The sequence below is a fragment of the Typopeltis vanoorti genome, chromosome 2, assembly GCF_054136105.1.
Source record: "Typopeltis vanoorti isolate ZY-2024b chromosome 2, IOZ_Tvanoo_1.0, whole genome shotgun sequence".
NCBI classification, from domain to species: domain Eukaryota; kingdom Metazoa; phylum Arthropoda; class Arachnida; order Uropygi; family Thelyphonidae; genus Typopeltis; species Typopeltis vanoorti.
The window spans coordinates 116,908,177-116,980,265 of NC_143550.1; the positions used below are offsets into that span (position 1 = coordinate 116,908,177).

General features: G+C 32.4%; 1 protein-coding gene across 1 annotated transcript; it reads right to left on the reverse strand.

Moving 5' to 3' along the window:
* Positions 1–16,342: 16,342 nt before the first annotated feature.
* On the reverse strand, positions 16,343–55,885 carry LOC150109365 (motile sperm domain-containing protein 2-like). Its single transcript, XM_090407726.1, has 8 exons — positions 55,768–55,885; positions 42,275–42,421; positions 33,083–33,169; positions 29,082–29,236; positions 27,528–27,588; positions 26,703–26,741; positions 22,832–22,956; positions 16,343–16,583 (listed from the first exon to the last, which is right to left on the reverse strand). The coding sequence occupies exons 1-8, from the start codon at positions 55,859–55,861 to the stop codon at positions 16,476–16,478; spliced, it is 816 nt and encodes a 271-aa protein (XP_090263852.1). The 5' UTR covers positions 55,862–55,885; the 3' UTR covers positions 16,343–16,475.
* Between the last annotated feature and the right edge of the window lie 16,204 nt (positions 55,886–72,089).

Consider the following 72,089-nt stretch of genomic DNA (forward strand, 5'->3'; position numbering starts at 1 on the left):
TTCAAGTAATAATCGTGTACACTAAGAAAGACAATAGATGTAATCTTGACATAATGAACTCAAATATGAAGATTGTGGAAATTGGAGCATATTTGTTGCCCAAAAATCGATTTATTATTAACGACGTATAATATACGTTATATACGTATATATACGTTATATTAGATATTCAGAATATCTAGAATGTATTATTACTATCTCTCGCAATACAGAAATATTTTTATAAGCAGACGATCTGACATTTTAGATGTTACAAATTATTAATTGCAAATAAAATATAATTCTAAATTCTTCTAAAATATAATTTCTGTACAGTTCTTTTTTTTTTTCCCCCGAAAGATCATGATTTTTAAGAATCCTTATTTGTGGCCAAGAGATGGCGCCACAGCGCACTGTTATTATAAATGCGTACCTATTTCAAATTTCATGCTGATGAATAATAGGATACAGCATAAAAATTCACCAGCTTTGCGTATTTTTGTGACTAGATGAAAATCACTAGAAATATTGTAGTTTATCTTCTTATCTCATATTTGTATTGTTAAACCGAAAAGTACTTCCTGCCTTAAATAATAAAAAAGTATTTTTTTATTATTTTTTTTTTATTTATTTAGAATCGTCACCGTCTCTATATGTGAACTTCTCAGCAGAATGTTTCTTTTAAGTTAATGCATACACCTTCAGAAACGTCAATAGTTAGTTGTGTTTTATTCATATTTGGGAAGCATCCTATGCCGATGGCGGTTGAATAAACAATTGTTTTCAGCTTTAAGGCATGCATATACTATGCTAACTGAAACATAATATTGATCTCAGTGAGCACTGCGAGAAACAGGAAATCAAAATGTTCCGGATGTCTCAGTTGAAAATTGGAATTTTCATAAATTCTGTTGTAGTTAAATTTAAACCGTTGGTTGTTTGGAATTTACTATCACGTTTCTGGTGTTTTCAAGTTATGATCATTATTCAGAACTCCTGAGGTTTATATCTTTAATTTTAATTAATTTTATTTTTAAGTTTGCTCATCTATTTATATACTATCACCGACACATACAGTAAAAGAGACAGAAGCTTCATTTGGAACAATAAGTTACTCATATAATAATAATAATAATAATAATAATAATAATAATAATAATAATAATAATAATAATAATAACTAGAGAACAACATAATTTTAGCAGTATTCTCATCTTTCACAGCTATACTTGTTACGATTCTCTCTACCTTAATTAAAGTGAGCATTTGCTTATATACTGTCAGACATTATAGAGATTTCCTTATTGTGTTCGCTAGATTTCATTCGTCTCTCCCCATTGGTGTCACTATAAAAGAAACTCGATTTTGTTTCTTAATTTTATCCTTCCATAGACGGACATTTATGTAAGAGCTGCCTTCCCCAACGATGACGTCATTTATGTCGAGAGTACATGTCTGCTTTCTTCATGAGTACTGACCTAGCTAGAAGAGATCGCGAAGTATTTGCCTACTAGCAGCAATCTTGCCTAAATAATACCTGTACCTATTACCCGGGGCCAATAAAGTCTCGTATCTCAGGGAATCTTGGTCTTAAACATACCAAATATTTAATTAATATTACGAAATTTAGAAGGAAAACATGTGTAGTATAAGTGCGAAAAGACTCAATACAAAACAGCGATCATATGTCCTAAATTGGCAATGAAGATAATGAATAAAACAGTATTTTTATAAAATGAATTACTTTTTGCGTACAAATGAACAAGCAGCTTTTTCCGTTTTGTTAAAAGAGCCATGCAAGTGGATAGTTTTCATCTTTTCTGAAATAGCGGCTTCGTATGAAAGACCGAACAAAACCTGGATTTATTAATAGTTCAAATGTTTACGAAAACAGTGATCCAACTAGTTTCGTTACTCCAATAGCTGGAAACGTCCCCAGGATCTGTAAAATTAATTATCTATAAACAAGAAAACAAAGAACATAGATAAATCTAGTACTAAGCCGTTAACATTAAACACAGAAAGATATACACATATCATCTACTGTATTCACACATAGAGTTTTTAATGATTATTCGAAAAAAATGAAGTCTGTGGAGTTTAGAGATCGTATCAGAAACTTCAAAACTCACGTAGGATCAGATTTTTGTTAAAAATGCCATACGAATGGATCATTTCTTTCGATTACTTCATGCATTGTGCTAGGACATTTTCTTCCAAATACAACATTTTGGCATTCTATATTGTAATTTATGTGAAATAAAACCAGATTTATCTTCTTTTTTTTATAGTCAATATAGCTTATATTTTGAACTTTATTCTGATCACAAATTTTCTACCTGTTTGACCGACATAAGGAAGGTCTCACGAACAAAGAGTTACCTTACTGTTTTTGAAGTACCTTTCTTTCCAAGCCAGTATTATCTTGTTGGAGGGATGGTGGACGGTAAAAGTGTAGCAGTTTTAAATTATCATTTAGGACAATTTTAATAAATGGTTAGTTGCTGTTTCGCAAATTCACATCTGCCTAAAGTAAATCTAAATATCTCTTGGTTAGAATGTTTGCTATACAAGGAAAGTCAAGAAACTTTATTAACTTCCTTCATAAAAAAAAGTATCATCCGAATTCTGATTTCTTTCCTCAACAACAATTCATAATTAATTGTAGTGATTTTATATAGTCGAGAAAAAATAACAGCTTCTGGCGCAAACTAGAAAATCCTCCTCATCCTTGAAAATCGCCACAACCATCAGATAAAATTCACAAACAGGAAAAGGGAATCAAGGTCAACATGATATCAGTGAGATTTTATCAATAAACAATACCACCTTCGTAAGTCAAGTATTGCTGCAACGAGTGAATTATTTTGTTGTTATTGTAGGAAAAACAAGAAAACTGGAGTCTGTCTGTTTTTGTCTGTTTATCGGCATTTAGGAATTGTCATTGACATCAATAAGATTTCATCATTTCTCCATTAGAATGTGGTTTCTTCACTAATTAAGAAAAATGCTCATGTATTTTTCTTGTTGTTGATTTTAAAGAATATAACGATGCGGTTTCTTTACGCGATAAAATCTTCATTGTGTGCGGTGTAATATGTATTCACATATTAAAATTTTATTACTAGATTAAAGAATGAGACCAGAAAAATTAAAACATCCGTGATTGGTGTGTTAGGCTGATCACTGCTATTTAACATTTATGCCAATTATATCAATAGTCAAAATCGAACTATATTCATCATTATTATCAATATCATCATTTGTCTTATGTCATCTCTGTTATTATAAATCAAGAATAACTATTTTTCTCTAAAGGAAAAATTTATAAATCATTGAAGTATATTTGCTTCATATTCAAAACATCATACGTGATTTTCAGTATTTGCCATCATGCGGATCGTGAATTACAAGAAGTTTATATCTCGAGGCATGCTTTTTTCTTCTATAGAAAGTACACGAACTTTTGGTTCGCACCACTGAGCCGAATTGCTTCTTGTCAAGTTTTATAAGTTTCAATTAAAGAAGCGCAAGTTGTTAATATTTCGAAACCACTTTCTCCCTAATTTCCATGGAAGAAATTTAAACTTATCATATTCCTAAACATGGATTTTCAAGGAATATACAGGACCCTACGATAGTAATACATGAAAACTTTATACATTACCACTAACTTCCTATTGACAGTTTTATACCAGATTAGTCTCTTATCTGTCCGGACACCAACATAATCAGATATTCTGTTTCACCCTTCTAAGGCACTTCTTACTGTATTAATCCACCTATAACTTGGTCTTCCTATGAGACTTTTCTCTCTCATCCTAGTATCAACTACCTGGTTTGCTAATCTTGATTTTCTATTCTGTTTAAGTAACCATATCGCCTAAGATTAACTCTGCTCCCGCATTCCTGAATACCAATAATATCAAGTTCCTTCCTAATATCTTCATTTAGCCTAACACGAAAAAAGGAAATGGAACATGTGAGGATTTTGATGTTAAGTCGAATGCCACTTTCCTTCATAATGTGATCCATGAATTAAAGACAGTGTGCATCCTTCTCTCACCTGATTTTACATCAACATTCCTGTTGTTCACCCTACAGTTCTCTTAAATGGTGACGTATCCTCAGATAGAATCTTAATAAATCTCTCGATATCAATTTACAGCATATCAGTGTAGGAGTTTGAAGAGCTTTTCTCTTGTGACATTGGCATATGCCTTTTCCAGTTCAAGAAACTTAAGCATAGATCCTTGTTATATTCTCATAATTTCTCAACTATTTATCTTCAAATAAAAATCTAATAATGACAATCTCTGTTTAGCCTCAATCCAGACTGCTTACCTCCAAATATCTCTTCCAAGATTTTTCTTACTTTCTCCTCAAGTATTTTTTCCTGCAACACTCGGTAGGAAAATTGTTCTGTTATTCTCTCATTCAATTTTATTTCCCTTACGATTAATGGGTACTATTGAAGGTCCTACCTCAGTCATCCATACTTTGGGCTTTTGTACCTTCATAATTAGGCACTGTAGCCCCTGCAAAATAAACTTTTCTCCCTCCATATTTGATTTGAGCATTTCTGGTCGAATATCGTCCACTTTAGCTGCTTTTCCATACTTCATTCTTTTTGATAGCTTTATCTATAACTAATATATGTTTTTTTTTCTCGATTACATTCTTCCTGACTATATTCTACCACTTTTCTGTTACTTTGGCTGTATCAATCACTTTTTTTTTTCAGTGTATACCCTGAAACTGTAAGGTTTGATTCTTCTTTACAAACTCTTTCATTATTTATTGAATAATGTTTGGATATTTAGCCTACAATTTACCTCTAAAAAATGCTCGCCTTTGATTGTTTTTAAAATTTCTTACACAAGTAGTGTGATTATTATCTGTAACAACTTTTATAGTCTACGCCAGAGGTTCTCAAACTTTTTAAATTTTGTACCACATAAAAAAGAATCAAAAAATATATGTACCACCTAAAACCATTTCCCGATTAAAAATCAATACATCCCAAATGCAGTGTTCATAATCAAAGAATAAAACATTTTAAATTTATATTATTTATTTATATTCGTAAATGAAACTTTTACATTATAATGGAATATAGTAAATGGTGGGTAATAATACATGAGCAAATATTAAGGAGATTTATTATTCATAAGGATTAATGAGCCTGTTTCATTGTAACCAATTTCGATATGTCGGACTTTATCTACATTAATTTCAAACGTAAGTCAGGTTCAAGTTGCAACCGTGTCCTATATTTATTTTTAATTAATAGCATGGCTGAAAACCCATCTTTTCGCAAAGATATGATGTGTTGAAAGGCATTAAAAAATTTATCGCTTTGTCGGAAATATACTTATATTCATCTCTTCTTTTTAACCAAAAATTGCATAAGTTATCTTTTTTGAACTCATTCATGAGATTTCTGTCACATGAAATATCTATGAGTTGATCTCTTTCTTGAATTGAAAAATTATCCAGCACAGTATCCGAAAAAGAAAATGGATCTCTTATCCAACTTTCATTTTCTAAATTTTCAGGAAAGTAGGAATGAAAATTATTAACGAGTCCTATGCAGAGTTTTTCTATATCTTCAATTAGTTGTTCATTCAGTGACAGATCATTTTCCTGGAGATACTCTTCTAATGTTGGTAATGTAGCAATTTGTCCTTAATTATGTATTCTAGTTTTTTCATAGCTGCATTTATTTTGTCATGTAAAGTAAAGACAGTTATATCGGAACCTTGTAAACTAGAATTCAGTTCGTTCAGTTTTCCAAAAATATCGGCCAAATAAGCTAAACGTGATAGCCAGAGTTCGTCAGTAAAACAATGGCGGAGTTCAAATTTGAATTCTGACCGGAATATTTGGACCTCTGAACGTAATTCGAAGAGTCGAGTTAAAACTTTTCCCCTTGACAACCACCGTGCATTCTGTGTGTAAAAGGAGCTTATTATGGTTACTGCCCATTTCATTGCACAAAATTGTAAACAATCGTGAATTTAGGGCCCGACATTTAATAAAATTCACTGCCTTCACAGATTGATCTAAAAGAGTCTTTAGTTCTGTGGGCATTGCTTTGGTAGTTAGTGTGCACGATGTATGCTGCAATGTGTAAACTTAGCATCTGGTGCAACTTCTTTAATTTTGGCAAAAACACTATCGCGATAACCTGTTATTGAACGTGCACCATCAGCACACACTCCTACACATTTTTTTTCCAATTTATTTCATCCCCATTAATAAACTCATTAATTTTCTTAAAAATCTCATCCGCTGTGACATGATTTGGAAGAGGCTCGCAAAATAAGAATTCTTCATCTATGACTTGTACTCTTTCATATCGAATATAAGCCATCAATTGTGCAAAGTTGTTTACGTCTGTACTTTCATCGAACTGAATTGCAAAATATTTGCTTGGCTTTATATTTTCGACTAGTGTTTGTTTTACTTGAGCTGCCATTTTGTTAATTCGTCGCGAAACAGTGTCATCTGACAAAGAAACAACAATCAACTTGGCTGCTGCTGCTGTAGGGCCAAGAATAGACATCACAATGTCTTTGGCTGCAGGTAATATTAAAGTTTCTCCAATAGTATGTGGTTTTGCAGTTTGAGCAATTCTCAAACTAACCAAATATGATGCTTCCTCTGCTCGTTCGTTAATTGTAGTAAAAGAATGAAGCGAAAGTTTGTTAGTTTTCATTTCATTTCAGTTCGTTTTCTTTTAAAAAAAGTCGAGAGGGCTACCTTTTAAACAGGCGTGTTTGTTTTGAAAATGCCGTAGCAGAAGCGATGGTTTCATCGAGTGATTCGAAAATGGTTCGTAACAAATAACGCACTGGGGCCTGGGGTCGTTTTCATCCTCGTTCCAAAAAAATCCATATTCCAAATAATTTTCATTATACTTTCTTGTAGCAGTAGCATTTCGTTTTCTAAATGCTTCGTGAGATTCAGGATTAAAACTAGAAGTGCTAGCTGTGTCAGTGTCGTCTGCCAGCCGTTTCCTCTTCGATTTTTCAATTCCTAACCCTTCGTACATGATAACGAGGATATTGTCATTATAATATTACATTATATTTTATTTGACATTATAATGTCAAATAGAGTGAGGCTACTGTTATTATATTCTGTATACTTTGCTAGTGATCTCATTCATAAACAAAATTCAGCACCTTCCCGGGCGTTCGCAAGAACATCGCATCTCGGGAGTGGTAGTGTCTTAACAGCGGTGACAGCATAAATCAAAAACGGCACTTCACATTCATATACGAATATAAACATAATATTTATTTTTAATATCATCTATGTTAAATAATAACTTTCCTTTATTTTTTTTAACAGAATATCACATAATTAACTTAATAAAATACATTTTCACGTAAAATAATATATTACTCTTAAACTTGCAACAATCTGTTGCTTTTGTCTTTCATTATGTTATATGTACTTTGTTTATTATAATTTTTTTACATACAAACATACAGTTTCAAAATAAATATTAAATATTAAAACCCTTATGACACGCTAATGAGACTTCGCATCTGAAAATTCACACAAAACTGCAATAACATTTATTTGTTCGTTTTATTCGATTCGCCAAGCTAAATTCTTTTAACAGTCTACTCGTTACAATATTAAAATACATTTTTATGAACATTTATTTAAATATTTTGTGTAAAAATTGTACCACCAAAACTAACGTAATGTACCATTAATGGTACATGTACCACAGTTTGAGAAACGATGGTCTACGCTATTTGTCAACACGTGACTAAACTGAGTTACTAAGTTTAGTGAGTTTAGTGGTTAAACTTAGTCTCTAAACTTTTTCTGGTGTATGTCAAATTCACTGCAACTTGTCCCATATGATACAAAATCACCTTTCCATATGTAAGAGAATCCCTACTTCCTCTTTCGTATTCAGCTTCTTATCTGACAAAAATGAAAGAATGCAGTGTGATAGTATAGCAATCATGACTTGTTCCTCTACTTGCGTTGTTATTCCTTTAAAATCAATATTTCTGGTCTGTCAATGTAGAGGTAATCGTTTAACTATGTAGTTAGTATCTTTAACCTGTCCTTAGTGAAAAACAACACCTAAAATTTTCATCGATGGTTTTGTCTTTATCAGATTTAGCAGTTATCAAATCAGAAATGTAATCAAGAATTTAAATTAAAACTTATGAGGGTAAGGACTGATAATGTATGATGAGATAAGAGCTCACCAGGACGACGCAGCTGAATTTATTTTTTCATAAAAAAATAAATTCAGCTGCGCCGTCCAGAGTTACCCTTTATATTGAGACCCTTGTCTAGATATAACTGGGATCTTTTCAGTCGAAGGACATATCTACTGAGCCTCGATGGTTTGTTTAATATCACTGCAAATGATTTGCTCTCACAAATAAGGAACGTAACATATCTACAATTATCAACATTATTCTGACCGTCCTTAGGGATTTTCAGTCCATCCCTTTGGGTCGAAGTCAATACACTTGTGAGGAGAACCATATTAAAAAGTCGTGATAGATATATGTTACCTGTTGGTCAGAACTTTATAAAATAAAATGCGATTGGTATAATGTACTACAAGTGCAATATTTTTTGTCTACAAGGGATTTACTAGCTTACTTTTTTTGGCATGATCATTGATCTACTCAACCAGTTATGATGTGTAGAATGCAATATTTCTTTTATCGGAACACTCAAGATGAGTTATCTACTTTTCGAAGAGTCATGTAACTCTTGATAATGAAGACAAAAAAACAAGTGCCCATGATTCCTCCTTGATCATATAAAAAGAAAATTATTGTAGTTCCTAATTTTAAAGATAATTTTATTCACTTTTCTTGTAGATTTCCTAAGAGTCATTTGATATTTGTTTCTACCATATGTTTCTCAACACTCCATTTCTGTTGTAAGTCAAAGAATTCTTGGTCTATTTCTTCAATAGGTTGCTTATATTTCAAGATTATTTATTGAATTTTGAATACAAGTCTGCCTGTTCTTGAGAAATCTGTGAATTTCAACGAAAAAAATAAATGGCATCCAGTTTTAATGAAAATGAAAATGAAGACAATAATTACAAGCAAATTTTCATATGCATATATTTATATATTTTTAAGGCAATCCAACCTATAATGCATGAGTATAGCAGTTAGGCTAATGATTATAAAAACCAAGGTATCCTGATTCTCTTTTATGCTTAGTTTTATATAAATCACAAATCGATTATAATAAATATATTAAATATGAAAAACAAATTGCGTGAGTGTTAGTTTATCATATCGGTAACATCTTTCCTTACAATTTTGCTAATAGATTGCACACATATTTTTTTTTAAAATATATCTGATTTGTTTTCTCTAAGACCAAATATTACAAAAGTAAGTGATTTTTATAGACTTTTTTTTGGTCTAAGATTTGCATCATGCAGTATGTTTTCCCCAAGGTACTTCGCCATTAATTTAGCTTTGGTTCACTAAACGCTTGTTTGAAAATTCTACTGAATCCTGTTAGTATCGCCAACACTTCTAAAGAATTTTCTAAAAAGAAAAAAGAAAGGGGAAATTCTCCGTTTGGAAAAGGAATATTCCCATTTTTTCAGACTAGTATGTGTAGGCTGAATGAATGAATTAGCATCAGGAACAAATTTTGACCTGCATAACGCCTAACGGTACTGTTGCAGAAGGGTGAAGCTTAACGCTTCTTATATTCCCCGTTGTCTGAACCGGAGTAAACATCGGTAGGAATAATTTATGAGCATTTAGCTCGTCTTGTGGGGGATGAGGAATTAAGTGATATCATAGGAAAGTAAGTTTAGGCCTTTGGTACTTGTAGAGATCATATTCGTTGTAATCTGCAGCTTGTTTTGTTTCGGTGCGCGGCCGTTTGAGAAGAACTTCACTGCTAGAGAGCAATGGAGTGTGGAGATATCTGGAATATTGGTATCATAGTGAATCTGTTCGTTTTTGATGAACCATGGAGCGTCTTGTATCAGCCGCAAGCATTTGTTTTGCACTCGTTGCAATTTTAGTATATTTAGCTTTCGCTCCAAGCTGGAAAGGCATAGGTAATTATAGGACGAATCACCATCTGATGAATTAATAGTTTGTTCCTTGTGTTTAATTTGCTGTTTCTATTAATCAAAGGATAGAGGTGAACGAGTGTTTTAGAAACTTTCTCACAGATGTGCTTGATATGACTATTGGAACCAGTCTTATTTAGTTTCTGTTTGCCATTGGATTTTAGTATTAAATAGTTGAATCTCCCCGTTTGGGAGATACTAGTCTTCTGATGAAGAGTATGGCTGCACTTTTTGAGGGTTTACTTGCATCCTGCAATCTGTGAACCATTTTTCTAGCATAGAGATACTGTCTTGAAGTTGTTGTTGAAGATCGGAGAGATCTTGTTAATACTCTCTGTATATAAAGCCGTGATGGACGTCATTGAGTTCTGTAGATTGAATGGGGGGAGAGAGATTTGTGTTTGCTTCTAAGATTTTTTAAGAATTTCCAGATTTAGTGATCTTCAGGACTTACAGATGTAAACTTATTTTCCCATTGCTGATTTCTGAAATTTTTCAGAACCTCTCTGACTAAACTGTTGAGTTTGTTGGAGATTTTTTTGTAGTGTAGCATGTGTGTTATTATATATTTTCCTCGGTTTGGTCTTTTCTCTAATTAGATTTATGATATCTTCTGGAAGACGGCTAGGCTTATAAGTAGTTGTAGTCTTGGTAACTGCTGATAATGCTTTATTGATTTGATTATTCAGATATTTTTATTGCTTTGTCCCGGTTCATTGTGGAAATACAGTGGATCATGTGTAAGTAAAGCCGGCTCTAAAAATTCGGACGATCCCTAGACCACTCAATAGTGGGCGAAAGATCGTTCATCTCAGCGTTGGCTCCACTCAGTGATGGCCTTCCACCCACTACCACACCGAGCAGAACCGCTCATATTCCGAAGAAAACATTCACCGACAAAGCCCCTCACCAGGCCGTGCCGGAGAACACTTTCCCAGGAGACTCAAATTGCTCCCTTAAGGCAAAAACCTTAAGAGAACGAACTCATATTAGCAATCTCACTTGTTTCAACCTTTTTTGAGGTCTCCTCAGTGAGTAGCTAGACCTGGAATATCATTGTGGAAACAAACAGCGGATCATCCTTCCCAAGCAATGAAGAAATAAAGGCGGGAGAAAATTCTGAAATTCTGATATGATAACTGATAACTGATCTGGCATGATGGATATCAGTCCCAAGGACTCCAATCCCTTTGTCTCTATGAAATAGTCTTGCATTAAAGATTAGCGAGCACTTGGCTCACCCTATTTAGAGCTGTATGGAGGCACCTGAACCGATAAGCAGAGCTGTTTTCGGGCGCTTATATTTCCACCTGTCGTGTTCGTCATAGTTAGAAGACTCTCGAATGAGTTGATTTGGATGAACAGCTGCTTTGGCAAAATAAGCAGCAGCACTGTTATGGAGGAACGTGGGAATATCTGGAATATCGGCATCACGGTGTAAGAGAGCATTTCTGACAAACCACGGAGCGTTAAAAATCATACGGAGGCACTTGTTTTGAATAACTTGTAGCTTGTTGATGTTGGTGGGGGAAGTGTGACCCCAGGCTGGAGATCCGTAAGTTAACGATGGTCTGATAATTGTTTTATAGATCCGTAGTTTGTTTTCAGTGCTAACTTGACTTCTTCTATTGAGGAGAGAATAGAGTTGTGCAATTGCAGAGTTTGCTTTTTTGCATGCATAAACTATGTGGGAGTTAAAGTTTAAGTGGTTATCAAGCTGAATGCCTAGATATTTGGTACTAGATCTCCATGGGATGGCTGTGTTAAAAAGTTTAACTTCTCCAGAGTGAGATGCTTGTCTTCTTGTGAAGAGAATGGCAGTGCTTTTATCGGCATTTACAGATATTCTCCATTTTCTGAACCAGTCCTCCAAGTTTCTTGCTGGAGTTTGTAATCGCTGAGTAGCTATATTAGGCCTGAGAGATCTGCTAAGAATTGCCATATCATCCGCATAACTAGCTATAGTGATTAGTGATGTGCTAGGAACATCAGAAACAAAGATGTTAAAAAGCAGCGGTGAGAGCAGCGAGCCTTGAGGGACACCAGCAGTGATTTTTTTCAGTGAGGATCGAATTCCGCGCAACTTGACCTGGATTTTACGGTCCTGTAGAAAGGAGTTAATAATTTTAGTAAGGTAAAGAGGGATGTTGGCTGTAATTAATTTATAGATGAGACCTTTATGCCACACCTTATCAAATGCTTTTGCAACATCTAAAAAGATAGCTCCTGTGTGCTGTTTCCAGTTAAAGCCTGTAGTGATGAATTCAGTCAGTCTGTGAATTTGCTGTGTAGTGCTATGTCCGGTACGGAAACCGAATTGTTCTTTCGGAATTATGTTATTTTTATTCACCTCCTCATTAAGTCGGTTGAGAATGACTCTTTCTGCGATTTTTCCTAAGCATGATAAAAGACTGATAGGTCTATAGCTCTGTGGCATTTGTGGTGCCTTACCAGGTTTAAGGATAAGGAATATATCAGCTTGTTTCCATCTTGAGGGGAAATAATTTAATCTCAGAATTGCATTAATAATGGCTACTAAATGCATGACAGCTTTGTGTGGGAGGGCTTTAATTGTTTTGTTGGTAATTTCATCTGGACCAGGTGCTTTTTTGTTTTTAAGCTTCCTAATGATTGAATAGACCTCTTTAGGTGAGGTGGGACAGATATTTTCACAGCTACAAGGTTTCCGAAGCACAGAGCGTACACGACGGTGTATCCTCTCTATGAAGGTCAGATCAGCATGCGTATAATTAGGACGGCACTGAAGCTGGAGGGCATCAACGAAAGCTTCCGCTTTTTCATTATCTCTGTAAACAAGACCTCTTTCTCCGTGAATGGGCTGGATGTTAGAGCGATCTGTACAGAGAGCTTTAGTCAACTTCCACAGAGAATTATCTTCAGCTTTGAGAGAACAGAGTTTTCTTTCCCATTGCTGGTTTTTGTGATCTTTTAATGCATAACGAACTTGGTTGGATGCTCTATTTAGTTCTCGACGGTCTTGCAGAGATAGTGTGTTGTGATAGCGGCGTCTGAGTCTATTTTTGTTCCTGATCAGAACAAGGATTTCTTCAGGAAGTGAGTTGACTTGAGCTGGGGTGGAAATAGAACAAGCTGCGGATAAGCCAGCGTGTATTTTACATTCAAGATTGTTGACTGCCACGTCAATTTCTTCACAGGTGGAGATAGTAGGTACTGAGTCTATGATAGAGTTCATTTTAGCCTTGAATTTTGCAAAATTAGTGTGGGATTGGTTGGGAATGAGCTCAGGCTCCCCCCCTAAACTTAAGAGTACTGGATTGTGATCTGAGCTGAGCTCGTCAACCACTTGAAGTTGAAATTGATGACAAATATTGTTAAAAATAGCAATATCCAAAACATCAGGTCTACCGATCGCTCCATAATGAGTTGGCTCGATTGGGCCTGCAATAACAATATTTCTCTTTAAGGCAAAATTGTAGAGGATCATTCCGTTGTTGTTAAAACTCTTGCTGTTCCATAAAGGATGCTTAGAATTGAGATCTCCTGCTACAATTATTGCTTCATTTGTATCTAGTAGCTGAGAGAGAGATCAGAGGGGAGTAAACGTTTGCCAGGGGGGTTGTATACAGAATAAATCTTTAAGCTGCCTGCATTGTTAGTATGAATTTCTATGCCTGTCTCCTCGAGGTTAGATGTATTAGTCTTCTTAATCTCATTATAGCGGATGCTTCTTCTGACAAAGATGGCAGTGCCTCCACCTCTGGCATTGAGTCTGTCATTTCTAAGTAATGAGTAGTTTCTGAGTTTGGGATTATCGCAGGGACGTAGGTGAGTCTCATTAATGAGGAGAATATCAATTTGTAAGTGATCTATAAGTTCCTGTAATTCCAAAATTTTGTTGTTGAGACCGTTTGCATTCCAGAATATTATCTGTATAGAATTTGATGTTGAATCTGGATTAGTCATTAATCATGGAGAAGATGACTTGAGTATTCCTAAGGAATTTGTTGGTATCGGCCTGGCTTGGATTTGTTTTGCTGAAGGCCATTAGCATCTCCCCTAGTGAGGCAGCGAGAATTGCTGAGGAATTTTGACTGCTAGCTGCAGGGAGTACCTCGGTGTTACGTGAGGAAACCACAGAAGCATAAGATTTATCTGGTGTAACTTTTCGTGCTTTGATTTCAGGCACAGATCTCACATTATTTTTCTGCGTGGGCTGAATTAACTCCTGTCTAGGTTTTTGAAGGTTGGATGGGTGGAGAGAACAGCCCTTGTAATTAGCAGGATGTGGGCCACTGCAGTTCGCACATTTAGCAGGTGTGGACTTTGGCTTGACGCAAGTGTGCGAGGGATGGTTGCCACCGCATTTCACACACTTGTAGTCTGCTTTGCATAACATTTGCGCATGCCCAAATTTTTGGCAGCGATGGCATTGACCAGCCGATGCCTTTCTTCTTAGTGGCTCGGTCTTGATGACCAAGTTGCAGACTATTTTAAGATCATAAATTTCTCTCTGATCTTTACTGATCTCTACTAAGACCAGAGGCATGGGACGCTTGTCTGCTCGATACATTCGAGAAATCTTGATCGGCTCCAAGCCTTGTAATCTAAGGTCAGTAGCTATTTCTTCTGATGTTATGTTTTCTACCAATCCTCTGATCACTACCTTGAGGTTCTTTTCACTTTTGAGTTGGTAAGTATGGTATGGAAATTTATGATCGTCCATAAGTCTGGTTAGCTGGCGGTAGTCCGTTGTTCCTTCAGGCTGTATGCGGACTCCGTCATCTGTGTTTTTGGCTGATGAGAACTTGCTGTTATTTTTCTTCATCGTCTCTGCAAGCAACGACCATTTTTCCTTAGATCGCAAGACTACTGGTGGGATCCTCTCTTTGGGCTGTATCGGTATATTTGTCTCTGTTCTTGCACTAGATTGTGCTGATGTGTCCATTTGAGGTGCAAATTCAGGTTCTGCAGCAAGAGACTCTTTCTTTCTCTTCTTTCTGCTGACTTCCTGATAATCATTGGAATCTATGTCAGTTGTTGTGACATTGTCATGTGTACTGTGAGGAGAAATTTCGGAGGTTTGAGGGTCTTCTGTCTCGACCTCCATAATCTGATGAATTTCAACTCTTCCTGGCCATTTCGTGTGCAAAATGTTACCAATTTGCCGAAAAATAGCTAGAAGTTCTTTGAAAGAGAGATCCTCATATGGTGAATCCATAATTAAATCTAGACTTGAAGTGGGGGAAGGATCTGCCTTGTCCCTTCAACCACCAAGTGCTGCACAGGGCAGGGAACAGGAGAGGGCCTGAAAAATGTTTTTGAAGATGAAATAAAAGTCTTACCTGCTCTGATGATCGAGCACTCTGTTGACGCTGGATAATGCACTGACGAAAATTAAACGACTGTTTATAACAGCAAGCTATTAACTACTATTACAATGAATAAACATAAAAAATAGCTAAAACATATCAATTAAATTCACAATTCATCATCAATAATACCCGATACGAAACACTAACACACTCGACTGATAATTCTAAAATCAGAATTCTCAACATCGACTACTCGAGACGCCATCTTGAATTCCCTTCAACTACCGTCACGATAAATGCAATATAATATTGTAATGATAATGTAATGATCAAATTCTGATATGATTCGTTTATCTTAACTTTTGTTTGTATTCTGTTTATAATAAATAATGGTGTATAGTGATATTTGTAATATTAATATTTTGCCTTCATATTAATGAACTATATGCACATTAATATTATTTAGGTAATATAATATTAATATTATATATATTATATTTAGACTGAAAATGGATTATTCATTTTCTGCTGATGTAAAACTTAATCGTAAATACCGTTAAAGGATAGAAATATAGAATAGCAGTATTGTTCCGCCATTATTGTTTTAATAATTTCATTATTAAAAATTTTATTAAATTGATTACTAAGATACTGAAAAACTCCTTTATAATAAATATTGAACAATTTTAAAATAAAAATTATATAAATAATGCATTAATGTTTTTAATAAATAACTCTTTTCAAAAAATAATTAAAAATGCTAATAAAGACACAATAGCACGTTTTATGTATATTTTATTCCAATATAAAATTACATATTTTACAAACAAATTTTAAAATAATAATACTAATAATAAATTGTAATGGCATATATTTTGTTTTTTACATAATAATAATAATAATAATAACACACTGCATAATGTTATATTTTACATGTTCCACTAAACACAGGAACGGGGTTTTTTTTTAGTTGTTAGGTTAATTTCTGTTTTTCAGCTGCCTGAAAACTCGACTATCACGACATGTCAGCTAATAGGAAAGTTAAAAAAAAAAAAAGAGTTCACTGACGTATTATCTTGTAGAAGTAAATAAAGAATTTAGAGTGTAATTTCTTGTGCGGACTCGCTGGGTGCTTGAGTTTTGCGTTTAATCCTTAGCATTGATTCTTCCTCCTCTTCGGCATTGTAAATGTACTCGAAATCATCCTACAAATAATAAATATATAAAGACAATACAAATAAACTGTTATGAAATTCTTATGAAATCTTACGAAATTCTAATAAATCTTATTTCTAATTAAATGATAAAATTCTAATAAGTCTTATTATTAGAATTTTATCAATTAATTATTATTATTTTATTAATTAAATGATAAAATTCCAATTAAATCTCATGAAATTCTAATAAATCTTATTTCTAATTAAATAATAAAAATTCTAATTAAATCTTATGGAATTTTAATAATTGTAATTAAATCATGAAATTCTAATGATTCTAACATTAAGTTAAAAAGTTTAAAATATCTGGAAATACATTTGGAAGTCAAACATAAGATAGTGATGTTTATGGTTAAAACTTCTTTATTCAGGATACCTTCATTGGTACTACAATGAAGGAAGGCTCTCTCTCTAAGTTAAAAAAACCTACAAAAGTGAGCATTTAAATGATAGTACAGACTGGAAAATGTTATTAGATTATTCAATGCTATATTATGTAAAATAATGTTAATTTGATGCCTTTAATTCCCTTTCTGTTTTCAATAGAATTCTCGTTCTATACAGGTACAAAGCACGCAATTCATATTGATGACAGTTTATGATTGAAATAATTCATGCTTGCAATTATTCAACCTTGAGAATCTTTAACTTTCACTAGTCTACAGAATGGCCTTCGCACAATTTTCAACGAACTGATTTGTTTATTGCTTACAAGCTTCCTCGTTTTCAGAAGAGACAGGCAAATAACAGACGTTGCTCCTTGAAGAAACCAGATGAACTGGTTGTGTTATTTGTTTTTTTACTTTATTTTATTTAATTTGTTAACACAAAAAATCTCAATGCCGAAAGTTTTTTAGAAAAACATTCATTTCAAAACAAGTGTCAAAAATGTTTCAAATGTTTATTGAATAATAAAATTCTCATGCTTTAAAATCTCTCTCTCTCTCTGCACTTGGATTTTCATCCCACAAATCGGCTGTTAGAACACACGCACTTAACAGTCATAACCCAATGGTTCCATAGCCACAGATGCTTCGGTATTCGAAACAACCCAACTCACTGTCACCTTCGTGTGAGACTGCTAACTCAGCTTCAGATGAAACGCGCTTATAAACTTCGTTTTCTAAAGAGGATTCGAATCCATGCATTTCTAACAGGAGGGCAAAAGTTGACACGCCCTCAACACTACTCAACAGAGTTGCATAGAGTAGGCAACTGGCCATAACACTAAATATTTTCATTCTTTCGCGTGACATATAATTTTAAAGGTTTAACTTAATTTATAATAAATAAATAATGTTAAATATATAATACTTTTAAATTATTATAAATATGTAATAAATATCAATAATAAATCGTATTGAAAATTAAGTATAAATTTCCAATTATATATATATAAGAAAAGTATCTTTGAAAATTATTATTTATGATGGCGGGCATGAAAAAACATCTGAGTCGCCACTTTTACTGAACGTTATCATCTTGCATGACGGATATTAAATTGGCACCATTTATTAAAATGAAATAAAATTGTCATCTTTTATTCTGTATTAACGTTAATTTTTCTCTAACTATTCAAGTTTTTTTTATGATTATCTTTATTTTGGATAGTCATAAATTCGATTTTTTTTTTTTGTAATTTTCTGAATATTCTTCACATTCCGCTTAATGAACTAACATGCAGGAAAAATGCAATCTCCTAAAATCTTCCAGATGCATTTTACAACGACACGTGATTTCCATTTCAAATTCAAGAATGTTCATTTCTGTTTCTAGTCAAGTTCATTATAAAAAGTGTGCTTATTATTATTATTGATTACTTATTATAATTTCAGTTGCTACTTATTTATTTACTTGACTAGACTGGTTGTTTTCAATCCTATAATCCAAATATTTGCACTAGTCGCATTACTAAAGTTGTTTTAAGTACATGTTAATGTAACCGAGTTAATGATTAACTCGTTTACATTGAAATTTCCTGAAGTTTCTGTGTGATTTTCCATAACAGGAGGTCAACAACTTTTCAAGGATTTTTTTTCCTTTTTTTCCTTGGAATAAAAATACTTTTTCATTTGCTTACTAAAAGCATTCTGAAATAATAATATTTCAGAATCCCATCTCATTTTCATCCTAATCTCACTGCAGATAACGTCTCTTTCCTTCATTGTACTACACAGCGTATAATTAATCTTATCAATGTTAGATTAAATTAATTCCCATGTTATTAAATATTTCCACCACGAAATTTCCATCTACAGTACTAACTGACACCGATTGACGCGTCCTAAGAAATCTGGTTACTGTATCTTACCATATGCTCTTAGAGAATTTCTATTTGGTGAGCAAACAGCCGTAAGAAATCCATAAAGTTTTCTACAACACATCCTAGCTGCATGCCTTGACTTGTCACCAAAGAGCTACATTTCGTATGCTTTTGTTAACAACAACGAATGCGCATAATTTATTGGCGTTGGGAAAAGATACTGATGGTCTCCAATCAACAAATGAGTGGCTTAAAAGGGAACTGAAACACAGCATTACCAACATTCTACTAGAAATTAATAAAAATTAGCAATTACAGATATTATTTCTCCACAAAGGTACGACATCACGCTATTCATTTCTGTCAATAAAGACATTTTTTTTTTAGATCTGCATGATCGCTCAAGCCTATATTATCTCTCGATGTCTTTCCGGCATCAAATTCACAAGCAGAGATTATTTGATTACACACTTCAGTCGTCCCTGCGTATGCTTTGATACAAGATTCTTATATATTTCTCACAAACGAAGAAAAAAGAAATATTTATGAAGTCTATACTGAAAAGCTCGTAAGACTGCTTCAACTCAATCTGCATCCATTGTTTTGGTTATCATTGATTTCTTCCTATTGAGGAAGAAACTGGTTTTCTATTGAGAAAACCAGTTTCTGACAAATATTTATGCTATGTCACTCAGGTGGATCTTATTAGTGTTCCTCGGTTAATTTCTTTTACGCAGTAACTGAAATCCTGAATTCAGAAACTGAAAGCAACACACTTTCGGCTTCACTGTGATTGGAACCATTTTTACACTCAGAGACATACGAGCAAAGCAGTAGGTCGTCACTTTCTATCGGTGCTACTAAAATTGGGTGATTTTCTGGATCTATCATATAATTAATATTAACTACTTCAAGAGAAAGAAAATCTAAAATAAATTAGACTTAGTATCATAATTTTCATTAAGTGTATATGTTGCTACTACGTAGTTCTACTGAAACAAGTATAAAGTATAAACAAGTACAAAGTATATCGCACACCTTTCACTAAAATGAAGTTTACCTACATGTATTGTTTTCCCCATACCAAAGTTAATTCAATATTTACTCCTTTGATTGATTGATTTTAATCCTATTATTTATAAAAATAAAATTTATAATATCTCCTTATTAAACATAAGATTGATTGGTTTTTCTATTTCTATTTTATATAATCAAACATTTCCTTATAAAATTTTGTGTACTGTAATAAAGTAGTATAAATCAATGCGTATTTCGATGCAAATAATAATGAGATTATTGTCATTATTGCAATTTATATTTTCATCTATTGCAGTAGTTTGTTATTATTCATATCACAAGTAGTCATTTCATGTCATTTGTATTGTCATAAAACGATAATGAAAAACCAGTTCTAGGAAAAGTAGTGGGTAGTAAGATGAAATGCTCAAGGACTAGCCAGCATATGTTTAAATTTTCCTTCTAAGAGTAACAGTTGCTGATTTGAAAAACAATAATTATTTCTAGATAATTTGGTTGTCATTTAATGACAGAAAATGTTTTTCGTAGCTTAAATGCTTTGGTACACGAGATTCTTATATATTTCTCACAAACGAAGAAAAAAGAAAGAAAAAAAATTTGAATTTGAATAAATCTAAACGAATTAAAGTACAAGAAATCAACACTAGAAGGTGCCATTTTTAGTTTAAATTTAAACTAATTTCTATTTACACATTTTTAAATTTACTAAAAATTTAAAATTTTACAGAAAGCAGCTTAATGGTTCTGGCTTACGCTAGAACATTACTCGGAGACTTTCGCGAAGCATCCTAATAATAATAATAATAATAATAATAATAATAATAATAATAATAATAATAATAATAATAATAATAATAATAATAATAATAATAATAATAAACCTATTATCAGGTTTAATATTATTATTATTAAATTAGTTCATCAGATATGACACAGCCTATTTATTCAGGATTTACAGCAGTTTTGTGAATTGCTTAAGGACCATATTTCGGCCTCACTCATAGATTTGAAATGTTATTCCTAAAATGCACGTTTAGCAGCGTTTGAGAAAAATTCAGCAGTCCTTCAGAGTTTCCGGAAGAAAAATTTTTCGATATAAACACGTGTCCATCTAGGATGGTAGCAGTATGAATTACTCGAATTCATCTTTATACCTGGATGTACACATAACTACTACGAAATATATTCACGATTAGTTTTATGTTTATGAAGAGAAAGCCGTACTCGAAGGAAACCAACCCAGTAGGGCCAATTTCTTCCGAGTTCGGCTTCTATGACAATAGTCTCAATCAGAGACATAACCCATCATTAAGGGTCATTGTTCTCGCTTTATCCTTCATTATCTTTTTATTATATCCTCCAGTAGAGCTTGGTTCAACGAAGCGCAGCAAACTCCTGATATCTTATGACCAGATAGAAGTCATAAAATTTAATTCAATCTTCTTTCCGTAATCCTCTTAGATAAATTTATCAGATTACAACTGGATGACTGATTCTGTATTATGATGAAGCCACTTTACACACCTCGTCAATCTTCTCTAAATATCTTAATGGATGTCAAGAAAATTCCCAGATTTTCTTGACATCCATTAAAAACCTTGGCATGTAAAGATGGGAGCCATAATTTGATATTCACCTGAATAAAGACTTGTATAACGGTATCATAACTTCCTTATAAATTCCTTTCTCCTATAAGTGAATCTTCTTTTAATTACGTTTACAATCTGTTGAGTTTTCTAATCTTACTAGTCTTGTGGCCTTATCAATGTGATTCCTGGACGTATCAAATAGTTTTTAAATCATTTAAAAAAACAATTAAAAAGATTTTAAACAAAAAAATCAAACGAATTTTATCGTGTCGCTTACGAATGGCTGTAAATCAGAGAATATTGTAAAATACACAGTTAATAAGTGGATACAAAAACTGGGGGGTGGGGATGGAAAAATCATACAGCACTACAAAGCAACTAGGTTAATAATGAACGAAGAAAAAAGAAAGAAAAAAAATTATATGAAAACAATCTTGAAATAAAATGATTATTATTAAATTTGTCATACTTTTATTGTCATTTTAATTACTATTATTAATTATAATTATATTATTGTAATTATTGCAGCTGAGATAGTTAGCAGTTAGCCCAATGAAATACTCTGCTAGTATAAACTCTGAATATTCTGTCCGTTTTTGTTTTTTTTTTTCAAAGAAAAAGTCTTCGAAATTTAAAAAAAAAAAAAAAATCGATAAATTTAGCTTCTAATGAATTTGTTCTGAAACGTCAAATTTATAATTTTAAAATCAAAAGTGTGTATAATACAATTATGCCATTTTTTAGTTTCATGATAATGAGAAAAATTAATTCCTCATTTCGGAATTCCACTGCGAATAGAAATCAAAATTGCCTAAAATGAAAGCTCAACCACTACTGCAATTAATGTTTGAGTAACATTGGATGGAAACTTAGCATCGAATTATTTTCTTAAAAACGCGATTATTATCATAACAAAAGCATATTAAATTAAAATTTGACTGATTAACTCCCTGTACATAAAAACGAATCTGTCATCTTCGGCCGGCAATAATGCCAGTGTTGTCAGTAGATTATAAACCATCGTAAACAACTAGGCCATAACGGTGGGTCGAAGAAAATCATAGGTGATGTCCTTATACTGTTACCACTAGTTATGATGATAAAAATAAGGAACTCAAGTGTTGAATTTGTCGCTCAACACTTGAGTTCACTTAGCGACAAATGTTGTTGAATCGAGATTGTCAACACTCTGTTGAGGAACATCAAAATAAATATAAATGTCGAAGATACAATTTATAAACACACTGTATATTCAATAATTACAATCAAGACAATATAAGACAGACAAGAAAAGTCATTATTATAATGGCGCAGCAGAGAGAAATGATTTAAAAACAAGCTCTTACATTTCCTCCGAAAGAGACAGGTAGATTATCTAGATCGATATATTCTTGGATTGCACTCCCATTAACAAACTGAATTTTTTCTCCGTACTCTTTGGGAATCCACGTCCTCACAACTTTCCATGCAGCTGAAACGTAACATTTTAACAATGTTAGTTCTTTTCCACTGTAATGCTGTTTACCTTTATACCAACCAGCTTCCATCACTTGCATATTTCAACACTATTTCAATTAGTAGTCACAGAAACATTAATGACTTTTCAACAACAATTAAATTTAATTCTCTTTAGTTAGTTTCTGTTTAGAATGGTCAGACTTCCTTTAGTTAGGATTTATTTTTACAATTTAAATAGTAATATACCGTATTTAGCAAACTTAAGTGGCAATAAGTTTGAAAATGGGAATATTAATTATTGTTGAAAAGTAATAATTTTCCTTAGTCTATTCTTTATTTATAAAATCTAATCTAATTATTGTTATTATATTACGTTATTTCTAGGAAGATACGGACGTGTCATTTTCTTGTGTTGAAGAAGATTTTATTCAATAGCTAAAGAAATATTTAATAATCATTCGATAATAAATGTATACAGTGGTAATTACAGAATGTGTGTAGAATCTATGCAGGTAGTTCCATAAATACTATGTTAAACCTAGAGGGTTGGCGCTACTTTCAGTTGGAGTCTGATGTTGATAGTTGGTGGAATTGTTGCCCTGTTGTTAACGTTTTAAGTGTGTTTGTGTGTGTGTGTGTGTGTGTGTGTGTGTGTGTGTGTGTGTGTGTGTGTGTGTTACCATCATCAAAAATTCTTCGTATGCATTCTCAAGGCCAAGGAGTTGTATAGGCATCTGTGATATTTCTATATCATTAAGTTTACATAATTACCAGCTTCCTGTAAAACGTTTTCTCTTACAAACTTGGTCAAGTCTTTAATATTGTAGATTTGACATTTTGCCATTTCAAAGCACTACTTATTATCAATTTCATCAAGATCTTAATCACTGTCTGATTCGTTTTCCTACTATTATGGCATTAATTTTTTTTTCTGACTTTTCCTTTGTCATTCTATATAAGTGACTACATTTAGATTAGCGCTACCTACACCTTCTTGAAGGCTAACGACGTCGAGTTTCTTTCAAATATTTTTGAAAGTATTCTGCTGTTGATGATGTCTGTTCTCTGTCCTAATTTTTCTCAGAACTGTCTTATGATATTTTATTTCTAACTCTAATCTCAAACTCATAAGTTAGAATTGGATTATGCGCTTCTCTTGTATATTGCTACTTAGTATTTCGGATAATTTTTGTCTCATTCCATATAAATTTATTCAACTGACTGGTAGCTATATCAGTTTAGTTTATTCCGTTATCTATTTTTATACTTTATTTGTCAATTTCATTAAATGCATGGTTAAATAGCTGAAATAAGTCTGTTTTTGTCTAATTTATTACGTGATTTTATATTAAATAGAACCACATGTAACTAATGGTTCTAAAATTCGGAATTTTTTATCCAACAAAATAGACTAAGTGGCCTGAGAATACATGCAATTTTCCAATAATATACCAGATTCATAGCCTTCCTTGTATCTGGCTTAATTCTAACCAACCCCACTCAACTTACGTTTTTAGAAGATATATCTTTTAATCTCCTGGAGATATAAAGGGCGAGTGAATAACGTTTACCGTTTTCTACCCTGTAGTCGTAGAAAGGGGTAAACGTTAACGTTTACGAAAGCAAAAAGTGGTTTAAATCTCACCATGGCATGAATATTGACTAACCAGAGTAGAGGTGTAAAGTAGTTTGATAGAAATAAAAATTTAAAAAAAAAAAAGTAATCAGAGCATAAAGTCCCGGATTATATACTCCTTAGGCCCAGAATTCTAATATGCAATAGATTACCGAATTTTCGTGGGTGTGAAATTATCATAAAAAGGATATGTATTCCCATTCTTTTCGTTGAATCGTATTGCATCTCCCCGTCTCAATCGTTATCAGTGAAGATATGGGGATCGAATTCTAGGGTAAAGACGCAAGGATGTTTTCAGCAGGAGAGATCTAAATTCGAAATTCCTTTGATGATATGAGGAAGTTGTAGATTCTATCCCCCCCCTTCCTGAAAAGTGGAGGGGTTTCATCCCTCAGAACGTGCAGACAGCCAGAGAATCAATCAATCTACAGACATAGAAGACTGGTGGGGACGGAAGTTAGAATATTACAATAGGCTGGTATAGTTAGGCTACTGGAGAGAGCTGTCTGTCTCTAATAGCCCATGGGTTTGTATCCCGCCGCGAACCGGTTTCTAAATGTCTTTAGGTAGCAAATTTCATCGACCAATGTGAGAGCACTACCTTGATTAGATGACGCCTAAAGTTAAAAAAATCAGTATTTGTTCTCCACAGCAGGATTTCCTGATTAACAGACCATTAGCTACGATATCAATGCACGATATATTGAAAATATTTCATCGTATTTATATTTAAAATATACATCCCGTATTTAAGGGAGAAACGCCTTTCCGTGTATGGCGACTGGGCAATAATCATCATGGAGTTCAGTTGTTTTCTCTCCTATTAAAACAGTTCAACAATTTACAGATAGCCAATAGGTTTTCATAGCTGTCATAAAACATTTTCTGAATACCTCGTGACAGTTTCATTGGATCTTCTATGAATATCCGAACTTTCTTGTCACAATAAAATTTTATAACTTAAATTCCTATACTTTATAACCTTAGGCCTGTAAAGGCTCTCACCACAGTACTTTATAATATGGACTAAAACTGTTCATTACGAAGCACTCTCTAAATATCTGCATTGTTATGTACTCGCGATAGCTATGTTTACTCCACGAACAATTAAATACTGCCCCTTCTCCGATCGATTGATGAGCAAAAATGCATTGCTTTAGACTTCAGAAAGATTTTTTTTTTAATTCGCCGTAATAATTTTAATGGGAAGAATAATCCATTAAAAGTTTGTAAAAAATTTTTTGATGTGGCTACAAAAAGACAATCAAACTGCGCATGACTAATATTTTGACAGAACAAGTTTTGCAGTTTTAATAGAACTTGCAACCTGTACGATGCCTTACATCGCTTTTCGATTAGACTCAAGGAAGTTTCATGACAGGATGCGTTTTATGCCTTCACTTTGAAGAAAAACATTCTTCATTGTATTAGCATCAATGAAGCCAACATCGAATGTATGATTAGGAATAGCGATGCGTCATCAATAAATACCATTTAGAGACGTCTCTTAGATTACATATTCGTGTCTCATGTCAGACAAGATGTCTATAAAGGAAAAATGTTTTCGAAGTTCTGGAATCTCTTTTACTCGATAAATTTCCTTCATATGTTAAAATTTTTTTCATAGGTTATTCTTTTATTGAATATTTTTTATCATGTTAAGCTATAAATTAAATGAAAGACGCCAAAAATATATATTCCTGTTTAACCCTTTATCCAAGTGTAGGCTGAACATAATGCATAGTATTACATATACACACGCGAAAGGATGTGTGATTTGCATTATGGGATACAAATTAATGTAAAGTAAGTAGCCCAATCGTCAAGATACTTCGCATGCAAATTTTGTTTATTTTCACTTGAATAAAGGATGAAATAATAATAAAATTTCTTGACATCTTTAATTTATATTATTAATTTAAAATTTGATTTAGAAATTATTATTTAAAGTTCTTAAATAGAATCTTTTCCTTTGAAACCATACTCTATACTGTATGCTTTGAAATAAATAAATTTTACAATATTATGCTGTTTTTTAATCATCGAAATCTGTACTAATGTTTATTCGTTTTAAATAGTGCTAAACATATTTAAAAACTGCTCTTTAAAAACATTCTACTCACCATTAAATATCCACGGCATATTATACACTAGAAAATGTCCTATGGAAGAAACAAATAAATAAGCGTAATGAGTTATTTTATACGAATAACTTTATATCAGAGGTGTCCAAAAGACGGTTGCAAGGCCCTGGCGAGTCTATTTAATTCATTTTCAAGATGCTGAGAGATAATTAAGATCATTAATAAACATTATTATATCTTAATTCAAACGTATGAAGGACCTCCCGACGTTGTTTGAACATCTCTGAAGTAATTTAAAGCTAGAAAATGAATGCAACCCGTTATGTCTGGAATGAAAATAGCTGAACAGTAATAACGCTATTATCTGTTCTAATATACTGATTTACAGTGTAATCCCTCGGGCAATTAAATTCGTTATATGCACAAGCTCGGTAACTTTTCATACTGTTTGTAAACAAATTTTTAAGAGAATCTCTACGAACAGTCTGTCTACTAATTTTCGTTCCGAATATTTCCCTCTTTACTTTATTATGATTAAAATGTACTCAAACTCAGTGTTGTTTCAAGCATAATATAAATATATATACATATAACACCTTCAGTCAGAGAGATTCAAAGCTGACCATAGGGGGCGTTGACATCGCCATCCTGTGAGTCGTTAATAGATATCCATAATAGCTGTATGTTATGACTCGTGTTGCTTACGTGTTTCTTTTTAATTTTCGAAACCTGCAGACTGTACTTTCTTGAGTAATACATTTGAAGAAATAATCCTCGTCCACTTGCATTTTTTTTTTTTTTGTATTGAACCACTACAAATTACTCGCAACATTTATTAAAAACAGATGATAGTTAGATAATTACCTAAAGCCCATGGATAATATTTCTTGAATGCATGTACAATAAATTTCATGATATCCATATCCTGCAAAAAGTAAACAATATTTAAAACGAATATAGAAAAAAAAATTAAATGGCGTGAGAAAAAATTTGAAGAAATAAAATGAACAATTAATTTTAATAGTATTCAATTAAAATTTTATGTTACCATTTGTTGTATAGTAATATTAAAATAAAACTGAATAATAAAACTAATTTAAAGTTGTCTATTTAAAATAACTGAGTTGTAAAATTTACAACTCAGTTGTTTTAAATAGACAACTTTTAAGAATAACTTCGAAAAATAAGAAACGATAACTGAAGTACATTTCATAAACAATAATGCAAGTCAATATATTGTATTAAATAATATATCGTATTTAATGACATAATAATGCCATATTAATTGTTTCATAGCAAATTTAAAATTTTCGATGTTTTTCTCTTGTAGATAAAATGTTATGTTAGTTTTAAATTCTGGTGAGCTGAATTCATTTATTTTCTATATTGCTCACTAGTTTAAAGGACGCAGAATAAAAACCTTATATATACTGATAATATTTTAATTTTCATTTGTATTATTAGTATTTATTTATGATGAATAATTGTTACAATATTAGACTATTTTAGTTTATTCGTTATTTAATTTTTATATTTTTGCTGAAGTTTTCCCTTGGTGAAGCATCCGCTTGGGTTTCCTAATACGAAGGTAGTCATCGTCTGTCAATGCAATTCAATTTAATTCTGTCTTCCTTGGAAACGCCCATACATCAAGGAAGTTCGAAGAAACGAACTTTAATGTCAAGTAATGCTGACTTTTGCGCTTTATTTAATTTGTTATTAAAGTTGGTGTCCTACATTTGCATGTCAATAAAAATGCCTTCTTTCATTTTACCTTTACTTATCCTTGAAAATGTATTCTTCAAATAAACAGGATATTTTGCTGTCCTTATGTAGAGATTTAATAAAATGTGTCAAGTCCAGATTAGCGCGAAGCGATGGCAAGAAAGCGTTTTTATTTTCTTGGAGCTAACAGAAAATTCATGAAAATTTACAAAACTTCTTCCAGTGCATATTCGTTTATCTTGTAAAAAACTTCTGCCTAGGTAAGACAAGAACTGTAAATGGCTGTTCTACTTTCACTAAAATTTCTCACATAAGATGAACAATTTACTAAATTCTTAATAAAACATGAATAATTTTATAAATCCTCAATATAATACTCAGCAATTTTCGTGAAAAACACGTATATAATTTCAGGGAATAAAAAATGGTGATAGATAAAAAAAAAAGTTAATAATTACATAATTTTAACGCTCTTGCCAAAATACATAAAAATGAATTAAACGCTTGTGTAATTTAATTAAAATATATTCATCAGGTACCCATCAAAGATCTCTGATATAGAATTGATAACGTACGGACCAGCACGCGATATAAATGATTGATGTGTATTATAAACTTAATTTCACAAATAATGAATTATTTGTGAAATTAAGTTTGAACTATGAACTATAAATCTCAAAAAGGCATCTTTACCAAATTGTTTATTCCACACTCACTGCAGTCAAAGATGACGGTAACAACTCCCCAGTCAGAGTCGCGGATAGCTTTCTCCACCCAGTAGAGAAAATACTGTCTTTGGGGTAGCAAATTTTCAGGATCCTTTACATGAAATTTTGTCCTTATTCGAACTGAAAAAAAAAAAGTTTTATACTTCAGATGTTTAAATTGTTACATTTATTGTATAATCACAAGAAAAAGAACATACTGTATATATACTATGTTCTCAAAATTGAAAGCGTTGATCAAGTCTACTGCTGAAAACCCTAGTTTTTATCTAGCATACTGAGTTATCAGATAACTCGAAATTTGACTGCGGAGCTGAAATTTTCATGCTACCCCCACAATAATATTTCATTTCTATAAATTTGGACTGGCTTAGTATGATGAACAGGTCAAAACTGTGTCACATATGATCACCACTTTCATTCAAGCTAAAAGTGGATTGCTGATCAACCTGTGGGGTGGATAAGTGGATAGCTGGAAGCAAAAGGAACCTTTTAAAGTTTAGACTAAATTTAAATTATTTTAGATAGTATGTTCTGGTCTTCATGTGCTTTATCAGAATCAGTGAAAAGTGGAAAATTTTGCCGATGCATTCTGGAGAAAAATGCATATTGAAATGTAATTCTATCAAAGAAAAAAAAACTATAGTTGATTGACATCTTTTTTCGACATATTTATAAGCCTAATTGACAGTTTAGGTAAAAGAATAAAGCTATATGTTTCTCCAGGGTTTCTTGCGAAGAGTTAGATTAAAGATCTATCACAATCGCACACTACTGTTCGGAGACAAACCTGGCAATCCATTTCACGTAGCAGATCATAATGTAGGAACTCATTCACAAAAGCATTTGTGCCAAACACGATCAGACAAACATTTGTTTGGTTTCGCTTAGTTAAAGAAGGGAAATTTAAGTGTAGCAGAGATTAAAGGTTTCTATATACTTTGTAAAGATAACGCTTATCTCCGACCTTTACTCTTCTGCTCCAACTCATGCGTAGATGACCATGGCAAATCGCATCCTTCCATACCAGAAACGGAGCACCATATGACTCTTATGGTTTTCCGACATCAGAAAAATCCTAAAAACGTAGACAACATAACAATTCTTCCGGTCCCGATGGAATCTCTTCGAATATTGTGCTTCTGAGCTAACATCTGTCCTGTAGTCAGCTAGCACTTATCCTAAGGCATGGAAATAACCACATATCCAACCTATTCCAAAAAATGAAAAAAAAAGAAAAAAGAAAAAAACGCGAGATGAAAGCCTGTCATCAAACTACAGTCCTATTGCAATCACCTCACCCCTCCCAAAATAACTGAGAAAGTCATTAACAGTGTGTTTCTTCTTCACTATCTATAGGCCTACCAGTTGATCAGACAGAGCCAACATGGATTCTGCCAATCGAGAAGTCGCTGCTTATCTCAGCCAACATCACCCATCACTGCACATATTCCATAGAAAGGTTTAAAGAAGCATATGCTGTCCTTCTTGACATTTGCAGTGCATTTAATCGTGTCTGGGATCGATGAGCAATATATTGCCATTCTTCGAACTACCTGCTACCTTCTGCAGTCAGTAAGAATTCTCTCTCTCTCTCTCTCTCTCTCTCTCTCTCTCTCTATCTATCTATCTATCTATCTATCTATCTATCTATCTATCTCTGGATAGTTCATTTGTAATGGGAGATGACTCCTCTTTTCAAGCTTTGACTTCAATGCAGAAACGTCTCTATTATATCACCAACTTTCTTTCTCTTATACATAAATGACCTCCTCTCAATCACTAGAAATCGTATTCACAACTTTGCTGACGATAATGCACTCCATTTGTCCTACTCATTCAACAAACCACGGAGTGCTCACACTTCGCAAACTTCTAGATCATCTGCAATCAATGCCTTAAACATATACCATAATCAATAGGGCAAGGATGACATGGTCACCTTGAATAGCACTAAAAGGCAGCCTTACTTTTTTTTCTTAAAATAAATTCCAACTCCCCTTACAGAATCACCAAACTGAATCAGATCCCACTCCTTAGACTGACGTTTACTTCCAGCCTCTCCTGATATAAACACATCTGTAGCTTCTGCCTTCTCATAAAACTAGTAATATTTTATATATAGTAATAATTTCACCTATCTGGCTATTAACTCTAAATAAATCTCAAATCCTCCTATCCTTAAAATACCAATCACATGTTTGGGATGGTGCATCGAAAATCTCCTGAAAATTCTTGACGCTGCTACAGGAAATTCGGCTCACAGATGATTCCTTCCTCATAAACTCACTTTAACTTCTATCTGGCAGATGCAGTTTCAGCTCTGTATCTGTTTTTAAGGTACTTCCATAGTCCCTGCACCACTGAACTAGCAACCCTCATTCCTTCACTTTTTTTTGTTGTGTCGGTTAAAACGTCAGTGAGTAGCAACGTCCCTTTTCAGTACCTCACTACAAGGGTACCGAACCTGTTTCCCCTTTTCATCTTTTCTTCTATCTGGCACGACTTACTTGATGAGGCGATCCCCAACAACTACAGCTTCCAGCTCTTCAAGAAAGAGGTCAGTGGATTTCATCTTTCTCAACCCTCACCAGCACCCCACACATCACACTGATGGCATAAGTTTTTCCAGCACTTTTTTTATCAGTAGGTGCGGTAGGCATTCGTTACTACCAGGAAAAGTCGAAAATTAAAAAGATAATGCTTCTATAAGTCACGTGTCACTGTTAATAAAGATGCTATGCGACTAAAAGATTGAGAATCATTTAATTCAATGAAATGCACAGTAGATATTTTAAAAGGGCATTCGCTACAAACAGATGTAACTCATTATAAATGTAATAGGTGAAAAAAAGAAATAAATAAAGATGCTAAGTACAATTTGGATATGAGATCATTTATTTCCCATCTAGAATTTCTTGGTACACTCTCTAGAGTGTTGGATTTATTTCATTACTCTTATCTTTTAAATGAGAGAAAAAAATTCCCTTTTTAAAATAAATATACAAATATAATTACAACCTTGTATTCTGACTTCATCTGCCTGTTAACAAGTTGCTAGTTTATCGAAGATGTATGAAATTAATGTAATATATTCCATGTAACATTCTGGAAATGGAGAATTACGTCGTAATTCAGTAAACCCCGTAAACAAGCCTAAATAGCTTATGAGAAAACCTGTTTCATTTAAAAATAAAACTAAAAATATATGAGTGTGTTAAGAGGACGTTGATTGGACTTTACAAGCAGTGGTGCTTGTGTTGATAAAACCGTTAATATGTTCCAGTGGGTTATTCTACAGACGAAGAGGAAATATTTTCGCCAAATAAACGAACATTCAGTGATAATATTGATACTTCATTTATGAATCATTATAAAGAAATTCGAAAAGTAATCTGATTGAAGGTATACGCCTGGCCAAATAAAACAAAACAAACAAATTGAAAATTATCCGATATTATTTCTTTTGATTAAGTAGGTGGCGCTACATTCGAACTCCAAAGTTAATCACGAAGCACTTGCTAAAACTGTTTTTTCGTCTTCCTATGAAAACAAATGATTATGATACGAGGGAATTTCGAATGAAATTTACAAAGAAATCGCTAACATGAACTCTATTAACGTGTAGTATTTAGACAACAAAATACATCAGCGTCCCCCCCCCTGGCATACACACACACACAGATGGAATTTCCAAAACAATTTAAAAATCGCAAGAAATATGTCATCATCGTGAAGCTTGTACTTGTAATAATCAGGTTCCTGTAAAGAATGAAATTATGCTATACAATAAATATAGAACCCATGATATAGTATTGCAGAAATATTGAAATGTCTTCTTTTCTTTTTTTGTTTTTTCCTTAGTTAATTAAATTCAGATTAAAATATTATTAGCGCTAAAAATTCACTTTTTAGCCGAAAATCAAATGCATATTTGTTTAAAAATATAATATAATATATATCACTTACCAATTGTAAATCCTTCTTTGTCTTTACCTCGCGCATATATACAACCCATTTGATAGTACTCCTGAGGAAGTTTTCGGGCGGTGATTTCTATAAAACGCAAAATTACATAAATACATTACTATAATCAGAGGTTGGCATCATTTATGTTTTCGAAAATTATTTGAGTTCGGAAAAAAATGAGTCATTGCTCGTTGACCTGTTATTTAAATTTAAATGTTATATAATATTTCTAAAACGAATTTCACAGTACGATAGACCCGAACCTTGTTCTTCCCATCTAAACGGGTGTCCTTGCTACCAAATAAAGTCCTTTTAGAGGGAGGGTCAGTATTCATGAACGTGCAAAATTTTAAAATTATACTAAAAAAAATTAAAAGTATTAGTGTCGTCGATGCGCTAAGGATAATTCGGAAATCCCACTCTACACGCTTCCTGACCGAAAAGATTAATCAAATGTAATATTTAGGAGAGCGATGCGCTAAGTGTCGTCGATGCGCTAAGGATAATTCGGAAATCCCACTCTACACGCTTCCTGACCGAAAAGATTAATCAAATGTAATATTTAGGAGAGCTTTAGTAAATGTATCTTACTTTCTATATCTTTTTACTTATGTGGTTGCCTTTAAGTTCATAAACGTAGACAATCGTTTTAAATCCTTAAAAATATCAATGAAAATCTTTCTATTGAGAACTAATCTGTAACTTTCAGGGTTTTTTCTTGATCGAATAAATCATATATATTGACAGAAAACATCATTATTTTATATGCATAAATATCTATATAATTGCATAATTAAAGTCTAAACCTAATATATTAATAAATCTGTATTTGTACAGAAAATTCTACGTAGAGTAAGAGCAAAAGCTAACTACCGACTTTGTCATTTCTCAAACAAGGCTTCTTAAAAGATAATGGCATCATTTATATGAGATGAAGTTATTTGTAAAATCTCAAAATATTTTTCAAAAGTCTAACTTTACCACAAAATCACAAGAATTCAACCATTTGTCATCTTTCAACTTTTTTAAAATCAACTGCGGAATAATTTAGAATGTTGGATTTTTTTTTTTTTTTTTTTTTTTTTTTTCAGTGTTGCTGTGACCGAAAGCATTCTTTGCTGCTGTACGCAGCGGCTGATTGCTTGCTGACGTCCACTTTTCTTGGCTTCAGACATTTGTATATTTTGGTAAGTGGGCTTTAGCCTTCTGCTGTTGATCCTAATTGTTCATTTAATCCTTTTTATCGTCTCTTGCCTTTTGCTCATTCAACAGCTGTCATGACAGTATGAAACTAAATTCGCTAATAACACACAGCATAGACATACCGGTAACTGAATTAGAAACTTTTATGCAGATGTACGTAAACGCCACTTACGCCGTGCATATGCAAAATACTTGACCACATGTGGCACTACTGTTCTAGCCAACTATTTAAGAATGCTGCTGCTAGTCAGTAATCGTCAACAGTGTTGATCTCAATGGGAAAAACAAAGGATCTTTCGGAGTATTGTGGGTGCCCGTCTGGTTGGAGCCAAGATTCTGAAAGCAACAGAGCTGACTGGTTTTTAAAAAGATGAAATATCCCTGATATAATCAGTGGAAAAATAATCCACATTTCTTGTCTAGGAGGAGTAACTGTGGTCGGTGGTCCTAAGACGATCTGTCAGGAACGAGATCGCCTTCGTCTGAGAAACATCGTGCAGAACTTCCTGTGTGCATCAACTGACCGAAGCATTTAATGAAGGCTGTTCCCGCCCTATATCTCCAACTGTGGGCAGGGAATTGAAGAGGATCGGTATTGGCACTCGCATGCCTACACTTAAAATAACTTTCTAATTCCGCAGACGGTATGTGTAGTTTGAAACTGAAAATCTGTTCATGTAACTCCAATTCTTTTTTTTTTTTTTTTTTGGTATACCAATTTAAAAGCAAAGTTTAGTGAAAACGGACTTAGTCCAGTATACGTAACCAACAAGACTAAAATAATAATAATAATAAATATATAAAATTGTTTAAACGTGCTTCTAACTAAAACTCATAGCCGTGTGCTAGCAGTTTTGAACGTTATTTATATTAATGCCAGATTCTGACTAGTGAAAACCGGTTATGAGCTTGTCACGAGACTTAAGACATGACACTTGATATTAAACGGAATTGATTTGGTCTAAGAATGCAAGTGGGAGTAATTGATGTTATTTAATTGCCAGTATGGACAGTATTAGATATTAGATAGAGTCTATATATGCTTATCGTATTGACTCGATCATATTCTTATGGCCAGGGATTGTTAGCAAAAGTAATTTGCTTTAGTATGATCGGGGGTGGGGGGGGATTATATGACATGTAACGATACTTCAGTATAAGGCACTAGCCTCTTTTTTTTTATGTAGTCAGCCCACAAATAACTAAATTTGAATGTTTCACAAATCAAATGATCATCTTTCCCTTGACGAATACACAAATATGTAATTTTATTTCCCCTGAGATTCGCTCTATTTATTGTTGATACGAATCTTTAACAGGTCATCGCCTATTATATATATATATATATATATATTCGAAATCTTAAAGAAAATATTAGGATTTATCAGCATAATCGTGCTGATAACTTATAACTATATATAACTTATAAAATTTAATATATATATATATATACGCAATTTTCAGTTTTCAATATATATATATATATATTTAAATTTTAAATAGCGAAACAACTGAAATATTTTTCCAGTAGACCAAACGGTTTTTTTTTTTTTTTTGCTTTCAAATAAATGTGATTTATATGCTGTAGAATTCAATGAACAATACTACATTTTGTTTGCAGATTGTTCAGTACAGATATTAATGTCATTATGATTGATTATATGTAATCAACATAATGGTATTACAGTTACACAATTAACAGGCCCAGTGGTTAGCCTATCTGCTTTCCAGCCAAGAGGCCGCGGTCTCTTGGCTGGAGAGCGGATAGCTCCTCTTGGCTCCAGCCAAAATGATGTCATGGATGAATAAATATAACTAATTACCAGTGCAAGTATCAAAATAGCAAAAGTGGTAGGTTATTATTAGTAGAATGTTACAGATTGAAGCAGAGGGTGAGAGGGATAAAAGAAATGATGAACAAATGAATGCAACACAAAACCTCACGAGTAAGTAAAAAAAAAAAAAGAAAGAAAGAAATGTCTTTTTTAGAATTAATGTGTAAAATAAAGTAAATTTATAAAGTGAGTACAGTAAGATAACGATAGTTAATAATGTCAATCAAGATGAAGAGATGAAATCCGAATGACTTCGAATCTTAAGAATGATTGGAATTAACATAACTAAGTTATGTTGTTTGTTTGTTTTTAACGGATAAAATTCTGGCATTTTTCTTGTGAACAGAAATTTTCTTCGGAATACCATGGGCTCGCTCAGTTAATTTCCACTTTTCTATCCTGGGCTTTATATTGCTCATATTTTTCTTTAAATTCCCTCCAGAAGCTTTTCCTCTCTTTCTCTCTCTCTCTGTACTTCCTACTCAAAGGAGCAACGCAACCATTTAATTCCTATTTTATTTATTCTCCTGACCGCTAAGTATGTAGTCTGTTACTTGTTATAGTCAAATCCTCTGAGCACTCTCAATCTCCTTGTATCTTCCATCATATGCTAATTTAGGTAATTATTCTTTAATAGTTGCATGAATTTCATTTCCTTCTGCTCATGTGATTTCTCCTTCCAATTAATATTACTGTTGCCGAAGTTCTCATAATAATTACGCGCCTTCCACTTATTGAGTTTATTTGCCGATGCATACCTCCTATATTGTCTTTTGCATTTCCTGGCCTACAAAAGGATCAGAATAAATATTTTGTCCTGTTAGTTTCTGTCTCAAACCAGATTTCTGAAATGTACCGCTTCCATTTCACGGACACTGTTGAAATCCTACTTTTTTTTGACTGCAATTCATGTGCTATCATCAGTAATACTCTGCATCTTCTTTGCCTCTATTCACCCTGAAAACACTATAGCCTACTTCCTACCTAATAACTGTAGTTTCTCGGATTTTGCACTTTAAATCCTGCTCGGGTCGAAAGTACTTTTTTTCTGGAGTCTTACTTTGAATATCTTAAATAATATTAAAATATATTACATTTACAAAATTATTAATAAAACGCCGAATATATATAAATGATTCATTTATCCGCAATGATAGGATTTTATATATTTTTATTAATTTGATTAGTAATTCATTATTTGAAGAAAGCGGGAAAATCAAGTTATTTGCCAAAACAAGACAGAATCCTTGAATAATACATGTAAAAACTATAATGTGTTATTCAAGGATTCTGTCTTAAGAGTTAAACACAAAACAGTGACTACTGAAAAAATAAAAAGCGAAAAAAAATATAAATGACGAATTACTATGCCAAAATGATAAAAATCGAGTAGGCCTAAATGGAAAACCTGAATTGTTAACTTATAATTTAAAATTATCAGGTCGTAGTTCACTTGGGAAAATAATTTTAAATTATAAGTTAACAATTCAAGTTTTCCATTTAGGCCTACTCGATTTTTATCATTTTGGCATGGTATATTTATATTATATTCATTTATTTTTTTATTTTTGCTTTTAATTTGGTTTATCAGTTTAAGGCATTATTGAGGGTTTTGGGGTTTGCATGTAATTGAAGATAGATAAAGTAATGTTCTGTTAAACTACATGTTAAAATACATCTTTTATGTTATCACTACAGGAAAATGTGATTGTATTTCGATTATTTCTTTCCACATATTAATACTAACTGGTTAGCCAAACCTGACTCTAAACTGGCAAGCTAGATATTAAGTGCATATTAAGAATTTTAGGTTGTGGTCTATAGATAACATTTAACCCAACTATTATTGGTTGGCTTTTTAACATACTTCGATGCAGATTTTTTTGTTTGTATTCAAATTTTCGGTTAATTTCTATTACAATTATTTCTGTTTAGTGAATATCATTTTACTGCTTTTTTTTTTCACGTATACCAATATTTTTGAATACTTTTTATGTTTATATGAAGGATGGAAAATCCTTTCTCTCAGTTATCACTGTGTTGCCTAAATACACTTAAGGATTTTCTATACATCTGAATTTGATTTGGCCAATACTTCTGTTGTGTATTGCTAGGAATATTTTCCATCGCTTTTTTTTTTTTTTTCAGGTAAATGCAGGTTCTAGTAGAACGAGTCTTAAAGACAGGCAAGTTGTTGAGGGGCGCTCAGCTCCTTAGCGACTGGTTTTTCAGCCTAAAGGCTTTTATGAAGTTGTCTCTTAGGGATCTGCTTGCAAGGCAAACCACTACACATGACCAAGCGAGTCATGGCTTGATTGTTTAAGGTTGGATTGTTTGGGGAAGTCGACATTGTTGAATGGTTTTGTTTTTTTTTCGCTCCTTCTTTCTCTCTCTCTAATTTCAAAGATTTTATTTTGGCATTGTTGAAGGAAGTTTTATACCTGCAGAAGTATAAATTTCAGTTGGCAATTGGAACAGTTCAAAGGCTTCTTTTATTAAATTTTGCTATCTTTCGATTAGCATGTTAACTATATTTAATCTCTGATTGCTTGTAGGACTTCTCCCGTTGTCTTGTTATTATTGCAGTTAACAAAGTCCTCGTATTCGCTATCTATATTCTAAAGTTCGTAAACAATCTTTTATATTTTCAAGCCCGTTTTCCAATACTATATCCAAAGAAAACGACTGACTTGTGTTTGCTGTTCTGCTAGACCGCTCTTCTTCCTCTCTCTCTCTACTACAATATGCGCTGTTTGTTTAGTCTGTGCTTCCGATAGCTTCATGTTTTTATTATATTCTCTGCAGACATTCCGCTCGTCACGTTTAGAGTTAACTTATACTTAGCTTCAGAAAGGCCGGAACATGAAATGCAGTTTCTTCCGCAGTTCCTATGTTGCCTTCGGCTAATAGTTCTTCCAGGCATTTAACGTTTCAGAGTTGTTTCACTACTTGGATGACTTCCGTACGATTATCATAATGGCAACATCCTTTGATTTCCTACCACTGTTGGTCCACTATCTACTCCTACACCTTGAACGTTTGTAATGTTAAAACTACTTCGATTTATGATGAATTATATTATTCAGTTTGGCGAGTGGGGTTGATTTTAAACACTCATAATTAAATGCCATGACAAAAAAGCTGAAATCATGATGATTTATGATGAATTATATATTATTATTTTTTTTAAATAACGAAACCTGTGGTGCGATCATAATTAAAACAAATAATAGGAATAACATACAGTTAGGGCGCATGATTACAATAGAATCTCATTAAACGTGCGAAACGTGTTACAAAAAAAAAAAAAAAAAAACTAATTATTTAACACAATTTTGTATGACAATTTCCCATACTTTAGGAATAGTAAGAACGTCGTTACGGTTTAAGTTTGGTCTGTGTAGTAGGGCTTCAGAATTAATCAGCTTCGACATTGTCTCCCTCTTCACAAACATTCCCCATAAAGAAACAATAGAATTACTAACGCAAAAATTTCTGATATAGTTGAATTGTTCAAGTTTGTTATTGCATCAGGTTACTTCACCTGGAAAGGTCAAATTTACAAGCAAGAAGAAGGAACAGCAATGGGATCTTCTTTATCACCAAACTTAGCAAACTTGTTTCGAGAATACCTTGAAGAAAAAAATATTCAATTTTGAACCCAAACCAAAAATGTGGTTAAGATATGTCGACGACGTATTTGCATTCTGGGATCACCCGAACATGAATTACAACTGTTTCTAGATAAAATTAACCTTCATCATCGCATCAACTTTACGTTAGAAAAAGAATCTCCGCAGGATATCTCCTTTTTGGATTTACATATCCAAAGAAAAGAAGACGGTTCCATCGCCACGTCTATCTTTCGCAAGCCTACATTCTTAGGTCGCTACATTCACAATTCTTCCGCTCATCATCCATCTCAGAAATCTGGCATTATTAAATCACTAGTTTCCAGACCACACAAATTCTGCTCCTCTGAAGAATCTTTAAACCAGGAATTAAAAGTAATCAAAAATACAGCCATCCTAAATGGATATATCCGAAAACAACTCAAAACATCATCAGTCACTTCTCCACACATCAAACCAGACAGGAAGAAGTCCATAGGATTCCCATACCTCACGTCAAAGGCATCTCCGAACGTCTTTCTAAAATTATGAAGAAATACAATTTTGCCACTTCTTACAAACCTATCAACCAAATTTACAACTTGTTACCTTCTCCTAAGGACAAACTCTCGCCTTTGATGTTGCCTGGCGTTTATGAAATTCCATGCTCATGCAAATTGTCTTACTTTGGACAGACAGGTAGGTCTGTTCAGAAACACATCTCGGAACATCAAGACCACATTCGTCTTTTTAAACCGCAAAAATCTGGCCTCTCTCAACACGGAATTGAAAATCCAAACCATAGGATCCATTGGGAAAAGTCTAAACTTTTACATAGATCTTTATATAAACATGAACGTGTATACAAAGAAAGTTCTGAAGCCCTACTACACAGACCAAACTTAAACCGCAACGACGTTCTTACTATTCTTAAAGTATGGGAAATTGTCATGCAAAATTGTGTTAAATAATTAGTTTTTTTTTTTTTTGATGAGATTCTATTGTAATCATGCGCCCTAACTGTATGTTATTCCTATTATTGTTTTAAACTACTGTACTGATGATGTCCTAAGATACTTAGGATGAAATATTTACAATTAAATAATTTTCACTGTGGTTAATACGTGTGTTTCTTTTAATTATATATTCAATGTTATCTTCAGTTTGGCGAGTGGGATTGATTATAAATATTTTCACAATTAAATGTCATGAAGAAAACCTGAAATCACGATCACGACGATATCAATTGCTACTATAAAGCAGATTATTATCACCTGCTACAAGGATAACAATTTCCATTTGAAGTCGAATTTAAAATAATTATTTTATCATAATGGCAACATCCTTTGATTTCCTACTACTGTTGGTCCACTATTTACTTAAATGTTAAAATTACTTCAATTTATGATGAATTATATTATTCAATGTTATAGTACTTATAATAAGGACTGGCTTGAAGGGGCGAAGCAAGAATGCTTTTCATCTTCCCCGTTATCTGTAGAGGACAGTGTAGGGATAAGGTGTTATTGAGCTATTAAAGCTCTGATCATGGCAGGAGGGTAACAGCAGGTGTATTAATAAACTACATTTTATCATTTAGATTTTTGAATATTTTACTTTATAATCTTTAAATTATAATTTTCTTTATTGTTAAGAAAAAAATTAATTTTTACACTAATTAAAGTTTCTTTTTTTTACAATGTTTTTAATATATACGTAGCGCCATCTTACGTCAGGTATGCTAACATAGTTCCTGAGTGCTAAATACCTGCTTCAAATATTCTTTCCTTCTTTTTCCCAAAACTGGACTTTGTTTTCTCACTTTTTTTTGTGGATTAAGATAGCAGTTAATGTTCAGATAGATGATATTTCTGAATATGTACGTTCGGATATATCTTCATATTCATCTCAATTTCAGGTTTTTGAATATTATATTTTAAATATCTTTTTAATCTTTAATGTATAACTTTCTTCATTGTTTATAAAAAAATAATTTATTTAAGATTAATTAATTTATTAATTATTTAAGATCATTTTACGTGTTCGTAATATGTTCAAGTAGAACTTGGAGGTACGCCATCTGACGGACATGTAAATTTCACAAAGTAAATGACAAATCCTTGTAAGGATTTTGTTTCTTGCCGGTTTAAGGGATTTTCCCCGTCATTTACGGATTTAAAAACGCACCTGTTTTGATAAAAATCTCACACGTTATTATGACAACTAGCTGAATGGTCTCAGAATTCAACAATGTATAGTGAAAAAACAGGAAAGTGTTTTCAGATAATTGCTTATAACTTTAATCCCTGACAGCGTCCTGATATTTTCGTGGAATCATGCCAACATTTCTTTTATAATTCGGAAAGGTTTTCGAACAAAGTACTAATCTTTCTTTGCGATGTATGTAATAATGTACTGATGGGTGGAGGGGAGTTCTTTGGATCCCTTAGAGATGACACGTAATAATAATGATGATGATGATAATAAATAAAACTAAATTATTTTAGCTAATTATCTGTTGTTTGTGGTAATGAAATACAAACCATTGATCTCGTAATTCTTCCGGAATTTCAGTGAATCTTTCATCATACTTAGGGCTTTCCCCACGTCATGATCACAATGGAGGAGAAACCGAGAGGTAAACCAGTCATCGGATCTCACGAGATCCACGTCAGAGGGAAAATATTGTTCTGTTGGAGAGAAAGAATACATTTTTGAACATAACACTTTTTTAGTTAAAATTTTTTTTCAACTCATGTAAAAAATAAATAAAGGTTGGTGCACTTCAGAGGTGGTTGGCATTTTTATGAGTGTTTTTATTAGTTTAAAATGTTGTTACCTCTGTTATTCTATTGCTGGTATTTCAGAGGAAAAGTTTCTTTCTTAACCATTAAAAATAGTTGTTAGCAGGTGCTTCTAAATTGCAACTAACTTCCTGACTTCTTGTTTTTTTTCAGTATTTTCATTAATTTATTTTTCTCATATTAAATGAAATTTTTAGGAGATATCGGCTTAGGTTTTCTTTATATAAAATATATAAACTACCCAATTGGTTCAGCGATAAGATGAATAGTAGCGTCTGCAGATGGGAAAGTCAACTGGGATAAAATTCTCAAAGGAATCATAAGCCATGTAGGAAATCTCTATATAACAAATTTTCTATAAAAAAAAGAAAAGAAAAAGAAAAAGCTTCAATATCCACTCAGTACAAACTACCTCCATTTTACTCCGAATGTAAAATTCTCAGGAGTAACATTGAGTAACATATGAAAGAAGAACTGTTCCAATTTTTGGTGGGTAAGAAAAGAACAAAAAAGAAAAAGAGCAAGTAATGGCACCCCCACCTTTAACAATCTCTTCGTTTTAAGACAACAGCCTTATAATTTTCGAGCAACGGAAACCTATTACAAGCATAAACATGGTTTTGGACACATTTTGCCACATTAATTCCACTTTGCAAACTTTCGTTTGAATTATTGGATAATAAATACGAATTTTTATATTCTCCCTTTATCTTTTCATTTAATCCTTTTAGTTAAGCTTTTTGAATATTCTTTCTTCAAAATAAAGTGGCATATACATATAGCTGTCTATTATATAAAAGAAATGTGATGTTTGGAGTATTATCACGATGCACAAATCAATCAACGTTATTCTTCTCAGCACTTTATCAACGGGTACGAACTCATTATTTACATAAATATGCGTTTATGTAATGTAAATTAAAACAGAATTAGTCCTGATTATTCGTATTCGAAATATGAGACTTAATTTCCATGCATTAAGCTTATTTATACATCTTTATAAGAACAGGCATAGCATGTAATGGATTTTTTTTTGTTTCATTTAGATAAATAAAATACTATATTACGTAAACATTTTTTGTAAACATTTTTTTCTAGACGGAAGGCAATTAAAAATATTTCTAAGATGTGAAATTTTCATTTATACCAAGAGTAATATAATACGATTCAGGAACCGAAAGACTAACTATGAGGTGTTGGGAACAGGAGAAGGATGCGTTTGGAAATTATAATGTACAACTGTAATCTGAGTTTCTTCAACCGATCCAAAACAGGCCATATAAAATGGACCTAAAAGTCACATTTAAACAACGAGCAGTCGATTCCTAATTTATACGGATATGCATAACCGAAATGCAACCATGTGGACAGATCAGCATAAAATACCTACTATTATAAAATAATAATAATAAATACAATTCCAGTACGAATTCTACAAACTCAAGTAGAAGATGAAACCAATGGTATATCTTTATTTAATCATTGTATTGGTCACCGTGAACAAGTAAACAAGCGGGGAGAGCTCGGAGTGTATTAAAAATATATATATATATATATATATTAAGGATACCAAGTAATTTTATAAACTTGGTTTTTTTTATATATAGAACAGTAATGATAATGATTAGTTATTTTTTAATAAGGTGTAATGCTGTGTATCAAGTAGATGAGACGGGAGTACATTGGAAACAGGCATTAGGTTGAGAGAGAGAGAGAGATTCTTTCATTGGTGTTTGAAATTTGACTGCCATATGAATGCTCATCTTATTTGTCAATAATTAACATAACTGAATAGTTATTAGTTCGTTTTGCAATACTTCTTCCCCCCCCTCATCAATAGTGTATTATGTTGTAGCTCAATAATTATTAAAATTTATTCACGAAAGAATTTCGAGACTTTAGCTAATGAACAAATACACTGATATTTTCCAGTAATGGAGTCTCCATAGTTCAGCTGGTATCAACGATGCCTTTGGATTGAAAACATCTGGTTTGAATCCCTATTGAAGCAGAATTATCCACTCTCATTAGCAGAAAATATAATAGCTTCATACTACACAGCCTTAATTGTTTCTGTCATAATTCAACATAAAAAAAATAACAAATTACTTGCTCATTTGAAGTGTGAATATTCTTCTCCATATATTAATCTTGAAAATAGAAACGCCTATTTTATTCCCATTGAAAGTAAATAGCTGAGAAAAGTTGTGGGAGAAAAAAAATCACAACTTAAAAATTCAAACTTTATTGATTGTAAATGCCAGTTCAAGGTTTAAAAATTTAAAGTCTTCTAATTAGTAGCTATCGACAATTCATTGCAATGCCAACTGGATTTCTGTAGTCCATAATTAATAGGCTACTTATCCTTCAGTGCATTTTAGGGATTCGCCTTATAAATGATGCTACACATTTGGTGGTCCAGAATAAACAAGGGTCACTTCAAAAGTTTTGTAGTACTCCTGTTGTTAAACAAATCATGTATTTAACAAAATACATTTTACAGGTTAATATTAGTTTTAATATTAGGTTTAATACCGTTTTTCTTCATAATGCGATCCACATAGATAATAAATAACAGCAGAGATAATGTGCACCCCTGATTCACACCACATTTTACATCAATTTTCTTCCTGTATCTCCTTTAAGTCAAACAGTCAGAGTAAATGACAATACAATGTCCCATTTATACCATACAGCTGTAGCATTTTTAACAGCTTTCCTCTCGACACCTTGTCGCATACCTTTTCCAGTTCTACAAAACTCAAATACACATCCTTGTTAAATTCCCATGATTTATAAACTATTTGTCTTAAAATATGTTACTGAACAACCTACATTTGGCCTAAACCAAGTTCGTTTCCGTTCCACGATTTTTCTTAGCCTCTTCTCAATTATGTTTGCTTAAATCTTATTATGAACAATCAGCTAGGTAATTGCTTTGCAATTCTCGCATGCAATTTTATTTTCCTTTTTCACAGATAATTCTATAAGAAATATAGTCCAATAATCATCTAGAATTGGGTCCTATAACTAGGTCATCTGAATTAGGGACTGTAGCCACAGTAAAGGTTTTATATCTCCATATTTGAGCATTTCTAGTCGAATATCGTCTACTATGCTGCCTTTCAACATTTTAGGGTTTTATTGACTTTTTCATCCTCTACTATTGATATGTATTCCTGACTGCATTCCTCTTGAATATTTTCTACCACTCTTCTGTCACTGTTTCATTCAGCAACCTTTCAAAGTAATTACTCTAAACATAGAACTTCTTTATGTTCAGTTTTCTTATCACTTTTATCATCTCCAATTTAGTTTGCCATACTCTTTCCTATTTGCACACTTTTTAAAAGCCTCCAGGACATTTTGTTGCCTTCCTCATATTAATCTTCTATATCCTTACTAGTCTTCCCATGACCTTTGTTTAGCTGTATTTACACATTGCTTTGCTTTCGTACATTTCCTCTGTATTCTCTAAGACCACAAGCTGATTCACTTGGTAGGAACTTTCGAAATGTTTTCTTCTGTTCCAGGACTGCCCTTTAATTTTCTGAATTACAAGGAGTTTTGATTTTTCTCTCTTTTCAGACATCTTCCGCACACTCATCCCTCGCTGAATCAATCGATGTTTTATTCGGAATTTTCCAATGAGTCTCTAACCTTTGCTTCTTTTCTTCAAACTCTTTCATTTTATCATGAATAACATTTGTATATTTGAGTTCATAGTTCCCCTCTGAAAGCAGCTAAAAAAAATGGAAATGTTGATTACTTTTCTTTTGGAACATCTTGAAGATATCGCATAGTCAATGAGATATTTCTTGTTTCCTGTGTCTTCTCCCCATGTGAATTTGTGCACATTTGTATGTTGGCGCATGGTGTTAGTAATAACTACTCCGTGTCCAGAACAAAAATCCAGCGTGTACTTACTATTATTATTAACTTTTCTCTTTTCTCAAAATTATCCGCAAATATTTGTATGTTTGATGATCACTTCTTGCTCTGCTGTTTAAATCTCCAAGAAAGCCCGGCTATCTTTCAGCTGTCTTTTCAGTAGTGTGGGACCATGAGCAAATAAGTCTCATTGTCCAATTTCCCAGTCTAATATTTGCCCACATCACTCTACACGATATTTCCTACCATTCAAGAAGATTATCCTCATATTTAGTGTTTAATATTATAGCTAATCCTCCTTTCCCCTGGTTGTTATTTCCAGAGCAAAATATCTTGTAATGGTTATTTAGGAGAATCTGTACTATTGTTTGTCTTTTTTCATTTCATTAACCACCATTACGTTACTGCTTTGGTTCTTCTGCCAGTTCAACTTCTTCTTTTCCATTTGCCTCTTATGATGGTTCCAATCTTGAATTGCTGCACATGTATATATATACATGTGCAGCAATTGCACTTTTTTTTTCTCGTATTCTGAAGAAAATCTCTGATCTAGTTGATAAATATAAAATTCCAATAAACATTGAACAGGATAACGATGACAGAATACGAAACTCTAATAAATTGCGATAAAATTCATCAGACCATCTCCTTGCTATTTTTCCTGGAGAGAATGCGAAAAGACCTTGAGAATCGGACAGTCAACGACCTTGATCGATGTTATTCTGTCTCCGTGGAGGTTACTCAACTTCTAACAAAAGAAAATAGCCACTCGCAACACATCCTGTAATTTCAAAAGAGGTCAATGCCGAGTAAAAGTTGTTGAAGTGAAAGTGAAGATCATAAAAGAAGAAAGCGAAGTGAAAAAAAAAAAAAAATGCAAGTCCCTAAGGGAAATTGTTAGACACAAAGTTCTTTCTCCCTTTTGAATTGCGGGACAAAAGCGTGATCAAAAGACAGTCTACATCCAGTTTTATTACAAATAACGGTCTTATTTAGATATATAAATCATTGTCAATAACTGATTATCAATTTAAATAGACCTAATAAAGACATTATTGCAGACGATATAGTTCCCTTTATTGTTTCCTACTATTATAAAAATAATTAATGAAGTTGAACCTGTTTATTCCATTTTATAGTTCCTATCAATGCTTTAAAAATAAACAAAAATTATTCCACTTAATTGGTTCATTGGGTCGAATTTAGCCAAAGAATATGTGAAAGTAGAAATAAGAAAATGTACATTAACGCGCAATGTACATTTCTTTTGAAAAAGTCAAGTTTCAGGTCAGCAGGCCTAGTAAACGCAAAGCTGATCACGTGATAAGTTGCTCCTCGACTATTTGAAAGCATGCATTTTTCCAAATGAAACCCTGAATAGTGGGTTAAGAGTGACATACTTCTATACACTCACTCAGCTGGAGGCACGGAAGAGATCAGACCGTCGATTCTAATAGAGTAAGCGTCCGCTATAAAACAGTACGTCACAGCTGTTTAGTAAGGGTCACAGCTGCTCGTGATGTTTCGAATGAATACATCTATTGGCTGAGTAACTTTAAAGCAATATCAAAAACCAACAGAATCATATGATGTTAACAACGATGACGGTGGCAATCGGTAATAAAATGCACTCAACACATTCACTGCGGGTTGTGTATCAGGTTGTACTTGTGCATCATAAGTCCAGACAGCCTGCTGTGAAAGTGTTATGAAAAAAAGCATTTTTTCCTAAAAAATTAAAACCAAAACTTTTTTAAATTAAAAATTAATAATATAGAAAGATAAAATAAATATTACTACTACTAAAATAACTTTATAATTAATATATCTCTAAAGTTAAAATTCAAAAATAATATTTCATTTAATACACCAAATAGTGTTTTTTATAGTCTTCTATAACAAAGACAATTTTTATGATTTCATGTAAGATTTATATATATATATATAAGCGTTGTCAAAATATGCAGAGATGTGATTCTCTGTAATTAATGTTAATGTTACTTCAATTTATTATTTAAATTTTACTAATATCTAACTTATCTATATAAGCAATTCATTTTCAAAAAATGAGAATAAATGAAAATTAAAAAGTTTAAAAAATCACCGCTAAGGTACTATTAAAAGGTTTAATGTAAGGCACTGTATTATATAAAAATAGTTTAATGTAAGGCACTGTATTATATTTTCCGTAAACCTTATATAAGAAACATGCATAAGAAAGATTAAATACGAATTTGTTTAGGGGTAGATTATTTAGTTTGGCCTTTAATTAAATAATGTTACTTTACTTTATTTTAGTTTATTAATATCATAAGTACTTTTCTCTAAGCCCATTATTTCACCAAATGGGAATAAATTAAAGAGTGTGCAAAAATGAAGGTTATAAATAGAAATCTTACTAGACGTTTGGGAGTAATCACGCGAGAGGAGTAGACATTCATATTCGCTGGACATTTGTAGATAAAATACTTTTTTCCTCCCACCATATTAGAATGATTATTATCTTTTATGCTCCAACTATTAAAATTGATTTCGACGATGCTCTTTGGGAGAAAAGACCCGGACTCAAATCCTGGCTAGAACGCGAAGAACCTTCATCAGGACTTTTCAATGAAGGCCATTAGCTAATTTCATGGAGAGGTGGAGGGATGGAAAGAGACAAACTGGGCAGAAATACATGAACTCAACAGCCATGATCGGAGCATTAGTCAGCTTTTTAAAGAATAGGACATTTGAACCAAACAGGCAATGGTAAATAGGAATAGTAACTTTTCTGAACACCTCGGAGAATAAATAGACTGTAAGAATAGTTGATAGTCATGAGTCCAATTGTATAAAAACAAAACGACGGACAAAGCTGTGGGAGATCCTTCGGGAAGAAACAACTACAGGGATTTTGAATTTTGTTACGAATTTGATCTTGATGTTTGGATCAATCATCTGGGAAAAATAAACAAGGCCTAGTGGCTGCAAAATTAAATAGATTATGTGTCCAATAGTTTGGTAATACCATTACTTAGGATTTACGCACTTGCATCAACTCATACTAATTGGTCCTTCATCAGTAATCGTACAGATATCAGTAGACGTTTTTTTTAAAAAAAATGAGCACGGTGAAATCACCTTGTCGATGAAACACTGAAATGTTTACGCAATTTTCAAAAGATGATCAAATAGTAGCGGTGCATCCGAAATTCAAATAATCATGAGGTACTTGCAATGTTTTCAAAATACAGACCCAAAATACGTTGCATTGCTTTAGCAGAAAAGGAATACTGAAAGATTTATGACAGAAAGGAATTGCACATCATCTATTTACAAGAAAGCTGAATTTTTAGCCTCAGTTAAACGTGTCTACGACTTGCAAATTAATTGCAAGGCCAGTGTGTGTGTGTGTGTGTGTGTGTGTGTGTTTAGGACAGAATCATGGTAAAATATGGATCTTGTATTGCAGTCAGTTTCAGCAATAATATTTAGGTGTATGATGAATAAATTTTTGGTTGAAGCAGTTTCAAGAATTCTTGATATATAAGGAGGTTTCCTTTATAAAGGAGTATCTCATATATTATACCTCTTATAAAGGAGTAAGCCTATATAAAGGTTGCTTGCATCCTCCGGTTCTTTCCAGCCTAAGGTCAAATGTCATGACAACCCATAACTGAGTTTTGGACGCATACATTTCGTAGCTATGGATGTTTGAATGCGTGACTGTGCGCGCTCATGTCGTTGACAGTTTGATTTTATATTGGTAGATTTTAAATCGATTTTCGGCAATATTCCTTCTCGGCCTTATGTTGAACATACCTGTTGTAGAATACCATAATTTACTAAATTAAATGTATGACTTTGCTTCAACAGAAAAAAAAAAGATGATATACATGTTTTCCTAGGGATGGAATACCACATTTGTTCTTCACCAGACAGAGTTTTTATTGTTATTGTTGGATTGTTTGAAAATACAGAAATTAAATTTCTTATAATATATCCTTTTATAAAATCTATATCGGGTTGTTCTTATTAAGAGATTTAACTTTGATCAACTTGGCGAGAAGATATACTTAATCTAAAATAATAAGCTAGGTATACATATTATCACGGACAAAGTAGGATGGAATATTTCGACCAAATAGATAGTTATTTATCAAAATTGTCGTACGAATATCAATAAATGGAACGCTAAGAAAAAAACGAGGAAGGAATTGCATTTAGCCGGAAACTGTCTTTTAGCCTATACAATGAAGCTAGTTTCATTAATACGTAACGGCATTGTAGGGGAGATATAATGAATAATAATAAAAATAAAAAATAAAAAATAAAATGGTTTCGCAGTTTGGAGGTAAGGAAGACTTAGTTTCCTCATAGAACAAATTAAAAATTTCGATTTTTTACTTTTTGTTTCAGTTGTGTTTTAATGTTAACTCATATTTTACTTTTCAGTTATTTTGGAGACTAGCCTGCAGGTATCTTTTATGTTTAGCTGTAAGTGCGAGGGATATAACGAAATGGATCAAAGATATCAGTATGGGAATTTCTTCAGTATATGACGTGATTGGGGTTAGAAAGTTGGTAACCTCCTCTTTCCGAATATGTTACTGATTATAACCAGAAATGCTCGGACTATAACTTCGTCCATATCGGAAAAATAATAATTCTTAAAAATTAAAATTAAAATATAAATAAATAAATTGTTCACTAGCTAGTTTATTTATAATACAAAGCTTAATTGTATATTGAAATATATTTTTCACACTCTTTTTTTTTAAAGTATTTTACAATGATATTTATAATAAATTCTTATAAATTTTATATTTACTGAAATTTTTCTTCATTTTTTTTTAATTGTTTTGCAGAATAATGCACTTCGTCCAATATTAAATAAATATTTTGCTATTTGAATTTTTTTTTATGTAGCAGACGATTTAATATCGTCTGTTACAAATCCTAATCCTAATCCTGTCTTTTTGAGAAGGATCTGTTACAAATGCGAAGTCTAAATTATTGAAACGTAATCTGTCTTTTAGAAGAGAGGAAGCGATGTTCATTTTTTTTTTTTTTTTTTTTGAAGTGTTTCTCTTAAACCAGAAATCAAGTGATCTGGATGTGGAACTACATGAAAAGGTTTTGAATAAAAAAAAAGTTCAAATGTCTGGTAGAATATAATATGATTGCACCTGTCAAAATGATAACAGATGAACATATTATTAACCAAGAGACTATAAAGTTAATTTTGGCTAGAAATTTGAACATAAAGAAATTTCTTTTCCGTAAAGATAAAATATATTTTACTGAAGAACAAAAATTACAAGAAAAGAAAAAAGAAATAAAATTGACTTCAATCTGATCATATACCATTATTTTTATTCATTAATTCAAATGTGTATATAAATATATCTGTGCATATACTGTTAGTGATTTACTTTTTTTTTCTTTTTTAAAAATAGGAAAAAAAGTCATTCGAACACATAACCCGCACTCACCAATGTGAACCCCTGAGAGAGGTCAAACAAGGGTCGCGGCCACTATTAGATAACCAAGATAGTGAAGGCAAAAAATATGCTATTGGAACAAAACATCACCTAATAGACAGAAAAACATAACAAGCATAGGAACATGGAATGTAAGAACTCTTCACCAGGAAGGAGCATTGGAAATACTACTGCATGAATTAGACAACTACCGATGGGAAATGATTGGACTCTGCGAAACCAGATGGACTGGAAAAGGAGAATTCCACCATGGACAGTTCAAAATCTTAACTTCAGGCAGGGTTAAACGTCAGGCTTAACTTCAAACACCAAGAAGGAGTAGCACTTATATTAAAACCAAAGGCTCAAAACACTCTATTGTCTTACAATCCTATCTCACCTAGGATAAATAAAGCAAGATTTAAAACACCAATCGGATCACTGACAATTTTTCAAGTATACTCATCAACTTCGACATCATCAGAAGAAGACATTGAGGAGTTCTATATAGATTTGCAAAAAGCAATACAGCAGACATCAAGTCATTATCTCCTAATTGTAATGGGGGATTTAAACGCAAAAGTAGGCAAAGACTGGGATACCTGGCCAATAGTAATCGGAAAGTTCGGGTATGGAGAAAGCAATGAATAGCAAAAGACTGTTAAACTTCTGCTCAAATAATAGACCAACAATAACCAACACTCTCTTTAAACATCCAAAACCTCAAAGAAAATGGACATGGATATCACCAGACAGACAAACCAAGAATATGATAGACTATATTATTGTAAACCAAAGATGGAAATCAAGTATTCTAAATTGCAGATCCTTCTCTGCAGATTGTGGATCAGACCACAAGCTAGTATTAGCAAACCTAAGAATAAAGTTAAAATCTGGAAGTACTTTTAGAGTCAAAAGGGGACTGAATGCAAAAAAAAAAACTACAAGAGAACAATATTCTACGAAAATATCAACTATAACTAGATAAAAATCTGAAGGAACTACCAAAACAAAATAAAAACATCGAAGAACATTGGTCCAAATTAAAGGAAGTAATATTAAATATTAAATTCGGTAGAAAAAACAATAAGTTACACAGAAAGAGAAAATAAAAAGGATTGGATCTCGAATGAAGTAAAAAAGGTTAAGCGATCAAAGGAAAAGCATGAAACTAAAACAGAACTATAACAGAAATGAATATAATAGATTACCCAGAGAAATTAGAAAACTAATTAAAAGAGACAGGAATAACTGGTTAGAAGAAAAATGCAAAATAGCAGAAAAGCTATCAAAAGAAAATAACCTTCATGGATTATATAAACAAATAGACCAAATTAGTAAGACACGGACAACAAAAATTATAATGATCAAAAACAAAGGGACAACTAATTGAAAGAAAAACAAAAAGAATGGACAGATGGGAAGAATAGTTCAAATATTTATACAATAAAAGCAGCTCCCAGGATATTACGATTCCAGCCACTGAAATGGAAGAGGAAACAAATATCTTTACCAGAGAAATAATTGCACACAGCATAGAAAAACTCAAAACTAGGAAAGCACCTGGCATTGATCAAATACATGCAGAATTCTTAAAAGCAGAAAAGGAACATCTTTTAGAACCATTAAAAACATTATTTGAAAGGATCTACAAAAACGAAGCAGTGCCTACTGATTGGACCAAATCAGTCATAACTCCTATATATTAAAAAGGAGATAAAATAGATTACAATAATAATTACGGAGGCATTAGCCTCCTCAGTATTCCAAGTAAGGTTTTTACGAAAGTACTCCAAAAGCAAATTAAGCCATATATAGAACTGCACTAGGAGAAGAACAAGTAGGTTTCAGACCAGGATGAAGCACAATTGATCAACTATTCACCTTAAGACAGCTAATAGAAAAGACATTAGAGTACAACCAAAGTTGCTACATGAATTTCATAGACTTTAGTCAGACATTTGATTCAATCCGTAGAAGAGAACTATGGAAAACCATGGAAGAATTTTGAATTCCCAACAAAACCATAAGAATAATAAAGAATCTGTATGAGAAATCTGAAAGTGCAATACGAATGGAGGACACCTTAACCAACTAGTTCCACACAGAGAGCGGAGTAAGACAGGGATGCAATCTGTCACCAGACCTGTTCAATCTTACACTGGAAGAAGCAACCAATAAGGCCTTAAACAATGAAGACTCCGGAATCAAAATATATGGGGAAAATGTAACAAATTTAAAATTTGCAGACGACATTCATTACTTGCAAGCACAGAAGAAAATCTACAGCAAATTTCTGATAAAATAAAGGAGTGTATAAAATCTGGATTAAACATAAATATAGACAAAACAAAAATTAATAGGAAAAAGAAGCAACAATCTGAAAATTGAAATTGATAGATAGTAAGAATCTAGAGCAGGTAGAAAACTTCACCTACCTTGGAGGAGTTATTGAGTACAATGGTGAAATTATAAAAGATATAAACAGACGAATCAGTCAAGCATCCCAAACGTTTGGACGACTTAATAAAATATGGAAGTCAAGAGACATCAAACAAGTAACAAAAGTAAGAATCTATGAATAAATGGTCCTCCCAATACTCCTCTATGGAAGTGAATGCTGAAATCTCAAAAAGGCTGAAGAGAAAAAATTATTAGTTTACTGAAATGGGTTGGCTAAGAAGATTACTTGGAGTATCTCTGCTGGATCGACTAAGAAACGAAGACATAAGGAAACGACTAAAATAAGAAATAACAATAATAGACAAAATCCAAGAAAGAAGACTGCGATGGTTTGGCCATGTGACCAGAATGGGAACAGAAAGACTACCATCTAAAGCCCTGAATACAACGATAAAAGGTTAAAGATCCAAAGGACCGTCCAGAATTAGATGGATAGACAAAATAAAAGAGGACCTGAAAACCAAATCACAACAAGCGACACCAAACTGGACAGAATTGTTCGGACTCTCCCGGGACAGACAGAAGTGGAAAGAGTTTATTCGGCCTCATCATCATCCACATAGATGATAGAAGAGAGAACACATAAACAGACATGCAGAATAAAAAGATGGATAACTTGCTTATAATTCTACTAATGATGATTTAATTTTAAGTATTAATTTTACGTATGCCATATATTTTAGAAACTCACTGCATTAAAGATAACTACCTAGAAACACTTTAGAGCCAATTAAGCAGGTTTTCAGAAATTTAGAAACACATTACAGTCAACTAAGTTTTTTTTTTTTTTCAATATTTAGAAAACATACCTTACAAGCTAAATCTAAAGCCATGAGAAGCAGTACAATAGGCAAATACACACACAATTAGCACCCACTTATACAATATACAGTACAGTACAATACAATATGTATATACAATTCAAAATAACCGATCAATTAATGTAGAAGAAAATAAAATTTATTATTATATTTTAAAAACAAAAATGTGTAAATGTGGATTTTTGAATTTTACGGAAATATATTTTCGAAATTATTAACGTTTCCTCAACTTTTAGTATAATTGTTTTAATTTACAAAAATGTTATAGAATTATAAATATTCTAAATTCATTGAACTCTTGCTTACTCTTAGTTTGTTATTTAAATGATATCTCAGCGCTGTAGTTCACAACTAAATAAGAGATATACTGAGCCAATGTTAGATAAAGAAAGCAAACGCAAATTAGATCCAACTCAGCTGCCTACACGTTAACGCAATTTTTTGCTCATTCTCATAGCTCACATTAATGGGAAAAAAAATCATCATTTACTTCTTTGAGCTTCACTGAACACCTTGCATACATGAAACTGATTAATACATCTCTTTAGATACAAGAAATGGGATTGTAAGTTAGTTTCAAAGCAGTTCTTACCTTTAATTACATCTTCCGGCTGACTAAGGAACTGATCGCGCAGTTGCTCCAGCGAATGCTGATCAACAGGTAGTTTATGAACTGGGACAGACATTCCATAAAGTCCACACGGCACCGATTCGGTTGAGGTTTGAAGCACTTCTAGCTCGTAGCATTTCGCTTTCACCATTTCACCTGTGTTCAAGGTCATTAGGAACACGTGATTTTGATAATTCAAGTGACGAAATTTTCCCCCAATCTAACGTGTCGAATACCTTTTGGACAGGAAACTTGTTTACGTCATTAGAAACACACACACACACACACACACACACACACAGCCGCACAGGTAGTCACATGAGGTGAAAGTTAGGATTTCCGGTTTAGTTTTCAATGACCACCTAGTGAGACTATACCTTCGGGGTTTGTTCTACTTTCAAGAAGCTGCTTCGTAGTTCTTTTTTTTTTTTTTTTTACTTTCGTTTTGCAATCAGAGCGGAAAAAAAAATAGCAAAAGAAAAAATTCACTTTTGGTTTTTTAGATTTGTCACAGTTGGCCTAAGACATCAAAGACCAGAAAATAAAATGATTTTCTGTTGCTATTGACCCTATTCGCATTAATTAAAATTTAATTAAATTAAAATCTAATAGCATTAAAGAAAAGAGTAAATGTAACAACAGTATTTTTATTCATTAAAATGAAATTCTTCGTAAAAATAAATTATTAAAATAAGTTTGGATATGATATTCTAAATAAACACATATCAAGCCATATACGCTTTTAAAAAATAAACAGATATAAATGAAATGCTTAAATAAGCTAGATGGCGCTTATTGATCATTAAAGTAACCCGGATGTATGATTATCCTGGTTTATGCAGCTCGCTGACGCCATGGAAGTTAGCATTTCATTTCAACTATTAGAAGTCTGAATCTCAATCCTCTCAATCCTCAATAACTATTTAATTTTTTATAGTACAACAATATTAAATAATAAAATAATGAATACTAACGTTTTTTCGTGCTTCAAGTTTTTTCTTATAATTTTAGAGCAACTTCTTTTAATCCAGTATCACAATTATCCACTAGCTGTGGTCCAAATCTTGAAAATAAAGATTATTTGAAGATGTTTAAGCCGATATCATCGTTAGGATTACACATTTATTAATATGTAAACAAATTACGATCAGGATAACTTATCGTGAACACACCTCAGAAATATCTCAAACAATAGTCAGCTAATAGTCATCTGAATAAGTGCAAATAATGCTATTTGCACTTAAATCAGATTTATGCTCTACAAATAAATGCAATAACAGCTTACTTATATTCAACATAATAATATCCGGCAGATAGAATGGAAGACTTTACACACAAACAGGATTTCGATTGTTAATCACATTTATACGTTAAAGTTATCTAAATATAATTTATTTCAAGATAAATAAAACATAGAGTAGAATAATAAATGTATAAAAAAATTAGAATATTTTTATGATTGAATACAGAAGGAAAAAACAGAATTTCAGGTATTACTTTGGACATTAATAAATATTTAAAATAAAAATGAAATAAAATAAGCATAGCTGGTTACGACAATACGACAAAGTAATATTGTAATATTTTAAATAATTACAGAATTACGATACGACAATGTAAATAAATAAAAATTGTACAGTGCGTTTGAGTAATATCGCCTGGCTATTACTCATTTAATCGTGAACTAAATTTAGATATTTTCGAAACGAAATAAATCAATATTGCTGATGGGATTTTACTCAACTGTAGCAAATTTTCCTAAATATGAACTGATATCAATTCTCTTTCAAGAGGCTCCAAAAGTTCTGATAATTTGCATCTTTACACACTTAAAGTAATAGACCATCTTAATAATTTAGCCATCAGCGAAATGCTCATAACAGAATATTCTACTGCTTCTCTCTCTCTCTCTCTCTCTCTCTCTCTTTCTCCAGTTTCATACTGCTTCACTAGTAGCTGTCTTTCGATGCATGCATGTATAATTAAAGTTTGGATCCCGAGAACGTCATTAGCAGACAGAATAGCATTGAGATAGTGGAACGCAACTCAGTACACACGCTGCGAAGAAAGGGATGCATTTCACATATCGCTGAACAAATCGGTCGGAGTTTCCAGAAATATCTCATCAAGAATCAGTTAACTCTGTATAACTTTTAATGCCGTGATTATGCTGATTTCAAAAATGTTTGTTTTTAATATCTTTAACAACTCTTGAAATCTAAGCACCAAAGTCGAAATTAAAAACGATATGGCCAGCATTTCAATTAACAGACATGAATATTAAATATGCAATTTGGTATTATTATAAGAGATGTGCTGTCTAATTCGTGATATTGCTGTAGCTTTTTTGCATCCGACAATATCAACATATAGGCCAACTGTTGGCAAAAATAAATCTGATGGAAATATACTAATTCAAATTTTATGTGGTTATACATTTTTTTTCCTATAGAAGACTAATAAATGTTTTTTTTAAAACATTATTGCACATTAATTTATTTTTTATTAACAAACTAAATCAGACCGTACTAGAATCGTATTATTGTATTAACCATTTTATTATTGTATTATCATTATTGCATTAACCAGATAGATAGTTAAATGGTTAATTTTGCTTGAGACAATCAATCATCAGCTTTGTATAAGATGCCGTTGATTTTATAACAATAATACTTCCCAGATAATTGCCATTCTTCAAACTGTGACTTTTGTTTTAAATACCGACTCTTCAAAATGAAATATTTAATTTATGCTATGTTCGTGTACATCATCGTTCTCACAAAAACTTTAAAACAGAAACCGATATTTCTATAAAATTTTCTTAAAAATATTTTTTCAGTACGATATAATTTTAATTTTTGTTTAAAATGAAAGTATTTACTTCCATATCATAATATATATTCCAACACCGTAGGTTTGATTGCATACGTAACAATAATTTAGGCTTTCACTGATAAGCATTTTAATAACATTTTGTGCGTGTTGTAAGCGAAATACATTCTGATAAGTAAAAAGGTGGTATTGGTTGAAATGAGAGTGGAGAACAAAGCAATAAAATTTGATTATTTTAAAAAATTATTTTTGCTTTTTTAAATCTACTTTTACATTCAAGTTTATGTTTATTTAAAAATGAATTTCTAAAAGATAAAAAAAAAAACATATTTTAAATGATATTTTTATTTTCATTTAAACAGCATAAAGATGAAGGCCTTTTAAATGGATCCAATGCTTTGATAAAATCTTTTCCGATTAGACTTCCATTGCTACGCGGACGATTAAGAAACGAAAATGATGCGTGCAGCCGTGAAAACCTTATCGGTAAAAGTTTAGTAAAAGCTTTGGATTCATGTAAAGCGCAATTTCAATACACGACCAACGACACACTTCAAAATATATATTTATTATAATTACTTTTTTTTTTACGAAATAACGTAGAACATACGATTTTATTCTGTAAACAAAAATCAAAAGAACAAAATGAAATACGAGTGTCTCGTAATTTTATGCACAAAAAAGAGCGAATAAACTTCCTGGTAGGAAATTCTGAGTAAGAATCCCAGAGTAGAGAAGTAACCTTTTGTATTTCTTTTAAACGAAAGTTAATCAATCTTATTCAATCTTAAAGGCTTTTGACTTGAGGAACAGAAGACTTTACTTTGAGAAGTACTAATTTTCCTCTTACCCTATAAAATAAAGAATAATACATTCAAGGCCTTTTTACTTGCCAATAGTTCTAAAATTCAACATAATGTAGGACTCTATTATCGATTTACAATGCGATTAAAATCTGAAACAGAAACACACACACACACGTGTGTGTGTGTATGTGTGTGTGTGTGTGTTTCACATTTTATGGTTAGTTTAAATACATTTTAAAGTATTTATAAAAGATTTAAAAAGATATTTTAAATGATTTTTTTTTTACATTTAATTGTATAAAATGAAATCGTTTTAAATAGATCTAATGCTTTCGATTAAGGCATTTATGAGTGGATCGCCAGCTTCCTTTCTTCATTATTGTCACAGAGGATGGATTCCTCTCATCCGATGTCCCCATCAATTTTGAAGTGCCTTGGGGTTCTGCGCTCTTCCTCCTTTACATCAATGTCCTTCTTTCTCTTCCTTCAAATCCTATTCACAGCTTCGCCGATGACAGTACTGTTCATTCCTCATTCGATGAACCCTGTAGTACCCTAATGTTAGATGCCTCAAGATCTTCCATAACCAGTGACTTGAGCGCTTTCCTCTTCAGCATCCCGAAATGGAGTGAAGACAGTTTAGTAAATTTCAATGCCAAAAAAAAAAACAAAAAAACTCAAGCTTGCCTAATTACCCGCAAGAAAAATCCTACCTCATCACCTCTTATTTTTGATAATGTTCCAGCTTCCTTTCAAGATTAGCGTTCTCTTCTTGGGTTCACTGTAACATCCAGTTTATCCTGGTACAAACATATTATTCACATAACTACCTTAACCTGTAAAAAGCTTGGTGTTCTTTTCCGTTACTTTTCTAAACATTACTTTTCTTCCTCTCAACTCCTAATACTTTATGTCTGAAATCTGTCCAACTTTGTAGTACTGTTCCCACATTTGGGGTAGAGCACCCAAGACCTCTCTAAGAATGCTTGATGATATTCGGAACAGGGAAATCCGCTTAATAGATAACCCTTTACCTTCACTGGCTTCCTTCAGTCACTCTGTTTCATAGGCGCTCTGTTTCAGCGCTGTACCTATTCTATAGGATACTTTCATGGGCATTACTCCTCTAAATTGGCTGCTACCACCTTCTTTTAACCATAGAAGAACTAGACCACTGGCTAACAGCCATATGCTATCCAGCTTCGAACACACGAAATTAACTTTTCATTAGCTTCCTTCATACTATCCACGTGTATTCTTTGGAACAATCTCCCACATACTGATTTTCCCTATGAGTGCAACCTCCCGAGCCTGTTAATATGTTTCTTTTAGAAACATATTAACAGGCTACAATTCTCCTTAATCACTTGCCCACACATGGAACTGTAGTGTTAAATGTCCTGTGACTTTTCATGTGTGGGTTCAACAAATAAAAAGCCCAAAGCCCAATAGGAAAAAACAATCTGTAAGGAGTCACTGACTATTCTTTGTATAATTCTCATTAGGACTCAACCTCAGCCTGCTTTAATTTTGGTTCTGAGTTGAATATTATCGATGTACCATTTTTACTAAATAGAGATTCAAGTAGATATCTATTTCCAAATTTGAAATATTAAGTCCAATTAGTGATTATAATTATACTAATAATAACTAAAGTAAGTTGAAAAACTAAAACGCTGGAACCATTTGGTTGATTTTGATAAATTTAGAATAAAGTTATTTCTTATAATAATGAGGATCTCTGAGAAATTCACGTAATCAGACTAAAATAAACTAGGTTTGGAAGAGGGAGGAGATGTTCTCCGAAGATATTCCTACAGACCACATTCTTCAATTGATTTCATGACGTGTGTGTGTGTGTGTGTGTGTGTGTGTGTGTGTGTGTGTGTGTGTGTGTGTGTGTGTGTGTGTGTGTGTGTGTGTGTGTGTGTGTGTGTGTGTGTGTGTGTGTGTGTGTGTGTGTGTGTGTGTGTGTGTGTGTGTGTGTGTCTGTGTGTGTGTTATGGTCCTCTGAAAAAAAATCCGTTGATTGATTTTTCTGCATACGTTTTTCAACCGATGTCCGCCGATGTATTGAATATAGTCGTTTCTTACGTTATTAAAATCATCTTATAAAATTCACCCTTATATGACTAAAATGGAAGAGTGGATTGCAGAAAGAACTTTCCCCATAAACATTCTCTACAGATATCATCATTTTGTCGGTCAAATTTGCAATACTCTTGTTTATTATTTGTTTTATTTTCCACAAAACGGAAAACATTGTTATAAAGGAGAGAGAGAAAAAATAAATAAATAGCCGCAGACACTGTGGATAACATTGTTCAACATTTCGGTAATTGCATCTCTAAAAACAAAGTGAAATATCATGATACACACATCTCATGTGCAAAGAAAAGTGATTCAAGTATTGAGCTACTTATCTGACATTATTGTTTTAATTGTTGAGAATGGAAATATAATCTGAAAATCGACGTAATGCTATAGGATTAGTTGTAATAATAGCATTATTTTTGACAATGATGTCAATGTCAGCAAAGTAGTTGTTTTAAATTGCAATCAACCTCAACTACTTTCTCAGCATTCATCATGTGTGTTGTGTGTGTGTGTGTGGAAGGCATGTTTCGTGAGATATGTCTCTACAGTATGACCTAGGAAAAGCTTGAAATGTTAAATGAAGAGAAAAAAAAAATTGAAAATGCCTTTGAAATAAAATTTTAAAAAATCTCTGAACATATTGTACGAAGGAGAATACACAAATACTCTCTTTCTATCATAGTGGTATTTCCTTCTTTATACAACTCATTCCATAAAATGTGTATTTAGTTGAAATTTAGGATTAAAGGAAATTACTGTGGAGAATAAATTGTGATGGTATCACAAATCTACTACCATCAACATTCGCTGCACGCAGAGACGTGAACTAGTGCTCCTAATAGCCCTTAGGGTCCCGTGAACTGATATAACGACCTTATTTCTGCAACGACAAGACGGTACCATCAGAATATGTTCCTATAAAAACGATGCTGCCTACGTAAAAAGACATAAATTATTCACTCATTTAGAACGATGCAAAGTTTACATTTTGGAACTTTGCTCTTAGCTGCTGCTTGTTTTGTTTATATTAATACTATAGATGAAACAAAGGTAATTTTAAAAAAATCATAATAATTCTGTAAATAGAATAAACGTAATTGTAAAAATATTAATATCGTAGAAGAAACAAAGTTAATTATAAATAAATATAAGTACTATAGATGAAATAAATATATAAAAAGATTCATGCTATGGATTTTTATGTTATTATAAAAAAAGTATGGGAATCTTATAAAGGTAACTTAAAAAAAAACGAACTTTAAATAAACATTTTTCTTTAAGTTTTGTTTATTTCAATGAAATATCTCTGTTTTTAGACTTCTTGTTCGAAACAATGTTATGTATCATTTTTTATATTTTTAATTATATTACTTTGATGATTTATTTAGTAATTTATATCACTATTTCAGTTATTCGCTTTCAACTTTTATGTATTAGCTGTAAATACATATTAGCTACATATATTTTCTTTGCCGTGTAGTTTATTTTATGCGTGTTTTTACATTCTTTTATATCGTCATTTTGTTATATATGAATCATATTTGAAACGATGTTAGAATTTTTATGTGTATATATATATATATATATATATATATATATATATATATATATATATGTATATATATATATATATATATATATATATATATATATATATATATATATTTCTTTCGTTTTCATAGAGTATTGTTTCAAAGTTGTCTTTATGGATAAAATATTTAGTGAAATTACGTGTGGTTTGAGTAGGTTGTGTGTGTGGTTGCGCCATCTATCCTCAATTACATCAACTAGTAAGTATTTGATTAATAAAATGCAATTGAAGAAATGTTTAGGTTGGCATGAATTCAGATATATTTGATTTATAGAGAAAAATGCACGCATCAGATTGAAGGCAAAGAAATGATTAAGAATGTTATCACAGATAAATAAAGTGCTATAATAAGTTTAAGGAGAACATACTTCATATTTTTATCAGAAACATTAATTAAGAACAAATATTGTTTCCCAAACTTTATTTCGTGATGATATTATGGAAAGCGGAACTTTTGGTTGAATCTTACGTATTAATGAGCGTCAGCTGTTACTTCTGTGAACTGAAATTAGGTGCTATGTTTAGCCTGGGGAAAGGGAAAAGCAAAAAAAAAAAAAAAAAAACAATAACTAACTCAATAAAATGAGAAGAGCTGTTTTAGCGAGAAATAACTAAAAATATCATCATATTGTCTGAGAAAAATCCCATTAAGTCTGTAATCAGCGAGTTAATTAAAAACATCCCAACGCTTAAAATGATTCGTAGCAATGTTCTGGGAATGCATCAATGAAGCACCACATGTTTGTAATTCGCTGGGATCTTCTTACCAAATTTTCGTATCTCGGAAAAGATGTCATTTGAATAATGAAAATATTTCTTTCTTTTGCAAGCCAGCGAATAAGATGACCATTATATTAAACTACCACTGAAATGTTATTTACTGTCCCTTCAGGTGAAACAATTTTCGGAAGGGGAAAAAAAGTAGAAATTGCAGCAGGGAAAAGATTAAATTATTATGTGAAGAAACGCGTGTATGTAAAAGTTTGTGCCAAAAGCAATCACGTATATGCTAAAACAGTATCGTGTTGAAAACAGAAATATAACTATATACTTTTCTAATGAAACAAACAAACAAAAAAAAAAAATATATATATATATATATATATATACATATAAATATATTCTTCCTACTGACTAAAAATTTGAATTTTCTTTTCTGAAAGAATTTGTACGTTTTCATTTTGATTTCTCATGAGTTCTGTTTTAATCTATTATATAAAATAAAAAAATATAGGTACTTATATTTATTTATATATTGAAGCGTTTTATTTACAGGTGTCATTGGAAAATGGGAATGAAGAACTAGGTAATATAATGTGTTGATATTCTTTGTTGAGCATTGTCTTAAACTAAATAAATTATTAGGTTCAAATGTTATACCTTAATATGCTAACAACAATAAAAAAATTTATATCTTAGTAATAATCTTAATCTCAAAAATTTTTATGTGAAGAAGGTTAGAAATGTAATGTTCATTAGGGCGTTCGGTAGTTATATAATCGCTCGTTTTCTGTTATGGAATTTTTTTATAGCTGCCCTAGGTCTCAAAACAAGCTCAGTCGAAGTTTAACACCAGGTTGTGAAATATCTATTACCTAAACACAACCATACCTACAGTGACATTTTAAACCACAATTCCTCGGTCCACTTGGTCAAATAAGCTAATTATGTATGACAATTTATGACTATTAATTTAAATATCTATAAATAAATCGAATAATTCTTTCATTTAATTCACCTATTTATTGAATGATAATTTTTTGCCTAAGTTTTCTTGAATTTTTAAATCTGATTTTTCCTTAGGTATTAGCGGTTTGAAACCAAAAATTGTTGCTGGACTCCCAGCAGAAGAGAATCAGTATCCGTGGATGGTCTGTATATATGTTTTTGTATTATTTATAATTACATTTATAAACGTAAATAGTGTGTGGCATTTTAAAATTCAGTCTATATCATTTTAATTCCAAACAATAACTACATTTGAATAAACAATATGTTTTTTTTTATAAATCACTTTATTTCATTTAAAATTCTTTAAATGTCAGAGTGAAAGATTTAATCTGTGGATTAGGAATTAGTTTAAATTTTTATACAACTGAAAACCAATGGGTTACGTCTTAGAAATTTTAATAAAGTTTTGGTCTATTTCCTGTCGAAATATTTTTCTTTGATGGTGAGTTTCAACTCAGTCAATATTTTCGTTTTGGGTATAATTTGATTGTTATTTAAAAAAAAAAAAAAAAAACCTCATGAAGAAAAAACTATAAGTAAAATGTAATATTTAGTGAGCTAATGATGGAAATAAAATCAAACAAAATAAAATGTCTTATTAAGCTTAAACAATATAATAAACAGTAAAAATTTTAAATACAATAAGTGTTTTAGGCGAAATATGATATAATATTTCACCGTATAATAACCGGAAAATATTTTAATTTAAATTTAGTTTATTTCCAAAAAAACTAGCACTTAATTAAAATTACTTCTGAATTTTAATATTGCACTTACTATTAAAACTAAGCCTAATATTTTCCCCTTTATCTAATCTTTATGATTACGAGATAAAATTTTCACAAATTATGCACACATTTATGCATGATTTATAAATTTGTTGGACAAATTAATTTATGCAAATAAGTAAATCATGCATGCTTATTCGTAAATTGGCTTTAAAAGTACGTATTGATAAAACGCAAAATAATAACTAACTCATCAGTGCTGCAAGTAAAAAAAAAACCGTAGATTTAAGACTAAAACAATTGAGGAACTAAATAAATAAATAAATAAATGTTTACCTAAGACTAGAAAAACTTAAAATAAAATTGAACTAATTTAATTAGTTCTAAACGCAATTACGCAAATTAAAAATAACCACCTTAATTTGCTCAAATTAATTTACATTATTATTTTTATTTACAAATTAATTTACATTACACATTTTAAATTATTTTTTATAATCATTCAGGTTAAATTTCCATTAATTTACGAAACCAAGCAAATCCATACATTTTTATTCATTAATTGCTGTTAAAATATGTACCCATCTAAACGAAACAAATGAAACTGTTTTATATTAATACGAGTATAATCTTATGTGTTTAATTATTATAATAATTTAAACATAAATAAAAATATTGAGAAGAAAGCAGTTTAATAGGCCATCTGCGATCACATACAATAAACAGTGCTAATGTTTAGTTATATTTTACACAGAAGTCGTTTTCTGCTATTGTCTCTATGGAAAATTCTCTCTCTCGAGATAACTGAAATAAGTGAAATTAACCCTAGGATATCTAGATAGGTGACGTCACGCATCTCATTATTGGCAACAACGTTCTCCACATAATTTCCCAAGTGGCCTGCAACGTTGCATTAAAACGCTTTGTACAATGGGGAAATCTTACAATTCTACATTATTAATAAGCAACTTCTATTCTTTCTTTCTTTTTAAGCTCAGCAGATGCTTTGTAATTCCTTTTTTCCTTCTTATTTATATCTTTATTTTGTAAGAATTAAGAATTTTCTTTGGAGAGGCTTTGCTACATTTGTTTAATCAAGTCTGCAAATCCCAGTGGTACTTAGTAACTCTAGTTAGATGTATTTTCGCTTTGAGTTGTTATAAGATTTAGTCTGTTTTATTGTTAGCTCATTTAATAGTGGTTGACTAAGAAAGCATCGCCTTTCATTTATCAGTATACTAGATTTTTCCAATAGTATTCCAATACTGAAATTCTAGAAGCGCCTTGTAAACGTAGTTTTCAGAATCTCTATGAGGTTTCTCTAAGCAAAAATCCGAAACCAAATTACCACATTTTTAAATTAATCTCCAAAAGCAGTAGCTCAAGTCTTTTAGCCCTAACTTGTTTTAGAAAGTTGTTTACAACTAGCTCCGACACTCAATCATCAACGATAGCCGCCGAGTTCAGACTATCGATGATTTGTAAACCTCGTAAACTTAAATCCTAACCATCAGATTGTTATCTGAAATAGTGTGTTTTATGGCGGGTTTGTTTCTGGTTGCATTTTATTTAATTACATAAATGAATCAAATAATCTTCTTCTATAAGGGTTCTCCTAAGTTAAGGAAAAAGAATAAGTCACACCCGCGAAGGCAAAGAACTCAGTCTCTATCCTCTAGCCTTCACTAATAGCGAGTTCAAGCTAACAATGAACCACGACTTTCAGGAGAAAGAGTGAGATAGAAAGGAAGAGATGGAAGGAGTATTACAGAAAAATGCCGTCATCTTGTACCCTAAACATAACATTCATATTATTGTCTGCAAGGGCTTGATTGTTCTGCAGTCGATGTTTGAGCATAGTGATTTAAAATTAAAGTTACCTAGAGAAAAAGCCCTAATGTACAGTGCCAAAGATTGCCAAACTGGCTGAAAAAAAGGTCAAAAATCTCCTTAAAAAAAACATTTTTAAGGAGATTTTTGATGCTTAACTTTCCAATTGTGAAATCAATAACAGTATTAGAAGGCTGAGCAAGGATTAGTTTATAGTGTTAGCAATCGTAAAAGTGAGAATTAGAGTCCCGAGTAGAAAAGGATACCTAGGTTTTACAGGGATAACAAGTTTATGGACATCTTTTGAATTACATTGAAGTAACCAAGGCTAGTGAGCAGTATACTATTTTGTTAATTGCATGTTCTTCTGGCCGGTTTATCTGTTCTGTGAGAAGAATATCCTTAGTTTTCAGAAAGGAAACCACTTTCTTATGAGAACAACTAACTCACCTTCATTTGAAAAGTCTTTTTAAAGGTTCATCGCGTCTTAAACTAAATTTCAACCAAACGGCATCGTCGTTACCAACTGAGCTATGGAGACTCCATTGATATGCCATAGATGGGATCTGTTTGTGCTAGGAGAAACAAGTGACGTAATTCGGTCCAAGAAAGGAAATTGGATTTTGTTTCGAAATCAAAGGTAAGAAGAAGTGAAGTCAGATCTTTCTTGCAAGAGAACGGCTATGTTTTAGTAGCGGTGAAGTTGACTAAATTATCTTCACTTACTCAAGAACCGTTAGAGATGAGTGTTTAAGTTATTGGTATGGAGAATCTTTATATATAGAATTATTACTCTTCGCCAGAATTGTCAAATGAAAAAGAATGGAGTTTTCAAGCATCAGGAAAAGTATAAATAGGTTGCAATTTCTAAGAGAGTCATATTTATGCATACGGCAAAGAGAGTGGGCAAAAGTTAAGATCTCTGTGATACTACGTTATTGCTGACGAAATGTGATGAGAGGAAGCAGTTCATCGAAATATAATGAACCACTAGAGAGAAAACAAAACCTAGCGACATATTTGAAAAGGGAAGGAAGGCAAACCATAAAATTGTAGCTCGATGAGCCGGCCTCTATGTCTTTCCCGATCAAATGCTCCGAACATTTTAAGAGCGACCATATAAGTTCCGATGTCTCTGAAGTGATAGCCGAGTGATCTGTCGAGTCACAATCTTCATATAGCTGGTCACCAATTATCAGCGGGTCTCCAGGATGTTAAGATCCGCCTGCTAATTTCTTAGCTGTTGATAACCTCCACATTGAGAAAGTGAGGTCAAGGAAAGTAGGACTATGGTTCCAAGACTAAACTCTCACTTATTTTTTTGGAATGGACTAAATGCGGTAGGGTAGGTGACAGACAAGTACGAATATAATAGTACAAGTACTATTATATACGATGGATGTTAAATATAATACACGAATTTTGAGCAGCACACAGTTGGAGATGATATAAAGATCCGAAGACTTAGCTTGCATGCTATTCAGAATTCTTCAAATTTCGCTTTCTCTGTCTCTTCCTCTCCTTTCCCTGCGAATCGTTGACCACAAGATTCTTCCAGCGGTGAGTTTTGCTATAGTGATGGAAAATTTGCTCAACGTATGTGTGTGGGTGTGGGTGCGTGCGTGCGTGCGTTATATGCATTTTATGTTCTTCGTTTGATTTTGTTTCGGTTTTTTTATTTTTTTTCTCATTGGATTATTGTTGTGTTTTTTCATAGTTGTGTTATTGCTTTTCATCTGAGAGAAAAATACTTGCTTAACGCTATCTTTCACGTATTTGAAGAAGAAGAAAAGTTAAAATAAAGATCACTGGCATACAATGAAATGTGAAAGCCACACAAACATCATTCACTCAGATAAGAACCTAGTCTTCTGTTAATGTGTGGACTTGATAATTCTTCGTTTACCATAATTCTGGTACTTGCTCGCCCGATCTAGTTGAGTATGTGGTAGCAGATTCTCTTAATGGTCGGAAATCTTGATTCGTTATCATTGACTTGGTCCCTTGTATTATTCAGCAGCTAACCTACAACACCGCTTGTATGTCGCACCCTTCAATGAGGGCGGTTTTAGATCCTTCTACAGTGAGTTTGTCATGTCCTTGCAGAGGTTGTTTAACTGCAAGCAAAAAGAAACAGAAACTGGATTTCATTCTCTAGAGACAGAATCATAGGAACAGCCATTTCAGGTCTCAAATAAGCAAGATGGTGGGATTACACCGGCGGTGAAAGTCATCTCCACCTAGAGGAATAGTTAGCATTTCCTCTATATAGCTGATTTTTGATAAGATTATTTCCACTTTAATGAGCCATTCTGTTGATCTTAGTAAAACGATGGTCATCGCTTTGTTCTCATGTTCCTCTTGCTATCCGTCACATCTTCATGAAATAAGAGAAGGACATTGTTTATAATTATTGATCTCAGAACATTTTTCATATCTATCTCATCTTCTTTATGTTTGTTAAGTTCAATGGCATATGCCAAGGTCAACAAACGAGGCTGCTCTGAATCTAATTTTGGTAACCAACTGGACAATTAATCCTATGTAAGTATTCTGTTTTATCAGTTTACCATAAATCACGCACACGATTAGTCTGTGTGCGTGATTTAGTTGGCTTGTCTTTTTTTAGTTTTTTTTCTTTTTGCAAGAGGAAAACCTTTCCATGTCCGTACGACACCACTAATATAGTGTTAGTTGAAAAGACCTTATAAATGTTTTTTTTTCCCACGTGCTGCATGGAAGTCAAACATTTATAATTTCATCATCAGTTTCTTGATACAATTCTCAAGGAATGTTCAGCCTGTTATGAGAGTATTACACTATTAAGATTACATTATCGCTAATCTCCTGTAAACAATTTCCCTGCTAATTAGTCAGCGCTCCAATATCTATAAATCTTATATTTCTCTTTTCTAGAGCACTTCAGACTATATCAATCCACTTAGATCTTGGTCTTCCTCTGGTTCTTTTGTCCAATCATCCTGAGCAAGAACACTTGTTTTGCTAACCTTTCCTACCTCATTCTGTTAAGTGACTATACCACCATAAATTAGCTCACACATTCTTGAATTCTAACAAAATCAAGTTCCTTTTAATATCTTTATTTTTAATAAGATTCTGCCATTAGTGAGATCTGTTTACTCGTCTAATTTTTCAGACGTTCATATTTATGGTGTCTAATCTTCGATCAACTGTTATTTCCCCTAACCAAACTTTCAGACCTATAAGTTAAAATTGGTTTGAACAGATTAGTTGAAAAACCCAAATATTGTTTTCAAAATTATTTCAATTTTTCAGGACATCAATTTGCTCAATTTGCTATAGATTCTGAATTTCTTTGTGTGTGTGTGTGTGTAAGAGAGATATAAAAACGAAAAAATAAAATAAAATAAAAATAAAAATGTCAGTTTTTAAAGCCAGAGAAAATGGTCCTTACATACAACCGCCAGGTATTTACATGTATTAAAACCTCTGATACCAAGTTCATTATATATTTACGTCTGCATCCATTTTAGAGACTTACTATCCTCTTCTTGAGCACGACTTCTTAAAAAATGGTTAGGGTCCCTGACTAGCCTGATTTTTATTCATCTATCGCGTTTACTATCGGTTTTCTGTTCTTGCATACATACTGAACCTTCAAGAGAATCTCATTTGATATGTGGGTTTGAAGGTAACTTTGAGATTATATATTCGGAGGATAACAGCCAGCAATCCAGTGGGACACCCTACTCCATACGAACATCGCAATCCTTATTACGCAGTGAACGGGGAGGGATAGAAGCGGAATAGTAGGATTTCGATCTGTTCTGCCTGTGTAATTGTCCGATAGAACATCTCTTTAACAAACAACAATTCATTATTCATGGAAATGAGGTTTAGGTGATTTTGTAATATTTCAACAATTTATAATCCCTAATCTTTGGCTCCAAACAGGATTTAAATAGGTATGTCTAAAAGTTAAGTGTATCACTTTTTAAACTCATCAATGAAAGTAGCATCACATTTCTATTCTAACTCCATAATAAATCGTACTGTCGTGTTGAATTCTCTCTCTCTCTCTCTCTCTCTCTCTCTCTCTCTCCTTTGCGAACCTGTTTATGCATTGGTTCGAACAAGTAGTTCTCTAAATATACTAATTGTAATGATTGTCTCACTTTGAGCTACCAGAGAAAAATTTTGTTTCTTTCCTTCCACAGGCCCCTTTCATTCCCTGAAGGGAGTAAGTGTCGCTTAATTGGTCCTGTCGTTTTGATTTTGTTTTAGCCTCCATGCTGCAGATAATTGCATTTCTTCAGCGTGCTAAGTGACTTAACTACTATTTTTTGCATGTTCATGGATGATGCTGTTTATTCTGCTAAGTTGTGAGGTTAAAAAATTTCTTCAGGAAAAAAAATCCTTTTCACCCTGAAAAATCAATTAACTATGAAATCTTCTTTAAAAAAAAGCGATAAAAAATTTTCTGTCGTCAATGACCCCAGTCATTGACGACAGAAAAATTTTGTCGAATTCTTAGAGTTTTTTCCTGCACACTTAACAGCATGGAAGCTATCACGAAAAATATGTAATCACCATTTTATTTTATTTTCCTTTTTTATTTTCTTTTTTTACAAGTGCAAACGCATAATTAATTAAAAATGCTTGGAAATATTTCTACATAACGGTAATATCTGGCTACATAATTACTAG

Excerpts from the sequence above, each read along its gene's own strand:
- LOC150109365 (XM_090407726.1), bottom strand. The coding sequence starts at position 55,861 with ATGTCTGTCCCAGTTCATAAACTACCTGTTGATCAGCATTCGCTGGAG. Across the intron at positions 33,170-42,274 it reads GAAGAATTACGAGATCAATG|AAATCACCGCCCGAAAACTT; the intron begins GTTTGTATTTCA and ends TGCGTTTTATAG. Across the intron at positions 26,742-27,527 it reads ATATTATCCATGGGCTTTAG|GACATTTTCTAGTGTATAAT; the intron begins GTAATTATCTAA and ends TTTCTTCCATAG.